The sequence below is a fragment of the Lontra canadensis genome, unplaced genomic scaffold (genome assembly GCF_010015895.1).
Source record: "Lontra canadensis isolate GAN:19392208 unplaced genomic scaffold, GSC_riverotter_1.0 scaffold5, whole genome shotgun sequence".
Classification (NCBI taxonomy): Eukaryota; Metazoa; Chordata; class Mammalia; order Carnivora; family Mustelidae; genus Lontra; species Lontra canadensis.
In genome coordinates, this window is record NW_022630999.1 from 17,124,317 (window position 1) to 17,186,418 (window position 62,102).

Consider the following 62,102-nt stretch of genomic DNA (forward strand, 5'->3'; position numbering starts at 1 on the left):
CATGCCAGCTCTTTCTGGCCTGCCAGGTCTCTGTGGATAAGTCTGCTGCCAATCTAATATTTTTACCATTTTATGTTACAGACTTCTTCTCCCGGGCTGCTTTCAGGATTTTCTCTTTGTCACTAAGACTTGTAAATTTTACTATTAGGTGACGGGGTGTGGACCTATTCTTATTGATTTTGAGTGGGGTTCTCTGAACCTCCTGGATTTTGATGCTTGTTCCCTTTGCCATATTGGGGAAATTCTCTCCAATAATTCTCTCCAATATACCTTCTGCTCCCCTCTCTCTTTCTTCTTCTTCTGGAATCCCAATTATTCTAATGTTGTTTCGTCTTATGGTGTCACTTATCTCTCGAATTCTGCCCTCGTGGTCCAGTAGTTGTTTGTCCCTCTTTTGCTCAGCTTCTTTATTCTCTGTCATTTGGTCTTCTATATCGCTAATTCTTTCTTCTGCCTCATTTATCCTAGCAGTGAGAGCCTCCATTTTTGATTGCACCTCATTAATAGCTTTTTTTGATTTCAACTTGATTAGATTTTAGTTCTTTTATTTCTCCAGAAAGGGCTTTTATATCTCCCGAGAGGGTTTCTCTAATATCTTCCATGCCTTTTTCGAGCCCAGCTAGAACCTTGAGAATCGTCATTCTGAACTCTAGATCTGACATATTACCAATGTCTGTATTGATTAGGTCCCTAGCCTTTGGTACTGCCTCTTGTTCTTTTTTTTGTGGTGAATTTTTCTGCCTTGTCATTTTGTCCAGATAAGAGTATATGAAGGAGTAAGTAAAATACTAAAAGGGTGGCAACAACCCCAGGAAAATATGCTTTAGCCAAATCAGAAGAGATCCCAAATCGTGAGGGGGGGGAGGGGATAAAAAGAGGTTCAGAAAGAAAAAAAAAAAGAAAAAAAGAAAAAGAAAAAAGAAACAAATAAAAAAAGAAAACCAATAATGAAAAAAATATAAAAAGGAAAAAAAATATATATATATTAGATAAACTAGTTAAAAAACATTAAAAAAGAAAGGGTAAAAGTTAAAAAAATTTAGCAGAAGAAGAGAAAAAAAATTGAAAAAGAAAAAAATAATTAAATTAACTGCAAGGCTAAAGAATCATGGGGAGAAAGCCATGAGTTCTGTGCTTTGCTTTCTCCTCCTCTGGAATTCCGCTGCTCTCCTTGGTATTGAAACTGCACTCCTCGTAAGTGAACTTGGTCCTGGCTGCGTTTCTTGTTGATCTTCTGGGGGAGGGGCCTGTTGTAGTGATTCTCAAGTGTCTTTGCCCCAGGCGGAGTTGCACCGCCCTTACCAGGGGCCGGGCTGAGTAATCCGCTCGGGTTTGCTTTCGGGAGCTTTTGTTTCCTGAGCGCTTTCCGTAGAGTTCCGGAGTATGGGAATGAAGATGGCGGCCTCCCAGTCTCCGGCTGGGAGGAGCCGAGAGCTCGGGGCCCCACTCCTCAGTGCGCCCTCAGAGAACAGCGCCCAATTACTCCCGTCTGCCTGGCCTCCAGCCGCGGTCCGAGCTCACCGAGCCTGCTACCGGTTCAAGGTAAGCCTGAGCTGTGAGCTCACTCCTCGGCTCCGTCTCTGTAGCCAGCTTCCCCATTCTAATACCTGCAAGCTCTGCGACACTCAGACACCCCCGATCCTTCTGTGACCCTGTGGGACCTGAGGCCACACTGGCCCCACGTGGGCTTCACCGCAGTTAAGCCTCTGCAGTGATGTCCCTCAGCAGAACAGACTTTTAAAAGTCCTGATTTTGTGCTCCGTTGCTCCGCCGCTTGCCGGGAGCCGGCCCCTCCCCCGGGGGTCTATCTTCCCGTCCCTTTGGATTCACTTCTCCGCCAGTCCTACCTTTCAGAAAGTGGTTGATTTTCTGTTTCTAGAATTGCTGTTCTTCTTCTCTTCGATCTCCCGTTGGATTTGTAGGTGTTTGCAATCTTTAGATAAGCTATCTAGCTGATCTCCCGCAACCTGAAGTAGTCTCAGCTGCTACTTCTCCGCCATCTTGACTCCCCCGGTATCATGCCATCTTCATTTTTAGTATATGTGCTGCTGAAGTGAGTACAGCATGCCATCTTCATAAAGATGGTTCCTTCTTCCTTTCTGATCTGGATGCCATTTATTTCTTTTTCTTGCCTAGTTTTATTGTCTAGATATCTGACACAATATCAAATAGAAGATGTGAGAGTAGACATCTCTGATTTGCTTCTGATCTTTCTTTTTTTAAGTTTTATTTTACTTTTTTTCAGTGTTCAAAGATTCACTCTTTATGCATCACACCCAATGCTCCATGAAATACGTGCCCTCCTTAATACCCACCACCAGGCTCACCCAACTCCCCAATATGCCTCCCCTCAAAAACCCTCAGTTTTTTTCTCAGTGTCCACAGTCTCTCACGATTTGTCTTCCCCTCCGATTTCCCCCAACTCACATCTCCCCTCCAACTCCCAAAGTCCTCCGTGTTATTCCTTATGCTCCACAAGTAAGTGAAACCATATGATGATTGACTCTCTCTGTTTGACTTATTTCACTCAGCATAATCTCCTCCAGTCCTGCCCATATTGATACAAAAGTTGAGTATTCATCCTTTCTGATGGAGGCATCATACTCCATTGTATATATGGACCACATCTTCTTTATCCACTAGTGTGTTGAAGGGCTTCTGATCTTTCTTACAGGGAAAGCATTCATTTTTTTTCCATCAAGTATGACATTAGCTGTAGGTTTTCATAGATGCTTTTTACTGGTTGTGAAAGTTCCCTTCTATTCCTAGTTGTTGGGAGTTTTATATTAGGAATGGATGTTAGATTTGCCAAATGCTTTTCTGTGTCTATTGAGATGATTATTTCCTTTTTTTAGATTGTTAGTAATGGTGAATTACACTGATTTCAAATATTAAACCAATCCTGTATTCCTAGGATAAATCCCATTTTGCCATGACACATTACCCTTTTAATATATTGTTGGATTTGGTTTACTAAAATTTTGCTTACAATTTTTACATGTATGTCCATGAAATATTTTGATCCGTAGCTTTATTTTCTCATAATGTCTTTTCTAGTTTTGGTTTACATAATGTTTTTAATAAACAAGCCTTTTCCCACTGATCAATCACAAACATATTTGCCTATCAATAGATGCATTTTTTCAATGTGTGGCAACATCACACCATTTTATTTTGGATGAGTCATAACTTAACCTAATGTTGGATGTTTGCTTCCAACTTTTTAACATTATAAAAAACACAAGCTCTCCTTTTGCATAAATTTTTGCAAACCCAAAATATTCTTAGGATAAATTCTCAGGACTAGTGGGTCAGAGGGCCACATATTTAAAAACTTATGTATTATAAAATTGTCCCTCAGAAAAGCCATAACAATGTATACTCCCATCTGCAGAGTATAAGACTGTCTGTTTTTCAAAACCCTTCCCAATACTAGGTATAATTTTTGTTAAGTAGGACAGTAGTCCTTGCACATGATGAAATCCTTCTCTCACACAAATTGCACAGCCTCTTCAGCCTAAATAGTTCTAAGTGGCCTTGAGATATGAGAGAAAAAAGAGAGAGAGAGAGAGAGAAAGAGGTAATTTCTTCTAGGTAGGGAAGTCACCACTACAACAGATTGCTAAGAATTATGTTTGTATTCCTTACCTACCTTCTGGTAGGCCCATATCTCCAGGGCAATAATGTGGCTTGCTAAATGGCAAACACTTTGACTTTCACACAGGTGGTTGAAGGATAAATTCTTCTTTTCACTTTCAGAATGTTGTATCTAGATGAACCCTTAACAACCAATTCGTCCAGTCTCTCATTTCATAAATGGGAAAACTGAGACAGAGAGAGGGAGGAACTTGCCCAAGATCCCTTGGGAAATTAGTGGCAGAGCCAAATGGTTGGATAAAATTACTGATAAGTTCTGTTTTTGTTCTGTCTGTGACTCTTCCACTTAGAAGAATATTCAAATAGAAAACCCCACTTCCCCAGCATATACTTCTTTAAATCTTATGCTTTAAGGGAAGCAAATGTAGGAAAAAAATGTTTTTTTCTCTAGAAAAAAAAAATTGCTTTTGCATTTACATTCATGCTTGGTTTCCAGGGATATCATGGGCCAATGTCATCCCTCTTCCCAGTACATGAGGCTGATGGTACAAATGGTTGAATGTGGTTTTGGTTCATAGGTACAAAAGACCTCCAAAGAAATCCAAAACCAAAAAAGTCATAGTCTGAGAGGTATGAGCACTGACTTGTGTCATGTACATTTCTCTTGGAAAGATAAAGAAGCCGCTAATTAATATAGAGATGTTGGGGTTTGATGAATGTATATAACATCCACAACGAAAGTCAAGTTGGGGATGGGAGGAAAGGAGAGCTATTAGAATAAAAAGAGATAATTATGCATAGACACCTGTGGAATTGGTTATGGAATGGTTGATGGGTTGGATCAACTCATAGAGGGCTTGGTATGTTCCAAATACACACCCTAAAAGGCCTAGGATGCTGATCATGACATCCTTTGCAATGGTGGCACAGCTCATGTCTTCAGCATAAAAGGTGATGAGCTCCAGGAGAGGTGGGATGATGAGGGCCAGGGCACTGCTGCTCACAGAGCCCACAAAAGAGATGACCAGGTCCAGGCGGGGGATGAGGATGGCTGAGACACCTGCAGAGAGAGAAGAAACTTAGAATCCCTGATTGTTCCTGCAAGAGGGAAGTTCAGAAACCAAACATTTCTTTGGAGCCTTATAATCCCATGGATGCCAGACCATTTTGGAAATGTGGGCAAGGGATCCTTTGCAGATGAGAGCAGTAGGTCAGGCACCATGGTTTTGGATTCCCCCCGCTGTTTTAAAGACCAATATAGATGCTCTTCTTTTATGTTTTATCTAAAACATAAAAGAGGAAGGGATCCTCTACCACGCATATATTATCTCCTTCTCATTCAAGAGATGGGGGTATCTAGAGCTCCAAGGAAATGGAATGTAGTCAAGGTCACAAATTCTCTGAGATGCGAATACGTTGAAATGTGTCTAAGGCCCTTCCACTTGTCTATGCTGCATCCCTTGCATATGAAAGAACTTGTACATCATAGATGCTCTTACTCAGACACTGAATCTACTGTAAATTTGTACTACTGTACAAAACACAGCCACTATCTAGAAGCAAGAATGACTTAAAAATGGGAGATGGCTTTGTTGTCAGAATCTGAATGACTTGTTTTCCTACTCCTAGGATGATTCTGGTAACTAAAAAGAACATAATACATGAAGACAGCAATAGGCTGCTCCCTCCCCATCTCATCTAAAACACCATGGTCTTAAATCTCCATCTTTCCTACAGATGATGAACAGACATCATGGATTTTCTAGGGGATTCCAATTTCAATAATGTATGAGTGAATAACTATACCACATATATGACTTCACTTTGCACAACTGTATGATTTTCCTATGAACAAATTAGGGAAAAACTGTCCACAAAAGCACTCAAACTAGCCTGCTGGATTTGAAGAAAACCTCACCTCTTTCTGAAATTGCTGCAACACATCTACTCAGAGAATGAGAGACTCCTCAACTCTTGCAGTTGAGAATTCGTCACCCCTCTGATGGGATGGTCAGGTCCACAGCTTTCCCTTCTCAGATATTTAATGAATTGCTTACTGGAGGAGGCACAGAGAAAATCTATCTCTTCTCCAGGAGACCTCACACTGACAGGGCAGAGAAAATATTTTAATGGAAAGCTATAATACAAGGCAGTCTGGACGAGTTCTCTAGAAAGATCCTATCTGGTGATACCAACCCACTGCTCACAGACCTTCTATGGCTCCCCACTTCCATCTCCTTAGCACAAGGTCTCTGACAACTTGGGCCTTGCCAGGTGCTCTCGCTTCATGTCTTATCACTCCCCACTACTTTTAGTTCTTCTAAGAGGCCGTATGTAAGTACTTGCCTCAGTTCTGTGCACAGCCTCCTTCCTAATGTGGTTCATTCTTCACTTCTCCATCTATCTTCTACTTATCTCTTAGGTCTTTTTAAAAAAAAAACTTTATTTATTTGAGAGAGAGAAAGAAAGCGAGAGGGAACACAAGCAGACAGAGGGGCAGAAGGAGAGAGAGAAACAGACTCACTGCTGAGCAGGGAGTCCAATGTGGGGCTCCATCCCAGAACCCTGGGGTCATGACCTGAACTAAAGGCAGATGCTCAACCAACTGAGCAACCCAGGTTAACCCAGTTAAGATCTTTTAGGTCTAAACTGAAACTCCACTGGAGAGGAATCCCTGATCTGGCCTTGGCTAAAGTACAGGACCTTCTAATGTGCTCTCAGAGTATCCTTTTATCTTAACCATTATATGGTACCTCATTACGTGCCATCTTAACATTCATCACAATGTGTTGTAATTATTTCCTTGCATATATTTCTTACGCAACATGTCTTCTTTATTATTCATTATTGTATCCCCAGTGCCTAGCACAATGCCAGGCATATAGTAGGTGCTCAACATATGACTGCTGAATGAATGAAAGATAATGGAATTGACTGCTGAATAGAGGAGGAGGAAGTGGTCATCTGGCATGTAACAGAAACAGGGCCTGTCATTAGACGGTCAGCTCTGTGTAGCACTGTCTTCCCTGATCTCAAGCGGCCTGAACCTGTGTACAGGTTTTCTCTTCAACTTAGACCCTTCCTATTAGGAATGATGTCAAAACAATAGAGCTGTAGGTCCCTAGTGTCCTGTTACAGACCAGAAACTCTGTAATACCTTAAACCAGCAGGTGTGTTGTTTTTGCTTCCAGAAATCCATTTATGTGGTGCATAGCATCTGATAGCATATTCTTCTGCGGGAAGGCTCCAACAATTACACAGTTTCTCCTGACCTTGAATTAAAACTTCATTTCCTCAACTTTAATCTCCGACTCCTGGAATCTTTAAGGCTAAATTTTCTCTCTCTTGCATATATACCATAGGTGTTTGAGGACAGATAGAGAAGTTTCTCAAGCCTTCACTTCTCCAGGCAAAATGTCCCTAGTTCTTTCCCTCTTTCCTCATGGGGCACCTTTTCTGATGTTCTTTCCCTGGACAAACTTCCGAGAAAGAAGTCTCCAGCCCTGTTCACATCTACAACAGTGCCTAATGTAGAATGAATCAATGAATCAATGAATGAAGGAAGCATTAAGGAAGGAATATGGGAGGAGGAGAGGAGAAAAGGTTGCTCCCCAAAAAATGAACACCAAGACTTTGACAAATCATCCGTTGTTTTCTCCTACAGTTGAAGGCTACTTTATGATAGGGACTTGATCTTAATTTATAATAGAGTTGCCCTCTATTATTGTGCCTCTATGGCACACGATGGAAAACAGACTTAAGTGCTATATAACCGATGCTCAGTTCCCAGCTCTGTCATTTAGCAGCTCTATGATTTGAGTGTGTTACCTAAACTCTCTGGGCCACTGTTCCTCCAGTTGGTAATATTATGATGCCAGGCTGTCATGAGTATAAGGCAATGTCAGTATGGCACCGGCATCTGGAGACACATAAGAGTATGATTGAATGAATGGTAATTCTTTCTCCCATAAACCTGCCAAAGGATACATTCCATGTGTAAGCCCATTTTTCAGATGGAAAGTTGAGGTTCAGGAAGGTGAAGTTATCTTGGCCAAGGTCCAAAGAAGGTAAGTGGCAGAGCCAGTGATAGTGGGGTAGATGCCAGTGTGACTAGCAGCCATAGCTTTGGAGAAAGAGTGCCCTTTTATCCTACTCACAGGTCAGACAGACCAAGGCTGTGCGGACAGACAGGTCTATTAACAGTGTCCAGCTCTCTGACACCTGGGAGATGACGAAGGGGATGATGATTTCGGCTGGGACATGGAACTGGAGGGCGTAGGTGAAGAAGATGCCGATGGAGTACATCAGCTTGACCGACTGGTACAGCCTGCAGACAGACGGGTAGGACATGAAATTTGATGTGGCTCCTGGGCAGGGTCACTCAGGACTCACTCATTGCTCTGGTGTACTGGTATACCTATCACTGAGTACCTATCACTGAGTTACAGAACCGGCTCAGGCTTGACCTGCCATCAGAGCCACCCAGGAAGCTCATTAAAAGTGACATTCCTAGATATTCTGACTCATTAGACCTGTACAGTCTCAGGCACTGTGCCTTTTATTCTTTTACTTTCTTGAAAAGCTCTATTTATATAGAGTAAAATTCCTAGTTCAAAAGTCATAGAGTGAAAAGCTTCCCTCCCACCCTTGATTCCCATTCTTTCCATAGGCAACTCCTCTAAGAATTTTCCTGTAGCCGTTTCAAAAATAATCAGTGTATAAAAAACCTTATACTGAATATAGGTACACCTACACACATACCACAGAATCCTCTACACACAGCTGAGCTCCATTTCTGTTCATTAAATATTTCTTGGAGATTGCTTATCAGTACACATAGATTTGGCTCTTCTTTGTAATAGATGCTTAATATTCCAATTGCATAGATACACTATAATTTTTTTGAGCAGTCCCAGTTAAAGGATATTTAGATTATTCCCAGTCTTTTGCTAGTAAACAATGCTGCAAAACATATACTGCTACATAGTTATCTACGCACATTTAGCATACACCCTGAGAGGTAAAAATGCTGGCTGAAAGTACATGTGATTTGAACTTAGGATAGCTACTGACATATTTCCCCTTCGTTATCCTAGCTTTTTGGAAAGCTTGCTTCCCGGCATCTTTGTCAAAACACAATGTGTGAATATGTGTTGGTCTTTGTCATTCTGTTTTTTTCAGGCATTTTTGTTATTATGAGGGAAACAAAGTACTTTTTCAAATATATAAAATGCCATTTAAAAGATTTGACTATGAACTGTGGGTTCATGCCCATTTTTTCCTTGGGTTGTTGGCCTTTTTCTTATTTGGAAGGGGTATTTGTCTAAAGCTCCTCTGCGGAATCTGGTCGCCAGCCAGGTTCAGAGCCGATGTGAAGTTCTCACGGTACCTGAGGCCCATGTTTTCCAGCTGAGACCCTCCCACAAGGAATGTGCCCTGCCCAAGGTAGCCAAAGGCAGCCTGAATGGCCCAGAATGGGAGGAGCATATTAGAATGATATCTTACTTGCATAAAGTAAGCTAAGACTTCAAGGAAATTCCACATTATTACCCCACCTAGTCATTACCACAACACAATGAGGTGCGTGGGGTTGGTGGTATTTTTCACATTTTATAGCTGTGGCATTGTGGGAGTTGAAGACCCTACCACTCTACTCGTCTCTGAACATAACAAGGACAGGAGCTAATACTTGACGAATACTTACTGTGTTCTGGGCATTTTTCTTTTCCTTTGGCAGCTTCATGTTGAAGGGCATGATTCACTGCCCTCTCCGTAATGTTTTGATCTGACATTTGTGGGAGTGGCTCTCTCCTCATTCTGTGCCCCAGCCTCTCCATAATGGACATGTAGCATGAGCATAGAATTAAGCGTTTGTGTGTATTCAGCCAATGAAATTTTGGAGTTGTTTGTTACTGGAGAATAACCAAGCCAATACACATAGGCATTAGGGTTATCCCCATTTTACTGATGATGGAAATGAGGTCTGCAAAATTAGGTCGCTTGTACAAGGTCACATAAGAACCAGGATGCGAATCCCTTTACTTAGTTTTAGAACCTGTGCCCTTCAACACTTGGTTCTACTGACTGCTGAGTTGCAAAGCACTCACTATATACGGTCAGAATAATGATAATAGCTAACACTTGATGAATGCTGTGTGCCAGCCCCCAAAATGTTACCTGGATGAACAAGTGGGTGAGTAAACGAACGAATAATCAAATGTAAGAACTCCAAACTAAATTCCAGCTGGGGCATAACAATGGCAGTCTAGGTCCATTTCTGGAACTGGGGGCCTCAGTAGTGCTCCATCTGCGAGACCCTCGATCATTATTCTGGAGTTACACTTTTTGTTGTTGCTGTTTGTATTTCCCAAACACTCCCAGATCATTCTGTTTTAGGGTCTTTGAACCATAGAATCAGACAGGTTCAGTGTCAAGTTTCAGCTTCTCACAAACAAGGTGAGCTGGGAGAGTTCTCTACAGCCTTTCCAAATAGCAACTTCCTCATCTAGTGACTGGACTTGATGAAAATCATGCTAACTCATAGGGCTGTTATGAGAGCTTAACCAGATAATGCACAATGCCTATATTATCAAACCCACAGGTTATCATCTCACCAATATTGGCAGTTAATGTTGGTGCTAGTGACAACCCAAAGGAATGCCACATTCTGTTGCTAAGACTCAGATCCCATGACTCTACTACCCTCTTCACCACAGGCAGGCAGGGACATACCAGCAATTGGGCAAGTTGAGGGTGATGCTGGCTTGGGTGTTGGACCCAAACTTCAAGTAGCCCAGTGTCCCCAGGCAGATGTAGAGGATGATGATAAGGGACATCCCCAAGTACAGAACAAAAGAAAACTGTTGTGGATGCTTCATCTGATTTTTGAGAGGCAGAACCTAAAGGTTAAAGGAGATTGAGAAAGAAGAGGTAGTCAGAAGCGTGGCCCCTCATGAAGGAGCAGGCTTCATCTGCAGGTATAGACATCCTTCTCTGGGTGGCCCAGGGTCAGGAATGGCCACACTCTTTTTTATTTTCTTCCATTCTCTATTGCCAGGATTGCCCTACTCTGGCTGGACTAATGAGTACATTTGCACTCAGTCTTCAAGGCTTAGTGTGGTGCATGGAGGAGTTGGTGACCAGGATGGGTCCTGATTTTCCCTTCCACCAGGAAAAGATCATATCCTGCACTTCTCATTAATATTTTAAGACATCTGGAACAACTGGCTTCCCTGGAGGGCACCATGGACCCTTTATGCAAACCCCACATTCATCTTACCATACCGACGCCTTCAAATGTGAAGATGGCTGTACCAAAGAACAGTAAGAAGGTCTTCCAGCTTGCCATCAAGGGGAGGCTGCTGGGATCTGGAATCTCCTGAGAGGAAGGAGAAGAAGGGCATTTGTTTTGCCATGGTATTAGAGTCATCCTCAAACTTTTCCTGGTAGAAAATTGGGCCACACCTGCCATCACGAGTGTCATGAGCACCCATGAGGTAGCTAGAGCTGAATCAGACCTCTTATCTTTAAAAAGTTCTTGGGGGGACCTGAGTGGCTCAGTCAGTTAAGCATTCAAACTTTTTAAAAAATACTTTATTTATTTGACAGAGAAAGAGAGAGAAAGCAAGAGCATGGGAAGTAGCAGAAGGAAAGGGAGAAGCAGGCTTCCCACCAAGCAGGGAGCCATCATGGCGCAGGGCTCCATTCCAGGACCCTGGGACCATGACCTGAACTGAAGGCAGGTACTCAGCTAGCTTAGTGAGTACCCAGGTGCCTAAGCATCCAACTCTTGATTTCAGCTCAGGTCATGATCTCAGGGTTCTAAAATTGAGCCCCATGTTGGGGGTCCACACTCAGTGGGGAGTCTGTTTGAGACTCTCTCCCTCACCCTCTGTCCCTCCCCGCACTCATGGTTTCTTTCTCTCTCTGTGTGTCTCAAATAAATAAATAAATAAATAAATCTTTTTTAAAAAGTTCTTTCTTTTTATTGTGGTAAATTATACATAGCATAAAATTTATTATTTTAAAAACTTAACTGTATAATTCAGTGGCACTGAGTCCATTCTCACTGATGTACGACACCACCCATCTCCAGAACTTTTTCATCCTCCCAAATTGAAACTTTGTATGCATGAAATAATAACTCTTTATTACCCAGCTCCTGGTCATCTCTATTCTACATTGTTTCTATGAATTTGAGAATGCTAGGTACTTCATAAAGTGGAATCATATAATCCCTGTCCTTTTGTGGCTGGCTTATCTCACTGAGCATAATGTCTTTAAGGTTCATCCATGTTGCAGCATAGATCAGAATTTCATTCCTTCTTCAGGAGTGCTTTTCATGTATTTACCACATCTTTACATGTGGGCAAAGTGGGACCCAGGGAGAAGGGAGTTGCCTAACTTGGATGAGAATTCAGTTCTCCTGTCTTCCCACTCTCCAGTGCCTCTTTCTCATCACTTCTACTATAGCGGCAACATGCATGCAGAGAGAATGGTTATTTTAATAGACTCCTGTGGCAGAATAATGGCTCTTTCCCAAAGATGTCCTTGTCCTAGTCCCTGGAACCTTTGAATATGTTATATTACTTGGCAAGGGAGAATTAAATTTTCAGACTGAATTCAGGTTTCTAATCAGCCAACCTTAAAAGAAGGAGATTATCTTGGGTCATCTGGGTGGATCCAGTGTAATAACAATGGCCTTTAAAAGTGGAAAAGGGGATCAGAAAAGAGAACTAGAGAGATGGTGGTGTGGGACACACTTAGCTTTGCATTGCTGACTTTGGAGATGGAAGGCAGCCATAAGCCAAGGCATGTGGGCAGCCTCTAGAAGTTGGAGCAAGCAAGAAAACAGATTCTCCCCATAAGCTTCCAAAAAGAAACCCAGCCCTGCTGACACCTTGATTTTATCCCAGTGAGACCTCCAGAACTGTAAGATAAATTTGTGTTGTTTTAAAAGGCTAGATTTGTGATAATTTGTTACAGGAGCAGTAGGAAACTAATATAGCCCCAAAGATTTTCAGAGTCAAAGAAATGAAGCTATAATGGTAGAATTTCAGGGCCTATGATAATAGCAAAGCATGGGCTTGGGAAGCAAACTGATAAAAATTAGTGAAAAAATTACTTTCTGTTTATCAGTTTCCTTGTCTCTAAGCTGAGTACTCACAAAATATAAAACATATAAAATAGTACTACTGAAAAGATTCAATGAGTTAATATATGTTGAGAACTTGACATCAAGTAAATAAAATTTCTTTATCATGCTCGTATCCCTTGTCAACCTACCACTGTTACAACTTTTGTTGGTTCTTAGTTGAGGTTTATCTCCCCAAATGAATGTGACCGCCATGAGAGCGGATATGCCATCAGTTTCACCCACTGCCTTGCACCATGCCTGGATCACAGAAGGTATTCAATAACTAATTGTCAAATGACTCACTGTTATCCAGTGTGATGACGACAATGATGATGTCAACTAGCTCTTACAGCTTGTGGGGCCAAAGCGTTCACAGATGTCACTTTAGCTCAGAGCAGGTCACCTTCCTCACCTTCACCTGCCCATAATGATACTAACTTTCCCCAGGTGTCTCAGAACCCCTTCTGCCGTCGATTTTAGGCACAGACCTGTATGATATACTCAAAGATCAGAGCCATGCTCCCCAGGGTGGTGACGTTGGCCAGCATCGAGAAGATGGACAGCAGCCTGAGGTTCTGGATGAACACCAGCAGGACCAGGAAGGGCAGGATTGTCAGCATGTAGAAGCGAATGTCCAGGATGGGAGTCAGCACCAGGATCTTCCTGGGTTGGCAGTTGCTGGAGGTCATGTGGACTTCTTCTACCATCTGATGTATTCATAAGGAGGGGCCGTGTAGTTAGAAGTGTCAGATTAAATACAAAAGGCCCATTTAAGTTTCTATTTCAGATAATTAACAAGTAACTTTTTAGTCAGTATGTTCTAAATATTCCATAGGACATATTCACAGTAAAAAAACAAAACCAAACTTGCTGTGTTTATTGAAATACCAATTTAACTGGGTGTTGCGTGTATATATATATATACACACACACACACACGCACAACACACACACACATGTATATACATATGTATATATGTATATGTGTGTGTGTGCTGTGTGTATATACATACACACATATATTTTTTTCCCCAAAATCTGGTAACCCCAACTGTGGTGCCCATGACTGTGACAATAAGAAACCCTTAGAATCTTTAAATCTCCTTTTGTCATCTAACCCAACCTCTTCTTTCCTGTCAAGTGGTTTCCTTTCATATACTCAGAGAATGGAAGTTGATTACAGAAGGGTATCTTCTCTAACTTTAGCTAGTCCTAAAAACTAGAAAGCTCTGAGCAAAATCCATCTGCTTGAATATTTCATCTACTATACTTGCCATAGTTCTGGCTGTTTGAATGCACAAAACCAATTATGCTTCCTCTGTCCACGAAGCCAAGAAAGAACGCTATGACTGATTCATAATGCCTCTTGGTAAAGCAATGAGGGCCAGGACTGCAGCTTATTTGTCTCATATTTAGTCACACAATCCTGAGATACCTACAGTGAATTCCAGCAACACTTTTCAGGCTAAAAATTCTCAATGATTTCTGATTGGACTTGATAGCAAGGCTCTTTTCCATCCTGGCTACTCCTCCGATGTTGCTTTGACTTCTCAATAATCCTCTTAACAAGTGACAGGACTGAGAGAATCCCCATGTAGACTGATGAGGAATGACAAATAAAACCATATCCCCCCTCTATCTGAACACTATACTTTTGCTAATGCAGCCCTAGCAGTGGGATGTCTGCTTTTCTCCCACTCTGCCCAGAAGATCCTTTTCACCTGTTTCAAGTTGTCTGCCATAAACATAAAATAAACGCTGCAGAATCCCAGTTGGGTGGTGATTAATAAGAAGCTGACAGCGTACCTGAAGAGGAAAAGAAGAGACAGAGAGAGGGAGAAAACAAATTACTTTTTAAAATGTATTTGTTTTTATTTTTTGAAGTGATTATTTCGGTTATTATTTTTAATACGCTGCTACATTTTTTTTACATTAAAAAATTTCAAGCCGGGTGCCTGGGTGGCTCAGTGGGTTAAAGCATCTGCCTTCAGCTCAGGTAATGATCCCAGGGTCCTGGGATGGAGCCCTGCATCGGGCTCTCCGCTCAGCAGTGAGCCTGCTTCTTCCTCTCTCTCTGCCTACTTGTGATCTCTGTCTGTCAAATAAATAAATAAAATATTTTAAAAAAATTTCAAGCCCATAGAAACAATTGAAAGGCTGATATAATTAACATCAATATGTCATTGAACTTAATATGCCAATTGTTAACTTTTGGCCCTAACTGCATTATATAAGTATGGATTTGTATATGAATGTACGTATTCATCCCCCCACACAGGCATTCTTTTTCAGAACTACTGCAGATATCATAATACTTCAACTGTAACTCCCTCAGCATATCCCTCTGGAGACTATGATCCAGAAAATCAACCTCAACGTCCTCTAACATATAGTCCATGTTTTAAATAACCCAATTGTCTCCAAAATATCTCTTAAGCTATTATTTATTTTTTGGATTCAGGATCTAATTGAGGTTTCTATACTGCATGTGGCTGTATCTCTAGTCTTTATCCACGTAGACCAGTCCTGTGAACATCCACATTCTTTGATTTTCCATGACATTGGCTTTTGGGGGAAGAATTCAGGACAATTGTCTTGTAGAATGTCCCACACTGTAGACTTGGAAGATTGCTTCCTCATGATTAAACTCGGGTAAGTATATTTGGCAAGCATACCGTATAGGTGATATTTGGTACTTTTTCCATCATATTGGGAGGCCCATGCTGTCCTGTGGCTCCTCTGTGATGATGACTGTCAGATGAGTCCATTGTAAATACACATTTAACCTCATTATAATCTGGAAGTAAAGCTTTGAGATGGCATGAATATCTTGTTCCTCTTCAACCAAGGGTTTTGACATTCATTGGTGATCCTTGTTTAAATCAATTATTTCATCGGTGACAGAGTGATGGTTTTCTCATTCTATCTGGCATTTTTTCTAAATTTATCAGTTGGTATTTAAGAAGGATATATTCTTCCTCTTTTGGGGTATCACACAAAAAAACTCACTCTAATTTTTAAAATTTAGTATATTATACTCCATTATTGTCATTATTCTTTTGTATTCTTCAATTGTCCCAAAATTGGAGATGCATTTATTGTTTAAGGGAACAAAAATATGATCAGTTTAGATGAAATTGGATGTGTTCAGGGTAGTATAGCCTTAGAGCAGTGGTTTTCAAAGTTGGGGTGCAGTACCACTTGCATCAGAATTACCTGAGGTTTATGCAAAAAAAAATACAGATTCCTGACTCTTGTATCAGCCTCTGAAATCAGAAGCTCAGTATCATGTGAGACCAGAATAGAGATGTCTTCTCTCTTTATGATGGAAATTTTTAAACATATACAAAAGGAATGACAATAATCCATTACTCCTCACCTGCCAATCCCAGCTTCAACAGTTATTAACTTTTTGCCAGTCCTCTTCTATCTCTCCCTTTACCCCTACGACACACATGCTTGTTTGTTGGAGTATTTGTAGCAGATTAGAGAATTTAAGGCAATTCATCTGTAAATAATTCCATACATAACTTTAATGGATAAGGACTTACTATATATAGATCTCCAAAATGCCATTATCATCCCTCCAAAATTAGTAATAATTTCTTCATATCATTTAATAACAGTCCATATTCAGATTTTTCTAATTGTCTTAAAAATATCTATTTTACTGCTGGTTTCTAAACAAGTCTATACATTGCATTTTGTTATTACTACTACATCTCTTAAGTTTTTAGAACTGTTGCATTCCCCTCTCTCTGCTTTCTTTTTTTTTTTTTTTCCCTTTGCAATTTTTAACTGTTTAGGGGGTGTTGAAGATATCAGATAATTTATCTTGTAGTATGTCCCACTTCCTAGATTTGGTTGATGACTTCTTCATAATGTCAGTTAATGCATTTCTCCATACCCCATGTTTCCTGTAAACTGGTATTAGATCTAGCAGCTTGACTAGATTGAGGTTCTTTATTCATCTCTCTGGCAAGAATATTTCCAGGGCGATACTCTGTACTCCCTACTGTATTCCATTATAAGACACATTGTGTCTGATTATCCCATGTCTAGACATGAGATGCTATGATTAATACCTGAGGTTGGGTGGTGTCAGAGTTTTCTTCCTATATAAAGTTTCCCAATGACTTTTCACCTTGTGGCTTGAGCACCCATTGATGATTATTGCCTACCTCATGCTCCCACATATCCCTTAGCACACTAAAAATTACAAATCATTGTTTAAAATATGTTCCTAACTCTTTTTCAGTTACTGGGCCTCTCGAGAAATGGTACAATGTAATGGGTGGGAGCTAGAAGTTCAGGATTCTAGTTCTTGCTCTGCCACTAAATTCCTGTGTGATGTTGGGTAGCTTTATTGCCCTATCTGGGCTCTATATTTTGCCATTGAATAGGCATGGATATGGTGGTATCTAAGGACCCTTCCTACCCAAAAGTTTTGATTAGGGGTTATCTGAAACATAAAACTTGGGGAGAGAGGATGAGTGTTTGTGAGTCATTCATTCATTATTGCCCCATGACCTCACCTGTCTGATAATCAGAGTGTCTCCTGATCAAGAGAGCAATGACCTACTGAGAGTCGCAAGAGAGGAGCTGCAGAAGGGATCTTGGCAGCCACAATACTGACTCACTACCTCCTGAAGGACTCTGCTGGGAAAGCTGGAATGTTAGGTTTGGGTCAAATTTCGGTGCAACCACTATCTGTATCTGTTCATGGACCTGTTATTTTTTTCCTTATGAGCCTTGGTCGTCACATATTTCCAGGACAAGAAAAACCCTCCCTGCCTACCAATAAAGTCAAGGAGATAATAAGAGATGTTAAGACACAGAAAGTCATCTTGTATAACAGGTACTTTTTATCAACAAGGGAGCAGCCTGAATGTTCACTATTAGGGGAAGACTTAAATGCAACTATGGCACACGTCTCCACTGAGGAACATTCTGAGCCTTAAAAAATAATCACGTAAGCCCAGGACCATCCTAAGCTGCTACAGGACACCATGAAGTTGCTGCCAGTCTTGGAGCCTGGAGACATGCCCGGGAAAGCAACATGGTAGACCTTGACTGTACTGCGCACCAGGCCCTTGCCCCAAGACAGCTCCTGTGCTCGAGTTGGCCACAGCTGCTCATATTTACCCACAGTTGGTGATGCCAAGAGAGGGAAGGTCTTCATTGTTGGGAGAGCAGATCCAAGCAAGAGCTTCTCTGCTGTGCGCAGCACAGGTCCGGGAACACACCAATGGGATTTAGCCACCCTGGAGGGCCTCTTGCCCCATTACAAGCATTCCAGCTCCATTTCCTCTTGTGCACCTTATAGCATCTGGGTGTTTGGAGGTCAGGAAACTGAAATTGCTTACAAGTTCCAAATCGTGGAACCAGGACTTTGAGACCATGCCAGAGGTAAGCAGTCCCCCACCGACCCCAAGAACATTCCACACATCATGCAGCCATTGAAAACCAGTTGTATGTTTTTGCAGGTGGAAAGAGAGGTGCCCAGCCCATTTGGGGTGTGAAGCTGCATGTGTTTGACACAGACACTCTAACCTGGTCACAGACAGACACTTGGAAAACCTCCACCCCTCATGTGACAGTGGCAGCAAGAGACAAAGCTCTTCATCCACGAGGCTTGGCAGGGGACAAATTCTATGATAATGTCCATTGCATGATTAAAGTGACATGAAGTGGCAGAGGCTAAGTCCCACTGGGGCACCTCCCATAGGCTGTGCTGCGCACTCAACTGAGATTGTGGGGAAACACCTGTATATCTTTGTAGGGGTGACTCTCCCACGCAGCAACACTGGACACAACGTACCAGTATTACATAGAAAAGCAGCATTGGATGGACTTTGCTTAAATCTGAAAATTTTGGGGGCACCTGGGTGGCTCAATGGGTTAAGCCTCTGCCTTCGGCTCAGGTCATGATCTCGGGATCCTGGGATCTGGTCCCACATCGGGCTCTCTGTTGGTCAGGGAGCCTGCTTCCCCCTCTCTCTCTGCCTGCCTCTCTGCCTACTTGTGATCTCTCTCTCTGTCAAATAAATAAATAAAATCTTTTATAAAAATCTGAAAATTTTCTACCACCTGGACGTTCAGATCATTCTATGTGTGTCATTCCATGGCCAGTGATGTGTACTTCTGAGAAAGAAGATTCAAATTTGTCACTCTGAACTGTGATACTGAGAAAGGGACTTCCACTGACAAAGGAGTGACCCAAGATGCTGACTCACATGAAGAAAGTCAGACTGACACACTCCTGTTTTGAGTTTGGTGGGATGAATACAGAAGGGGAAATCTATAGTGATTATATTGTGATTATAGTTGACTAATAAATCCCATATTTCTATTAAATGAAATTTAATATTAAAAAATAACCAGGTAGATCTTTATGTCCCAGCATGGAAAGAAATTAGAGATATATTATTAGATGAAAAAGCAAATTTCAAAAACGAAATTCTACTTAGTGTACAAGAAAATGCTAAATGAAACTTGTATTTCCACTCACACACATATATTCATGTACCTGTAGAGATAAAGTCTAGAAGAATATTTACCAACTAGGTGTCAGTTATTACTTATAGGATGAAGAGGGGTTGGGAATGGAGCAATGTCTTGTTGGATGGCTTGTAATAAAAATGTATTCATTTAACCCTCTAACTAGGAATAAGGGAAGACCAGGTGAGGATTATTATTGTTCTTACTACTTCCACCACTACTGCTACAACATTTATGAGTACTACCTTCCCCACACGGAGTGGGTCCTCAGCCAGGCGTTTGGGCAGGTTTCCAGGCTGTACATCATGGCCTCTCCATAGTTCACAAAAGTCTTTTGCAGTCTAGGGAAAGGGCAAGTAATGTAGAACTTAAAGCATTTTTGTTAAGGGTACACTTTACTCCCAAAGTGAGTAATTATTATACATTTGTGTGTTAGCATGGAACATTCTGGAAATTTTCTAGCAATGGTATTAACAAGATATTTTATAATATACATTTACAACTTTCAGGAGACTGCCTTTTTTTTTCTTTGTTGTAGTTGTCTTCTTAAACAATAATATTTAAGTGAAAAAAGATTTTTAAGGAAACAGTAGCTTTGTCTTGACTTAAGTCTACAAACCAGGGAAGAGGGGTCATGAAAGGTGTGCAAACCTAGTCAGGAGGAGTAGGAAGTAGAAAAGGGGGTTTGGGTATGACCGAGCCAGTGATAGTCTTTTCTGGACTTTATTCCCTCCCTCCCACTGCTGAGGGTGTTGGAACATTTGAGATACCTGCCCCGGACTAGGTCCCATGCAAACATGGTACTCAGGCTTCTGCCAAGCACCCCTGTAGGATGTGACACCTAAGTTGCTGTCTGTCTTGTCCCTCTGCCCTAGATGGCCCTTCCTAAGGGCAGGGAAAACCCTACTGAAGAACCATCTGTGAGCAGGGGGAGCTGCAGCAGGGGACCAAGGGCTGGACCCCAACTGCTAACTGAGGGACGTAGCTGGGAATGGGAAGGAGACCCAGACTTGGGTCTTGGGTTAAAATCCCAACACACCCCCCTTCAGATGGCTGAGAGGCCTTGAACAAGTCTCTTTAGACTTCTGAGCCACGCCATCTGGGTTTGGGGGAAGAGATGGTGACTGATGAATGTGGAGATGCTGCTGGAAATATGGCATAATCCTTCCATTTTTATTATTGTTCATTACGCTGGGCACTCCCATATAAATGAGGTCATCACATTGCATAGGAGTGGTATATTTATTAGTCTGAGGGTTACAAATTCAAAAACTGCGGGGCATGAGGTATCAGTGATATGGGGAGAAGGACTGGTGTACCACAGAAGAGGGAAGAGTAGAGACTGTAGCAAGCCTCTGCTACACACCCTATTCTAAGAGGGATTGACTGGGACTTGGTTCCCCCTGAGCAATAAGGAATGAGACCCCAGAGCTGCCAGATTATCTAACTGGCAAGGAGAAGGTGAGGTTTGTTTTTTTCCTAATGTGAAATCTCCAGGTTTTTAAACATAGGCTAAAACAAAACAAAACAAAAATTGTGAAGCTCTTAGACCATCAGTCTGTAAACTCTATATTAGAAGAAAAGAAAAAAGAAAAAACAACTCATTAAAAAAAAAAATCAGGGGGCACCTGGATGGCTCAGGCAGTTAAGCATCTGCCTTCAGCTCAGGTCATGATCTCGGGTTCCTGGGATGGAGCCCCACATCAGGCTCCCTGCTCAGCGGGGAGTCTATTTCTCCCTCTGCAGTCTCCCCACCCAAGTTTATGGTCTCACTCTCTCTCTCAAATAAATAAAATCTTTTTAAAAACCAGGAAAAGGCTTGTCATGGCTTAGGCATCAGAAACCTACAAGGTGATATTATTGTCCCAGCAAGAGATGTGCAGAATTGTTGGAGTGGGTCCCACAGGTCTTTGAATACCAGCTCTGCCACTTCCTAGCTGTGTGACCCTGAGCAAGATGTTCAGTTCACCTAGGTCTCAGTTTCCTCTTGTGTAAGATGGGGACAATAATAGTGCCTGCTGTAAAAGTTTACTGTAAGGAGTAAATAAAAGAAGGCTTCTAAAGCTCTGGCCATGTCCCTCGCACATGTAATTGCGCAGTAAATTTAATTGTTGAATGAATAAATGCTCTTACAAGTGTTTTGGTGAGCTGGAAAGTGCCCTACAAGTTAGGTGTGACTGATGAGTAGTCTGGACACACATGTTTGGGTTTGATAATTTGGCTTTAGGAGGAGTTTCTGTTACTCTTTCTACTTTGACCTATGGGGAGTTTCTGCATATCAGCAAGGACCCCTCTGGATTTGTGTGGCTCGGGAGCAGATAAGGGTTGTACACAAAAAGCCACCAGGCAGTTGGCTGTAAGGAATTACTAATCACCCATGAATTGTTGGTTTGTAAATATGCAACTCTCAGCATTGTTCGCCTTCATTGCATTTGTCTTCTCTTTCAGGAATTTCTTTTGCGTTGGGAGTTTCAAATATGGAAACACTGAGTATTTGTATGTATGCTTTATCAATGACCAGAGCCATTGTGTATTATTCATTTCAACTATGGTTTTTGCTTTTACTGAATTGTCCCAGAAAGCGTTTCCCTGGCCCAAACTGCCCTTCCAAGGTATGTGTCTTGGAATTAGGGGGAGGGTGGGTGTGGGGAGTAAGGGGGAAAGAAGGACACCCTAAGTATCATGCATACTCATGGTAGTTTCTAGGGCATGCTTGCATCTTTTATCACCTTTGATCTTTCCAGGTACAGATATTTAGAGTCAGATGGTGCGGGAACTTGACAAAGTCATCTAGCAGGTTAGCAGAGTGGGGCCAGGACAGAGGAGTTTCCCGTTGCGATTGTATCCTCATCTCCAGCGCTTCTATAGAATCTAGAGCAGTAGGTGCATGGCTGCAGAAGTGGCTCATTAAGTGGGTCAGTGGCCAAAGGAAACTCAACGGGGCCTGGCACTGGGGGGAGAGAGAAGCAGGATTCTCACCTCTGACCAAGGTGATGGGCACAGTTCAACAGGATGACCATGCAGTGCACGGTGAGGATCCCGATGGCCAGCAGGCTGATAGGACCCACCTAGGGGGGGAAAGAGGGGTGGGGACAGTGAGCCATACATTGATCATTCCCATAACTGGTCCTCTCCTAGTCTGGGTGCTAGGGTGTCCCTCTCATGATAAAGCTGCCTCTGGGATGGAGGTCCTTGCCTGAATGTCCTTGTGCCCCTAGGCAGTCTAGTCCGAATGCCCTTTTTAACATCACTGCAAAGTAGCTGCCCAGTCTCTGCTAGGGTACTTCTCATGACTAGCCTACCACCTCCACAGACAACCCACGCCTTTCCTCATCTGCCTTGGGTTCTGCCTTCTAGATCCCTTGTTCCTTCTTCACACCCTAGCCCTCACCTCCTTCAAGATACTGGAAGACCAAGGTTGCTCTTAGGACTTGGCTCTCTTCTTCTTGTGTAGAGTTACCAATGGGGACATTAGCGATATTTTGGACCAGATGATTCTATGCTGTGGAGGCCCTATTGTGCATTGCAGAATTTTCAGTTTATTCGTTGGTCTCTATTCAAGCGTTAGCGGCACCCCCTCTCCCCATGAGTTGTGACCGCTGAGAATGTCTCTAGACACTGTAAATGTCTTGGGAGGTGTGTGTGCAAAATTGTCCCCAGTTGAGTATCATTGCTCTAGTATGTCTAATTTGTCATTAACCCTATTATTTTTTAAAGACTATATAGTTAAGGTGTACAACACGACAATTTGACATACATATACATAGTGAAATGTTTACTGTAGTCAAGCTAATAAAACTATCTTATTCTCACATAGTTCCCATTTTTGTGTGATGAGATTAAAAAACCAGAACTCATTATTAATCCTAATCTCTCGGATATGATCAGAGGGGCATAGAGGAAAGAGAAGAGACTCCCTCACCTCCTCTGTGCTGGTCACTCGTCATGCCTTTATAGATGTGACCTGATGGAACATTATCACAAAGTAACAAATGAGAGATCAAGACCACCGCTAGATTTCACTAGAACACAGCCTCCATATAAGAGGTACTTCCTTTGATCCTGTTTACTTCTTTTTTTTTCTTTTAAAAAAAATTTTTTTTTTTGATCCTGTTTACTTCTACATTTGCAGGGCCTAAGGTCGCACATAGTAGGTGCTCAGTATGTACTTCTCAAAGGAACCATGATCAGAAGTTCTGGTGGGAAATGGAGGGCAGAGAAAATATCGAATGGTTCTTAGGAAGCAAAAGTCATAGGGTAAGAGAACTATCTTCAAATACCACACAGGCAAAGAGAGTTTGGCTGGAGGCCATGTGGTAATAATACTCTTCAGAGGTTCTAGAACTCAGAGGATTCCAAAGGGGGAGAGTCTCATCTGTGGGTTGGAACCGCCTCAGACTGCAAGTCACATCAGAAGCAGCCAGTTTTGATATGCCTTCTTTTTGACATATGGGTCCCTTACCAGGCCTGAAGAGGAGGAGAAATAAGCATCATCTAAATGGAAATCACATATTTTGCAACAATTCAGTTCAACAGACATGAATTGGAACTTCCTGTGTGTCCTGTCTCTACAGCAGGTATTGTGAGGAGGTGTAAGAATGCATTAGAGAGTTCCTGCCCTCAGGGCTTTCAGGTAAGCAAGGAAGGTAGGTATTCTAAAATATTATCTCATCTTTGTAAGAATTCTGGGTGTGGTAGATGTAAGTTCTAGAAAAACACAAGGGGAAGATGGCATTAATTTTAGTAGGAAACAGTAAAGTTTCACAGAGGAGGCAGATTTCAAAAGACAGAAATGAGGGAGAAGGAACAGTAGAAGGCAAGAGATAGAGGTGGGATGACATGGGGTGTCAGGGGACAGGTGAGGCCTTCGCTATCCTCCTCTTCTAGGTCACTTTCTCACAGTCAGCCTCAGGGTTCGAACCAAGAGGCAGTGCTCACATGCCTGCAGGGACCAGGCTGCTAAGGTAAATGAATGAAATGGGCTGGTTACAGTTCTAGGGAGTGGGAGAGCTGTGATGAAGCAGATTGAGTGCCAGTATGTGAGTGGGGGGGTCTTTAAGAATAGTAGTGGGTGGGGGAGTTGGAGGAAGGGGGCCAAGAGGTACAAACTTCCAGTTATGAGATAAATAGGTACAACATGATGACCATAGTATGGTATGCCTGAAAGTTGCAAAGTATATGATAAATTATATATATGATAAATTATATATATATACATATATATGTGTTTATATATATATGGCACATATATACACACATACATATATATGTTAACCAAACTTACTGTGGTAATCATTTTGCAATACATGTAAGTCATTATGTGGTACACCTTAAGCATATATGGTATTATATGCCATTTATATCTCAATAAAACTGGGGGAGGGAGAGTAATAGCCTCTAGGAGCTCCCCTCTAGGAGCACTCCATTTGGTTCCAGGCTGATTCTGGTGGATTGATGCCAAGAGGCACATTTCCTGTTGCAGAGGGTACCCCCAAATTGGCCATTGGTAACACAGAGGCCTTGGGGGTCCACTGCCCCTTCTCCCCAAATGGGTTTCCATTGCACAGGTCCCTCTTACCAATAAGCCGGCATTTTTCATGGCCAAGGGAAGCCCCAGGAGCCCTGTGCCAATGTTGCATTTCAATAAATGGATCAATGTTTGTATGATCCTGTAGGGGGAGAGTAGGGAGACAAGAGGTTATGTTAGTATATGGGAAAAGTGACCCAAAGCTCAGGTTCCTTTCGGCATCTCCAGAACCCTCTGTTGGGAAGAGGGACAAAAACCAGATGAAGTGGCCCCTGTAACATCTGATCCAGGGCTGGTGCTAGTTTAGGTGACTCAACAAATATTTAACACACAATAGGCTCTAATGAAATAATTCACAATTGCATTCATCCAATGATTTCTTTCATAACTTATTCACTCACATAATATTTATTGAGACCTATTAGCTGCTTTACATTTAGATGATCAATGAAAAAACCTAATAGTAATTTTCTCAATTTCTAGAGTAATTATTGATGCCAGGTCATGTATTAATTTCAGTCACTAGAAAGAACATAACTTCTCACGACATATGGAGTATTTACTGGTTCTAGTTCATCCAGTTACTCAACCAACATTCCCCGAACTATTCCATGCTCTGCGTTGGATACAATTTAATAATAATTGTTATCACGCATACAGAATGCTTACTACGTGCCTGGCAGGGGGCTGGGTACCAGGTTTCTAAACACCCTCCATGCCTGTGCTAGCAGTTCCTGCCCAGGCATCACATGTCCATTGGGAAGGGGGGAAGGGGGGACAAGATTCCGAGAAGAGAATCAAGAAGGAACTGAAATGAAAAGCTGAGTTCAAGAGCAATGAATTCAGAGGTAAGGAGCACTGAGTTCTGAGTTCTAGTTCTGCCATTAACCTCTGAAATTTGGTCATTACTTTGGAAAGACCCTTAGCTGCTTACATTTTCTGCTTCTTCATCTTCCAAAAAAGAGAAAGAAATGATTAAAACAAACAAACAAACAAACAAACAAACGATTCCATGACAAAGGAAAAAAGAGAGAGAGAGAGAGAGAGAGAAAGAGAGCAAGGGGATAATTCTTGCCCTTACTTCCAGGGAAGTGGTAAAAATCCAAAGAGGTAATGATAATAGGAATCCTGGAACCATGAAGCACATCTAAGAAGTGAGGCATCGTCACTACCGCCATCACCATCATCACCATCCTCTCTTCATCTTCAGCAGCATCATAAGGTCTGACCTTATGGTGCTCACCTGCTAAAAGCACTCCCTTGAAGGAGAAGCAGAGCTGGAATGAAGGCAAGTAAGGGCTGGTTTAAGCAGGTAGAGGTGTCCCCTCCTCCTGGAATAAAAGGGATCTTGAGGAGGCCATTAGAGGGAACTCCTTGTGCAGTCTTAGAACTTTCTAGAGGCAGACTGCCTCGGTCACAGAGTGAGTCCCTTAGAGACGGTGTTCAGATCTCCAGGTCTTTGTCCCATTGGTTAGGGAGTTAGGGCTGTATCCAATTTTATAATTCAATAATGACCTGGGGAGAAGGGTTGGGGCTGAGAGAACAGGGTAGGCCCTTGGGGCCCTCCTGACTTTCTGCATCTTCATTAAATTGGTCTATTCACCTGAGGATGGGGGTGGGCACCTGTTGTCGCTTCACTGCCAAGAGGACATTTATGACTTTTATTTCTTGATAACTGCAATTATTGGAAAATATGTCAAAACAAAACCAAAACACTACTTTTTATGTTTTGTCAGTTTCTTAGTAGTAGTTTCTCCAAGACATGTGCTCTTCTCCCCCCTTCCTGCCTTCTGTCCTTCCGTTTCTTACTTCTTGCCTACAAGCAGCATCTTGTCCAGGTTGAATCAGATCTCTTGAAAAAGGTGAAATCAGCTTTGGAGAAACTGGATGCTCTAGCTAAGAGCATTATAGATCAGGGCCTTGTAGAGTAAAATCCATGTTGGGGTTTAAAAAATATATTTTTCTTTGAGAAATGATACATTACTATTGTAAAACGAAATACCAAAATTCCACTAATTGGAAATAAGCACTGTTAGCATTTTGACTAGCACTTCTCTGGGTGTGTGTTTGTTTTTAAAGGTACACACTTTTACACATGCAGAACCATTATAATACTGCATCCTAAATTAATTTTCTTTATGAATGGTATGTCCTACACATTTTCCACAGATTTCCTTCATCACCCCTAAAGGCCATATTGCATTCTACTGTATGTATGTACCATACTTTAAATAGTGTGTTACTGTTTCTAAATCTTCAATATTATAGACAGTACTTCAATAAAATTATGCATACCTGTTGTTATCTCATTAGGAAAAATTCCTAGAAGTGGTGTCTATTGATCAAAGGGTGTATTTATTTATATTTGTACTTAAAAAATACCTAAGTAACATGGATATGAAATTCAAAAGGCAGAACAAAAATAAGAACCAGAAAACCTTATTAGTAAGTATACATCATTCTGCCTCTCGGTCTCCGCATTCTCTCACTCCAAAGCAGCCACTGCTTCCTACTCTGTGCGTGTATGTAGGTGTGTACTTTCAAAGGAAGCATATGTCAAGTCGGTATTTGTATGTTTTATATAAGCAGGTGTTAAGGGACGCCTGGGTGGCTCAGTCAAGCCGCTGCCTTTGGCTCAGGTCATGATCCCAGGGTCATGGGATCGAGTCCCCCATCGGGCTCCTTGCTCGGCAGGGAGCCTACTTCTCTAACCACCTCTGCCTACCACTCTGCCTGCTTGTGCGCTCTCGCGCTCTTTCTCTCTCTCTGACAAATAAATAAAATCTTAAAAAAAAATAAATAGGGGTTAAGATTTGACGTAAATTACAACATTGCCATTTGGAAATACACCCGTTTAAGTCTTCCTAGAAGAACACGAGTGAGGGCATTTCCTGACATCCTTATCCACCTTGGATATTGTCATATTCAATCTCGTTATGCCCAGGGCTATTATCGGATCTGATTACTGGGTAATAGTCTGGCAGTAAAGTTCTAAGAAAAAGTTCCATGTGTCTGAGTTTGTAGCAGTAGAAGTAGGGACATGGGGTTAGGAGGTTACCTTTTGTTTCCTGGGTGGGTTTGCAGGAAGGAGGGAGGGAAGGAGAATAGGAATGAATAAAGCAGATGCAGAAAGAGAGGAAAGCAGTCTGAAACTGCAGAAGAGCACGCAGGCAGCCTGTGATGAAAACTGTTCCTAGAATCAAGCTCATGTTGGGATGCCTACTCTATTTGGGTTCTCTGCAAAAGCTAGGAGACAGGTGTAATAGTACAAAGAGCCACCCAGATGAACCTTCTTGGATTTGGCTTTCTTATTTCCTCTATGCATCTCCTGTTCAGTGAGGCTAAGGGTGTTAGGAAGAGAGAAGTAGGCAGAGGTGGCCCAGCGCTGTGAAGGCAGCAGTGCTTGGCCTCAGGTCTGGAAGGGCAGTGCGGCCACTTACGATAATCCATTGGCTTCCTCAGCAGGATAGACGTTCTGCGAAGCAACACCACTCCTACTCTCTAAGAGTGACTTGGACCCGTCGTCCAAATTGCTGGGCGCACTGTTGAAGTCCTTTCCAAGCAGTGACGTCTTCAACATGGCGGATGGGTGGTGGCAGAACAGGTTGAAGGCCTGTAATAGCCTTGAACCAGCTTCCCATGGGTTTTTCTCCAGAGAAACCAAGGCTGCAGCCCCAAGATGCTGGTTCCTGTTTCCCGAGGGTATCTGACCCAGACTGAAGCCCAAACGTGCGAATCAGTTAAGCGCTGGTGGCAGGGGAAGTTGATGTTGACTATGCCTCACTTGGTTTTTGGGGGACTTCGGAGAGTCTCACCTCAGTGTGACCCTCAGGACCCCTCACCATTGGTTGGCCACACGCCAGGACTCACCTCGGCTTCCAGTCCCTCCCAGGTCAGCCCTAAGTGCTATAGGGCAAAGTGAACAGTGTGACCGGGAGGAGGAAGTCACCATTGGACTGCAGGTCCTGGTGCCTGGATGTGGGGCCAGGTTCAGCGCTTGTCTACCTCTGCGAGGAGGAAGCCAGAGCTACCTCACAATGAGGCCTGCCCGGCCAATAAAGTGCTACAGAATCCCAGGATGCAGGTGTGGCCCAACCGAGACTGATCTAGCCACCACCTTCCCTGGGGGGGAATGAAGAGTGTCTTATAAGGCCCAGTTCAAGTGCTACCTGCTCAGAATTCCTGTCCAGGAAGGGCGTATGTTCCGCACCTACTTGGAAGGGAGTACTTTTTTTTTTTTTTTCCAAAGATTTTATTTATTTATTTGACAGAGAGAGATCACAAGTAGGCAGAGAGGCAGTCAGAGAGAGAGGGGGAAGCAGGCTCCCCGCCCAGCGGAGAGCCCGATGCGGGGCTCGATCCCAAGAGCCTGGGATCATGACCTGAGCCGAAGGCAGAGGCTTTAACCCACTGAGCCACCCAGGCGCCCCAGAAGGGAGTACTTTTAAAAAATAATTTAAACTTTTAAAACTTGAAAAACTTTTAAAAAATAATTTATTCAACAACTATCTATTGAGCACCTAAGATATACTAGACACTGTTCTCCCTCCTGGGAATACATTAGGGTAGAAATTTATTACAATCTCTAGGCTCATGGAACTGCAGTCTACTGAGGAGACAGACAGCAAACAAATAAGTTATGTTAGTTGGTAATCAGTACTATAGAGAAAAATAAAGGGATAAAGGGGAATGTGAAGTGCTGACTGGGATAGAGAGGGTTGCAATCCTAGATGGGGTGGTCAGAGAGATCCTCACTGAGAAAGTGACATCTGAGTAAGGGGCTGAATGGGATGAGGGAACATGTCTCATTTAGGTCTTGGGTAAGAAACTTAAAGCAGAGGGAAGAGTAAGTGCAAAAGTCCTGAGGCAGAAGAGGGTCTGGGCATTTTGGGAATGGTAATAAGGCCCACATGACTGGCTCAGCACACACAAAGGAGAGGGGAGATGAGTAGAGTGGATATATGTCTGATTTGCCCAGGACTGTTCTGGTATGTGTTTATTGCCCTGGCATAATTACCAATATGCCTCTTTTCATTATCAAAAGTATCCTGGTTTGGATGATAAATTACATGATCACACTAGAGATGCAGTTAATGTAAGTAGAAGTAATAGAAGAGGGATGGAATGGGATAAGTAGGATCTTGTACACCATTATAATGCCTTTAATTTTTACCATGAGATGAGGTGTCTTGGAGAGGTTGAGAAGAGAAGTGACATGACTTGCATTTTAACAGGATCTCTTAGGGCCATTAGGTTGGGAGCAGATTGAAGGAGGGCAAGGGCCAATGTTGGGAGATAAATAGGAAAGGACTGCAATGAGCCAGATGCTTATCAACAGCGGTTTAGATCAGGGTGGCAGCTAAAGAGATATCTGGGTACCTTTAAAAGATAGAGCCAAGAGGAAGTGCTGATGGACAGATGTGAGGTGGGGTATAGAAGAGAGGGAAGGATCAAGATGACACTAAGAATTTTCACATGAAAGGAAGGATTGCGTTGGCGCATACAAGCCTTGTCTTCAAGATGCCTTTGCAGAGCAAGCCCGGGTACACCGTACTTGGCCTACACGTTCATTTGGGATGGTCCAGATGGGCTCCTTGGGAAGATTATGGGAGCCACACGCTGCCCATGTCAAAATTCTGTACGGCCGCAAAATCTGCTCCAAGAGCCTCTTTCTTCCTCTGAATGTCCATTGAGATCTCTCCTTCCTCTGATACCCCAGAGGTTTTTTTTCTCCATTTGGAAAGAGTTTCCTCTCCCCCACTGCATTTAGCCACTGCTTTAATACTTTCTAGTGAATGTCTACTCCACATTAGGTCCTGCAGGCTTAGCAACGAACAATTTCAAGGAGTCTGCCCCTGAGTGGAAAGTAGGAAGATGACACTACACACGTCTGCTAGACGGTAGAGATGACAATGAACCTCCCCACCATCCAGGGAGGACAGCTGTGAATAGGATGTGCTTCATTATTTGCACACATCCCACCACCAACTTACTGTGTGATAAAAATAATTGTGTTACACATAACAGAAAATTGATCATCTTAACTATTTGTAAGTGCACAGTTCAGTAATGTTAAATAATCCCCCATGTCGTGCAACCAATCCCCAGCACCCTTTTCTTCTTGCAAAACTGTCCCCATTAAGCTGCTGCCTGCTCCCCTCTCCAGCCCACCCTCACCAGTCTATGTTTCTAGGAGTCAGATTACCCTAGGTACCTCATAAAACCGGAATAATGCATTATTCGTCTTTTTGTGACTGGCTTATTTCACTGGACACATTTTCCTTCTTTTTCACTTTGGCCATCATCATTCAAGGTCCCTCTTGGGCCTCGTTGGTGCACAACTATGTGAGTCCTGAGCCCAACTATGTTTGATACCAGCAACTTTCTTCCCATCTCTCAGCCTGTCTCCTTATCTGAAAATAAGGACAATGACAGTGACAATCTCCTAGGGTTGTTATAAGGATTAAGTAAATTAATCCCCTGCAAAACACAGTAAACTCAGTGAGGGAAGGAAGAAAGGATTTTATATGATTCTTGATTCAAGAACAAGCTCCGAAAGTTAATCAGTTGCGATGGGGACTGGGTAGAGGGTGTGTGTGTGTGTGTGTGTGTGTGTGTGTGTGTGTGTGTGTGTAAACCAGTGCCAGACAAAAAGTTAATATCCTCACCACTCAAACACAATTCTAGCAATTGGCATTCTTTAGTGTTGCTGATAATTACTAATAAGTCTCCCCAGCTTACATTTATTTTTTATTTCCAATTTTATTTTTATTTTTTTAAATTTATTTTTTCTTTCCTAAATTGAACGCAAACCATATTAGTCTAAATGATAAGATTGACCTGAGCATCTTACACAATAGGGGCTTGTCCCTGGACAGTGACTGTGACCAATTTTTAATAACAGAGGACACTCTTAAACTGAGCAAGACTGGTTGGGGCGATGATGGAATATGGTGGGAGAGGCAAGCACAGAGAGAGGAAGAATGCTTTGCCATGGCTCTGAGCCCATCGGTGGAAGTGGTTTGGGTGTGCCGATGAAACACAGAAGTGCAGGGAGGGAAGGATCAGCCAGCTCTTTGGCCACGTGGGCTGTGGGCCACAGCATAGGCTATGAATGCCTTGCCTCCCAGCAGGTACCCTGCAGTCTATGGGACATTGGTGCAGTCTGCTGGCCCTTCTCTTACCTGAGCAGGGCTGGTGTGCATGAAGCACCTTCTTGAAGTCTAGCAGGTAGAAAACTCCTACAAAAGGAGTAGACCAGGATTTAGGAACTGGGGCAGACACTCTCCCTCAACATCTTCCTTAGCCTGTACAGGAAGGATCATGGTTGAAAATAAGCAGGAAAGGGCTTTTTCAAATATTCTCTTAAAATGGAGGCAGAAACAAACATGGGGCAAAATTATAGGAAGTCTGATGAGAAACTCTTTCTCTTAGGAGAGAAACTGCCTGTCATATCTACGCAGTTATTTGGGGGCGCTTTCCTAATTTGAGTGATTTTAGGAAGGAAGGAGCAAACACTACCTGGAAGGTTGAGATGGTGTTTCAGGTTGACTGGATCCTGCTGCCAGCCAAGCTCAGAGATGAGAAAAGGCCCAGGACTGTCAAGGAAGCAGGTCGGAGTGGAAGGAGGGCAAGAGTCAGTGTCAGGAAACTCAAGTTCTACTGGAAATCCAGGTCAGTGACGCCACCTGTGGAAAGTCATACTTAGTACTCTGGAGCAGTCAGCGTCCCTCTGCCCTCATGAGGATCAATGATGTTACCGACTTAGTTGATTACCTGTAGTTCTTCTCCAGTGGATAGTGAACTAGCTTTTTGAGGGCAGGGATGCTTTTCTCATTGGTACAACGTCTTTCGAGTGAGTATCAGCTTTTGCTGCATAAAAACTCCCACACTTTATGGCTTAAAACCACATTTATTATTTCTCACAATTCTGTGGATCATCTGGACAATCCTTATCATCTGGATCAGCTTGGCTGGGGCTGGGTGTAGTCTAGGAGGCTTCCCTCGTGTGTCTTGAAGTTGGCAGGCAGGTTGATCTGAAGGATGGGTTCAACTGGGATGATTCGCTTCTGTTCCATATGGCCTCTCATCCCTCAGTAGGCTAGCTCAGTCTTCTTCACCTGACGGTCGTGGCTCCATAGCTCAGTGAGAAATGTGAGCCTGGATGCACAAGCAACCAACGTCCCATTGGCCCCAATAAGTCATGAGGGCAAGACCAGATTTGAGGAGTAGAGACATAGATTTCACCTCTTGATAAGAGGAGCTGCAAAGTCACATTGTCAGGAGGAATTTATGGCCATTTTTGCAATCTACTCTAAGATCCTTGAACTGTGCTTGGCACACAGTAGGTAAAATGCTTGTTGCAAGAATTAAGAGGTAAATAATGTCAGATACTGTAATGGTATTGTCTGCCCCTCCCCCCCCCCCCGCCCCACTGGCACATTTACTCCTCCTCCTATCTACTGTTGATATCTTCAAACTGGGCCAAAACTTTACCCAGTGGTTTAGAAAGTTTATTGCCCTTGACTTAAATATGATGGCTCCTTTCTGAGAGTTACAGTTCACATTGGACCTTTTTTCCCTATCTATTTTGTCATAGGAGTTGTGTATACCTTGTTGGATTATAGGTTACTTCCCCTAGTCTATGTTCTTTGAATAGATCTGGAAAAGGAGAAACCATTTGTCTACCAGATCAGGGTCAGCCTCAGCCAGGGCATCTCTTTCTGCCAGTTGCTGTCACTTGGTTTCCCCCTGGTGGCCTCTTCTTGTATAGCGCCACTCAAGGTACAAAATCCACCTTGTGAATTGCCAAGTTGGATGAATCAGGAGCCTTCCATGGGAGACTCTTAACTTAAAGGGAAAGCTAGAGATGGAAAGAAAAGTAATAAAAACAAATTTGTAAATTACCATCTAGACCCTGTAACTGATGAGTCCTTGCTTGCTTCACTATGACTTGGCCCAGAAAAAAGATAATGAGGCAAAACAAAGATAAAGCGTACAAAAGATATCCATGTCAGTAAAAGTCAGGTGCTGGTGGGTAAGGAGCAGTGCCATTCTCACTGAATAAAAATGGTGGAGTTGGAAAAGGGGAGGGGTTGTCCTGAGAGGATCAGCTCGTCCAGGGCCTGGTAGGTCCCCACCACAAAGCCCACGAATCCCAGGATGCTGATCAGGGCGTCCTTGGCGATGGTGAGGGGGCTCATGCCCTCCGAGTAGTAGGTGGTGATCTCCAGGAGGGGCGGAATGATGAGGGCCAGTGCACTGCTGCTCATGGAGCCCACCAGGGAGAGGACCAGGTCCAGGCGGGGGATGAGGATGGCCAAGGTGCCTGTGGGAGATGATATGGGATACATGGATCTTTGGGACTTAGTCAAGCTTTTTTATTTATTTATTTATTTTTTTTAAAGAATCCTTTTCTTAGAACATAAACCAGTTGTTTCTCATATTTAGTTACATAAGGAAAACACTGGAAGTCCTATAATACTGCAACTACATTCACTAGAGGCTATGCATTAAAACTTTGGTGTATCTCCTAATAATTTTTCCAAAATATGCGTTCATATTGTTGAGAAGAGAAATCTTCCCTCTGCCTACTTAGGTTTAAGGATGGGGCGGGGGACAGCAGGGCCTGGGGATTTACTGACAGCAGACAAAATGAACAGGACAAAAGACAGAATTTGATTGGGGCTAGGGAGCCTTCAGAGGAGTTAGCTCCCAGAACAGCCCAAGACAGGGGATCACACGCCCATTTCATAAGTGGAAAGGAAGGGGCAAAAAGAGCATACGTAAGGACAAGTGGAAGTTAATGATGGTTCAGAGAGTTTATTTAGGGAATTACTCAGTCTGTGATGATGGTTAGTCTCCTTTCTGACCAAATTATTCAGGCTGTACCTTGTCAGAAGGTCCTGCTTAATTCAGCAAAGGAAGTTCAGATAAAGATTTACTTTTCCCCTCCCTGTAGATGCTGTTGGTTCAAATGTTTTTAGCTTAAAATAATTTTAATGCCACTGAGGTGCCCTTCAAATATCCACATTATTCAATAATGAGTAAAGGTCAGTTGGTATGCAACTCTTGGGTTTTGGCTCATGCTGTGGTCTTGGGATTGTGGGATCCAGCCCCGCATTGGCCTCCCTGTTCAACAGGAATCTGCTTGTGCCTCTCCCTCTGATACCCACCCCCCACACTCTCTCTCTCTCTCTCTCTCTCTCAAGTAAATAAATAAAATCTTATTTATTTATTTATTTAAAGATTTTATTTATTTGAAAACAGAGATCACAAGTAGGCAGAGAGGCAGGCAGAGAGAGCGGGGGAAGCAGGCTCCCCACTGAGCAGAGAGCCCAATGCGGGGCTTGATCCCAGGACCCTGGGATCATGACCTGAGCTGAAGGCAGAGGCTTTAACCCACTGAGCCACCCAGGCGCCCCATAAATAAAATCTTTTTTAAAAAGACAACTATTAAGCTCTTACTTAATAAATATCATTAAATAACAGTGCTGGGAAGTGTCTCCTCTGCTTGGGACACATCAACGTACAGAAGATATAAAAATTAAAAAGCTTTGGTAGAGTTAACATTTTAATAATTAACGACTATATGCACTTCTTGCAAATGACTAGAACATGAAATTATAGGAGAAATGGGTCTTCAGCTGGAACAAGATTTCAGGGTCTCATTAAAAAAATGTCTTCTCCAGGTTTTACATATATGTCAAGAAAACAACAAACATCAAAAGCTAACGATTTTGAAATTATCTATTTTTTTAGTGAGATGTTTTATAGGCCTGGGCTTCCACATCTTTTTACTTGACTTGTTGGAAGACTTTCACCAAGAAAGCTCCAGAGCCTCTCCCAGGCTTCCCGGGGAGGAGGAGTGTAGTGTATCAGAATCAAAACAGGTCTGAAAGGCAGGATTCTGGCATCCTCTTGTGTAGCCTTGGGTTAGGTCCCTACCTCCTCTTCAACTTGTTCCCTCCTCTGCAAAATGGGGATAAATGCTACCTATCCTTTCAGATGTTATGGTTCATACTGCAATTGGTGTTCAAATTTTAAACTCATTTATATGCTCCAACATAACTGAGTTGATATAAAGCACTGAGTTAATATTAAGCAATATAATATCATATAATAAAAAAGTTACAGAAAAGTTATCTGTATTATTACTTCAATTTATTTCCTCAATTGTCCAGATTGGGGCAATGCATGCAGAAGTTGTAAACTTCAGGAACTATTATCTTCATATTTAGGACAAATGCCTTAATCTCTCCAGAGTTGCTAAGGTTCTGAATGGCAGTATCCCTGTTTACTGGGGTAAACTGGGAACAAATCATTTCAAAGAAAGAAAACTGGTGTCCATTGAACGGTATTGGTTGGTCTAGCGCAGCAAGAAGCAAGAATCTCCCTGAGGAGGATTCTTAGGATTGCAATTAAAAGGAACTTTAGGGACAGCTGGGGAATGCCACGCTCTGTACGGGAATCTCTATCATCTCCATCACCCCTGCTGAAATACTTGTCGACATGGGGCGGGCGCCCTGGATCATGGGGCCTGGGGCATAAGGAGGACTGTGAGGGGGTGAGCGGGGCCAGCTGAAGCCCAGGGGGCAAGTCCCGCTCGCTGCTGCCAGTGGGGACTGTGATCCTCGGCTTGCTGAACCATTTTAATTTTTCCCCCCACAAAACGTTAGAATCTGGATTTGTATGTGAGATCTCGGACATTTTAAATGTCGGCACAAGTTTATACAACACTTGGAGGCTCGAAAACCCACTTCTGCTGTTAGATTAGACTCACTGGCCACTGACCTGTCAGGGGAAGGGTGCTGACTCCAGACTTAGCTGATGTGGGTTCAAATCCAATTCTGGCACTTCTTGGCCAATTACTTATGGCTCTCTGCTTCAGTTTTCTCATTTGTAAAGGAAAGTTTATCATAGTCCTACCTCCTAAGAGTTCCTGCAGGGCCAAACAAAATACTATGAAATTTGGCCTAAAAAAATGTGTACCTACCGTGGCTGGCACACGGTAGGTATTTAATACATAATCCGGTCTTATCATTATGATTATTGTTCAGACTCCTGTGTCACTCCCTCAGGCTGGACACCTGTGAATCCGACTAATTAGGTACAGAGAAGAATCAGGTTGTCCCCGAGGCTTACATGAGTTACTACTTGTGAAGCTTTAGTGCGGTCCTCGAGATACAATTAGTGCTCAATCATCACTGGTTATCAGGACTACGCTTCGCCACCTGGCAGATTCCTGACAGCCTCAGGAAAAAGAGCAACATTTTGCCTGGCCTTGTACTCACCTGTCAGGCAGACCATGGCGAGGCGGATAGAAAAGTCCAAAGGCAGTGCCCAGCGCTTTGACACCTGGGAGGTGGCAAAGGGGATGATGATTTCTGCAGGGACGTAGAACTGCAGGGCATAGGTACACAGGATCCCAATGATATACAGCAGCTTCACCGACTGGTACAGCCTGCAGGACAAACCAGAGCAATGCCCCCTGAGGCCACCACATTCAGGTACCCAGCCTCCTTGGAACATTAACCTCTGACTGCAGGATCGTCCCTTGGGATCCAGGTTCCTTGTCTGAAAATGATGGGCAGGGGACTTCCCAGAGCCAAGAAGAAGTCATGGCAGAGCATGCGGGGAAAACAGAGTGAAGCGTGACAGATTTGAATGGCGACAGAGGGTCATCTCTAAAGAGAGAGAATCTTGAGCATGGCTACGTGTAACACCTTCATAAACCACTTATCACTTGATGGTCAGTTTTAGATTTGAGAAACTAGAGGCTCAGGCCTGCTGCCTTGCCCAGGGAGACACAAGTGGTAAATAGTGAAGACCAAAAAACTGGGTCTAAAGCACGTCCATGCCTTGTGATCTAATGTCAGTCCTTAGCAATTCTCTGGATTCCCCCAAAGCCCTTGGCACAGAACAGGCCCTCAGCTCATGCTTCTAGTAGGTGGAGAGAACTCAGTCCTTAGGGGAAGAAGCAGGTCTACAATCGGATGCGTGGGGGATGGGAGGTAAAAGGAGAGGCACGGTTCCTTGCGGGCCTTGGACTAGGAGCAGAGACAGGGTGTGATAGGGGGAGGGGGTTGAGTTTTATAGAAGCCTTTTTTGACCTCTGGAAAAAGGACTTTTTCCTTTATTCCACTAAGGTGGTAGCTGTGTCTCACATGTTCAGTGAATCTCAATGTGTGTATGTGGGGGGGGGGGTGCTGGGGAACATTTCCTTAGGAAGATTAACTTCCACATTCCTGAGTTTCTTGCTCCCTGATTTTCTTGCTTCCTGAGTCCTGCTCCCTGAAACACCACTTTACTCCATTTCCATCTGTCCCATCTTTTGAGGTATACTGCACGCCCAACTTAATTCCCATGGCACCTCTGCTTTATAGATGAAGACACAGAGGGTCAGAGAGGTTCACTAAATCATCCATGACCACAACCGAGGAGGTGGTGCAGCGAGGACGTGGGCCCATGAGTGACAGGGTTGTCCTTGTCTGGCTGGAGTTGTCTTGTTGCACAAAAACATTCTCATTCTGATGGATTTCTTTCCTCAAAAGTCCCCAAAGCCCCTTTGTTGCTCTGGAGGCCTCCTGGATCTGTTCTATTTGTATATATACACCATCGCTCCCCCACTGTCCCTGGATCATGAGCTGGGAAAGGTAGTGAAAATCAAGATCCTAGTCTACTCAGACAGCACCCACCATGCCCGTGTGTGCCTAGATTGGTATCTGCACCTAACTGGCAGGCAGTAAATGCTTCATGAATGATAATTTATCACCTTGGGGAAGGAGCCCCATTTAGGCAAATTAAACCTCCAAGTAACCCCTAAAAAGACATCCTGTAATTAATGACACACCTCAGTGTGGGAGACAGTGTTGCATGATGCAATACGGGCCATGTGTCTATTTAGATATGGTACTGCTGAAGTCTGGGTCCGCTAACCGTTGCATGAATTGGGTGCATTTGAACATAGAGTTTTTCCGGTGGTCTTCCCAAGCTAGTTCTCATCTCACTACTTGTTTTACTACTTTTTCATCTTATCTACTCTAACTTGGAGGATGTGCACCCTTGGCTTTGGCAAAGCAAGGCTTATTGCCCAGACCTTAGGAAATGTAATCGGAGATGAGTGTTGCTACCCACCAACTCCTCTCTCTGCCTCTTGTTCTCCCTGAGGGCAGAACTCTCTGCCCTTAGGCGGAGGCCTTCTCTCCTTAGGCGACCAAAAACTGTCACTTCTCTCTCCTCCTAAATTAAGTCCTTCTTCATACTAAGCCATCAAGGCCTCACTCAACATGGCAGGCTATTGAAGGAAGAGCTCCTCGGACAAAGAGACCAGAGCCAGGGTTCTAATGACAGTTCTGTTTCTCACTGTGGAGGCCCTCTAAACCTTAGTTTGCCATCTGTGAAGGGGAGAAGGGGGCAGTCACCCACACATTCCCAGCCAGCCCTGAATCCCCACCACTTGGAGGCCTGTGAAGTTACCAGCAGTTGGGTAGGTTAAGGGTTATGCTGGCCTTGATGTCCTCTCCAAACCGCAGGTAGCCCAGAGAGCCGATGCCAATGTACAGGGCAGTGATGATGGACATTCCCAGAGACAGGATGGCTGGGAAGCGGCGGGCATCCTTCATCTTGTTTTCCAGGGGCAGAACCTACAGAAGGATCATAGGGTAAAAAGAGAGAAGGAGAAAGAGGAACACGAACAAAAGAAAGGCATGCCACTTCTGGGTATATCACAAAAGAACTGGAAGCAGGGACTTGATTAGATATCTGTACAACTATCATAGCAGCATCGTTTACAATAGCCAAAAGGCAGAAGCAACCCAAGTGTCCACTGATAGATAAATGGATAAGCAAAGATGGTATGTACATATAGTAGATACGATGCAGCCTTAAAAGAGAAGGCACTTCTGACCCATGCCATAACATGGATAAACCTTGAGGCCATGACGCTGAGTGAAATAAGCCAGTCACAAAATGACACATACTGCCTGATCCCATTTACGGAGGTATCTGAAGTTGTCATATTCAGAGAGCCAAGAAGTAGTATGGTGGTTTCCAGGGCCTCACGGAAGGGCAAATGAACAGTCACTGTTCAGTGGGTACAGAGTTCCAGTTGTGCAAGGCCAAAAGATGGATGGTGTTGATGGCTGCACAATGTTGTGAATGTACTTAACGTGACAGAACTGCATGCTTAAAAATGGTAAAGATGGGGGCGCCTGAGTGGCTCAGTGGGTTAAGCCTCTGCCTTCGGCTCAGGTCGTGATCTCAGGGTCCTGGGATCGAGCCCCGCATCGGGCTCTCTGCTCAACGGGGAGCCTGCTTCCTCCTCTCTCTCTGCCTGCCTCTCTGCCTACTTGTGATCTGTCAAATAAATAAATAAAAAAAAAAATGGTAAAGATGGTAAATTTTATGTTCGGTATATTTTACCACAATAAATGAGAAAAAAGGGAAGGAAAGAAGGAAGGGTGGGTGTCCCAAGATGAGCCCAGCACCTTCAGAGCTGGGAGGGCCCTCCTTCAGGTTGTGCAGACCAAGGAGCTCAGCCCCTGAGGCAGCCTGATCTGGCCAGCAGATGCATTTTGTTTGGCCAGCATAGCCTTTTAGACAATTGAAGGTGACTGTCTTTGGGCACACCATTCTTGCCCCATTTACCAGGCCCACCTCTCCTCTTCACATGGACATAGTATCTGGTTTCTTCACTCACATTGCCTTCTAAAGGCATCTGAGTTTGAGACTTCCAATTCTAGTGCATTCGCTGCTTTCTGTTCAGATGGGAAGGCTGTGACTCAGGTTACACAGCGAACTGTGGCAGAGCTGGGACTGGAGGTTCCTGGTTCCCTAGCAGGACACTTCCCTACACACCCTGTTCTCGGGATCCTCCTTCTCCAGATGCATTCCTGGCCCTCAGAGATCCAAGCTGAGACGGACTGCCTGGAGCCTGCTGGACATCCCAAGGTCACTTCTGTTTTTGGAGCCAACCTTCTGGCCTCTCATCCCATAAATTCCTCCTTTGGTGTCTATCGGCTGATGGCCCTCCTCCACCCCGTCCTTCTCCTTGATCAGGCCATGGACTCAAGCACACCTTGCATGCAGCATTAGGCTGATCTGTGCCTCGGTTTCTTTATCTGAAAACTCACCTACTGGAATTTTTTTGAGATTTATATGAGCACCATAATGGCATACAGTAACGGCTTAGTAAATGTCAACTGTTCTTATTTTTTAATACTGGGAAGACTACATCTCTATGAAGATGGTACTTGTATAATTCTTATTTTACAGGTGAGGGAAACAAGACTGCCCCAAGATGAAGTAACTTGCTCCAAGTTACTCAGCTCTAAAGTTGCAGAGTGAGGGTGCAGACTGGGGGTGCCTTCGGAAGTTCAAGTACTTGCTTCTCCCCAATCTCCAGCATTGTATTTATTACTCAGTAGGACCTGGGCATCTACTCCCCTGTACTGTTAACTCCTTTTTTGTCCTAGAGGCATCTCAACCCCATACAAATGGAAAACGCTTGAGGGGAATGCCAGGTCAAAGTCATCACTGTGCCTTTCCACTTCCTCCCAGATTGAGGGAAGCCTCCTAGTAGCAGCCAGTGCTCGGGAAAACGTCTGGGGAAATCACATGGAAAGTGAATGATCCAACCAGAGCTTTCCCACCCTGCCATACATTTTCACTGCATAAATTCTCCAGGCTTAAAATTACCTTTTTTACTCAGTAGCTGGCTTTCTCCTTCTCTCCTCCTGCAATCAATCAAATTGATAAATGGCCATTTACATAAAGTGCTAAGGTCCCTGGACTGGGAGTAAGGAACCCCTGGATTTAGCCACAGATGCAGCTGTTCCCAGCTGGTGCCCTGGCTCAAGTCCTTTTCCCCTTTAGGGCTCAGCCTCTTCTGAAAAGTTTGGAGACTAGGCTAGAAGATTTTTAGAGCTAATGTGAACTCTGATGCTAATCATCATTAGCACATAGTAGGTGTTAAATGCTTACTGAACAGTTACTACCATCATTTCGTGGGGAATTAGAGTTCAGAGAATAACCCATGGCCAAAGTAAGATTCCAGCATATTCTGCTTCCAAAGGCATTTGCTCAACTACTGCTCTCTGCTTTTTTGCGACTAGTATCCAGTTCTAAATATAAAGTGCCTCCACTTCCATTAAGATGGTGTAGGCACGTTCCACCATAGCTCTCTTACTGATTAGAAGTTCTGGGCAGAATACATAAAACAACTATCCACAGACTCTAAAAGTATATGACAGCACATGCTTTGATCAAAACCAGTAAAAATGACCATTATGGTACTGGGCTTCTTGGTATTTTTTCTTTCTGTATCTCCCAATTTAGACTCAAAAGGACCTCAAATCCTAGAATCCTATGTAGTGGATGGAAACAGAAAAAAGTTCAAGAGAAACCCTCTTTCTGGCCAGAAGACATAGAACAGAGGTCCCTGGGGGACAGACACTATGAGGGGGGCCCCTACTTTTTTGTTTCCTTTTTTGCTCTCAAGATCACATTCCCAAGGCAAGTCCCAGTCACAAAGCAGCATCCTGGTGTATCAGTGATTCTGGTGGTCACACAGGCACCTAAAAATCTGACACAAATTTTTCTCTTTGAGCAAAAGAACTAGTAGGAAAGGGGGCTTTGGGAGTCCAGAGAATATGGGGAATAAATCAGCTCTGCTACATGATTTATAAGGTCCAATGCAAAAAGACTTTTCATTTTCATTTGTCAAAAATCAAGAATTTCAAGATGATGAAGGCAGAGCATTAAAAACCATGTGTAGGATCCTTCCAAAGACAGGTCCCTAAGTGACTGCATAGGTTGCATGTCTATGAAACAGTCCCTGGGAGGAATTGCTGTTCAATCATTCATTCATTCATTTACTCATTTTTATTTAAGTTTTTCCCTCTGTCTTTCAGTGCTTAACCCCAGTCAGACTCCATCACAGGATGTGCATAGCACTACAGGGAGGCTATAATTCTGGCTTTCTAGCCAGAGAACCAGAAAAAGAAGCCCCTGGAAGCTGGTGACTATGTAAGAAAACATGGGTAGGATGTTGCTGGAGAAAGTGATCCCCTAAATCTGTAAGTGAAGTCCTGGGCTCTGCCTGAAGTTGTGAATGTGTGGGAGTGATGTGAAGCATCAAAACATTGTTCAAAGAAATGAAAGAAGACCAAATAAATGGAAGACATTCCATGTTCATGGATTGAAAGACAATACTGTTAAGGTTTTTACAAAGATACAAAGGCAATACAATGGAAAACGGACAGTCTTTCTACAGAGGATGCTGGAACAATTGGGTATTCTGTTAAAAAAAAAGAACTTCAACATACAAGCAACTTTATCAAAAATTAACTCAGAATGGATCATAGATCTAAATGGACAATGAAAAACATAAAATACTTAGAAGAAAATACAGGAGAAAATCTTTGTGAACTTGGTTTAGGTAAAATGTTTTGAGATAAAACCCTGAAAGTAGGATCCATAAAATGAAAATTTTGACGTACTGGACTTCATCAGATTTAAAATTTTGCTCTATGAAAGGCACTGAGAATGAAAAGAGAAGTTACAGACTGCAGAAAATATTTGCAATTATATATCCAATAAAGGACTTGGATTTGTAATATATAAAGAATTCTTAAAACTCAAAAGCTCCATTTTTTTAAAAGTTTGCATAAGATTGAAACAGATACTTGCCTGAAGAAGATATATAGAGGACAAGCCCACAAAGTGAAACTCAAGATTATTGGTCATCAATAAAATGCAAATTAAATCGCAAGCAAACACAACTTTGAACCTATTAGAATGGCAGAAGAAAAAAGTGCTGACAGGACTATAAGAACTAGCAAGGACGCAGAGCAGCTGGAATGCTCACCCATGCCGGTGGGAAAGCCAAATGGTACAGCCGTTATGAAAACCTGTGTGGCATTTGTTATAAAGTTAAACCATATTCATTAATATGTGACTAGCAAACCTACTGCTAGAGAAATGAAAAGTTATCTTCACATGATATCCTGTGCATAAACGCTTGCTTATAGCAGCATTACGCATGGTTGTCAAAAACTAGAAACAACCTCACTGTTCTTCAGCAGGTGAACTCGTAAACAAATCATGGTGTTGTCTATACAGCGGCAGCTCAGTAATAGAAAGCAGGGAGTTACTGATGCATGCAACAACCCAGGTGATCTTACGTGCAGTCTCAAAAGGTTAAGTACTGCGTGATGCCTGGTATAGGACATTCTGGAAAAGACAGAACAACAGAGACAGAAAACAAAGTGGTTGCCAGGGGTTAGTGGGAGGTGAGGAGCTGACTACAATGGGACGGCATGAGGAAGTTTCCAGTGGTGAGGGAGCTGTTCTGTGTCCTGAATGTGGCACATCTGTGACTCTATGCATTTCCCAAACTTACAGAAATGTACACACTCCCCCCACCAAACTGAATTGTAGCACATGCAAATTAAAAGTAAAAAAATTACATACACAGCACTACCCTTCAAGTATGGAAACATAAACTATATAATAATCCATTGTAAATATACAGTACTTCCCAGCTTAAAACTGTTTTTGTTTGTTTCATTGGATCCTGTAAATTATCTACCTCTATTTGTCTTGAGTTTAAAAGATTAGGAAACACATGTTGGTTGGAAGATAAATGTTTAATAGATGTATTGGGACAAGAGGTTACTTTCTCCTGTGTGCACACAGAAACCCAGAAACTGAGAGTTCCCAGCTCCTATTCAGAGGGCCACCCAAAGGATTATCCCAATTCAAAGCTTACCACACCAATGCTTTCAAATGAAAAAATAGCTGTTCCAAAAAAGAGAGGGTAGGTCTTCCAACTTGCTACCAGTGGCAACTGGCTGGGGTCTGGAATTTCCTACAGGAGAGAGAAATGTAGTAAGACCTTACCTCTCAAAGCATATTTTGGTTCATTTAAGAGGGGGAATATTCTGAGAGTAGACCCAAATTAAAAAAAAAAAAAAAAGTAATGTCAAGAAATTTGACATCAAACACGTACACCACCAAAGAGTCAGAGGACAGAAACATTGAGGTATTGTCGAAGTACTGAAGGGTCAGTACCTCATGGGGGGAGTATGGTTACCAGAATCCTCCAAGAGAAAATTTAATGCACCACAGGCTGGTACCAGCCTGCAGTGCCCATGGACACTAGAAATGTACCAGTGGTTACAGGTGACAGAAACTGCTATGAGTATAGTTAGTGATATTCTCAGGAGCCCACAGTAATTAGTCAGATGTGAAAGTCCCCTTTTCTTCAATGAGTTATAAATTAAAGGGAAAGAAACTGTGTGGAATAAATATGTCATGCACCCTGTGACCTGAATGGGACAATAATTACAGAGCCATTTCTCTAACTAGGCAACTTCAAGAATGGTCCAAAAATGAATTGAAGGTAGCTATCTTGTTAGGAAATTCAATTTTGTAGAATTTATTGATTTACCTTAAGGAAGATAGGACCTATTTGTAGTTATCCTAAAATATGACTAATTTGTTTTTTGTGTTTTTTTTTTTTTTACTAAATTCCATGGACAAGATAACTTTTTCTTGAGACTTCTGAAAGATAAATCTTTCAGATTTATCCAGATATCTGGATGATATGAGAGATATGCTAAGGGCCTTCTGGGTTTAAATTTCTATGTAGTCTTGTCCAGTAAATAAACAATAGAAAGGATAGAAAAGTGGGAAATGGAGGGAAAATCAATATCCACAACTCAAACTTGAAGGCTTTGTAATTTGCATTGTGATAGATTTGCTTGTGGTCTTCTGAGACCATGCCTCTGTGACTAAGTATTTTTCTTTTTCTCTTGAGTTCCTGTGGGTAATTTTGGTACCTGGAATGGTAGCCTAGAGGATGTAAGACCATAGGTAATTCGCTAAGTTTCAGCTTTAGTAGGAGATCATGCTTTTCATTTGCCTTTTGCTGCTATCCAACCATTACAGGAATGGTCTGTGGTTCACCAATCAAGATGTTTCCCTTGCAAAGCAAAATTTTTTTCAAAGGCCAGAATTCAACAAGGATTGGAACAGCAACATAAAAGAGGACCTATCCAGAAGAATGAGATTGCACAGAGACATCTTTGTGGAAAGAATGGTACAATGGTACGAGACTCAAGAGTGAGGTTCACGCCTATCCTCAGGGTTGGCCCTAGGTAGGTATCAGTCTATTATTGATAAAAGGTTCTGCCCGCTGGAGGAGTCAGGTCCACTAACCTGGACAATATACTGGGTAATGATGATCAAGCTGACCAGCATGCTGATGTTGGCCAACATGGAGAAGACGGTCAAGACCCTGAGGTTCCGGATGAGGACCAGCAGCACCAGAAAGGGCAGGAAGGAGAGCATGTAGAGTCGAGAGTCCATGGTGGGCGTCAGAATCACTGTCTCATTGTAATGGCAGCTGTTGGTGGTCCCATTAACTGCTTCCACTATCTGAGGAAGGAACAGGAAGAGGGAAGAGGGAAGAGTCAATACATCTACTGGCCACGTGATTAGCTTAGTGCCTGGCCCATAACCAAACTCCCTCACACAAAGCAAGTCTCACATGCCAGGGCCTCACAATGAGTTAGAGTTTCTTTTGCTTATAACCAAAAACCCATCACTTACTGTTTCTTAATCAGAGTAATACTGGCATTTGAGCGAGAGAATTACTCCTTATGAGGACTGGACCATTATCTGCAGGACATTTAGCATCCACCCAGTAAAAGCTATTTGCATCCCCCAATCATTGTGACAAACAAGAAACAGCCCCCTGCACACAGTACAAACAACCCCCTGAAGTCAGGGGGTATGGGGGAGGAGAGGGATGGTCCTACCCTAGTTTAGAATCAACCTGGCTTAATGGGTACCGTCTTACCATGCAAGCAATATTGCAGAGCATTGCAGAACAATTAGAGACTAGAATTAGGCAAGAAGAAGATGTAAAAACAATGATGATCTCAGTACGCATTGGTAGCCAAAGTGATGTCTTGGAATATATTCATCTATGCATTTTCTATACCATATCACAAATTACATGTTTTACTCATCTTTTTTTTTTTTTTTTACAAGACCACAATCACAGCTTATGCTCTTATTTTGAAATCTCCTTTTCACTTAAGAACACACAAACATGGTTACTTAGATGAACCATTAAGTCTTATTTTTTTCTAATTCCTCACCTTCTGGTTCCTTTCAATAGGAAAAGTACTTGAAACATTAGCAGGCATTCATGGCCCTCCATCATGGGCCCCATTCAAGTCTCCCAAAGTCCACACCTTCCTACAACCAATTTTATGGCCTCTCCTGAGCAGGGCTGTACATTCCTGCCTCCAGGTGTTCACTCCTCCCTCCCTCACTGCCACCCCTACTCCTCAAACCTGTCCTTCAACACCCTGCTTGGTGGTACCTCTGTGAAGGAGCCTTCCCTTGTTGCAATGGTCTTTCCTGCCCCCGCATATTTTTCCCCTTAAGTTCACCGTGAAGCGGCCCTGTCTTCAGAGCATTGTTGGTGGTGTCCTGACCCAGCACCAAAATATATTGAGAGCTAGCTTGTTTGTTTTAGAACACATCCTACTTAGTCTGCAAACTCTTGGAGAGAATGCTTGCCCTGTATCTAGACAGATGATAATGTTTGGCTGATAGCAGAGTGATTTCCAAGTGGCAGTGTGGCGACATGTTTTAAGAGCCTTCAAGCAATCAAACTATTTGATCCAGTAATTTTACTTTAAGGAGTATATTGCAAATAAATAAAGGGGTGTACAAAACCTTCCACAGATTATAGCAGAAAAACAAAGGGAAACAAATAAAATATCCAATGAGAGAAGACTACGTTCTGGCCAATCTGTGTGATGAAATATTATGAAACTGGTAAAAATTACATTAAAAAAACATAAGGACAAAAATAGGTAAGCACATTAAAAAATGCTAACTAGTTAATACTACCTTAAAACAATAACCACGAGTGGTTGAATTAATAATTTTCTTTCTTTTTCTTCCTTCCTCCCTTTCTTCTTACTTTTTTTTTTTTAAAGTAGACTTGATGCCCATTGTGGAGCCCAACAGAGAGCTTGAACTCACGACCCTGAGATGAAGGCATGAGCTGAGGTCAAGAGTCAGATGTTTACCCAACTGAGCCACCCAGGTGCCCCAATTTTGTTTCATTTTGAAAAGTAATATAGCATAGTGTTCAAGAACTTGAGCTCTGATGTTGAAAGGCCTGGATTTTTAACCTTGGCCTGTGGTCTTCTACACCTTATAGAGTTTATAGTTTCAGTTTTCTCATCAACAAAATAGGAATAACCACAGTACCTACCATGAAAAGGCCCCAGAGAGAACTAAATGGGGGAAAGCCGACATAATACTTCCCGTTTCTGACATAGAATAGCAGTTAACCTTGAATGCATGCGATTTTGTTCCTTCTGCCTAATTTCTTTACATTTCTAAATTTCTGGTATTATAATAAACAAACAAACAAAAAGAGCCCTAAAGAATAATTTCTTTTTTAAACTCACTAATTGACTAAAGATGGCCTTTGTTATTACCCACCATATTTTGCTTAAATCCCTACAAGATAACTTCTGGGCTAGATCAAAACAACTTCCTGGAGACAACAACTGTTAAACCAGAGGTTAAGCAGCTAAAGGTAGATAAAGATGGTCCAAAGATGAGGGATCATCCCAAAAGAGCCAGATCAGTCTCAGGAGAGTTAGGGATGATTAAGCTCCAAGGCAGGACAACTGACAAAATTCTAGGTTTCTACCAGCTAGTGTTAGACACCGGCTTTGAGAACAGGCCCAAGATACTGGAAAGAGTAAACACTTGAAAAACAGATCAGTGAACTGGGGAAGTCTGGATTCCTTCATAACATCTAGTTTAACTTCCTTTGTTGTACTCATGAGGACATCAGGAGCCCAAAAGAAGAAGCCATATTTGCTGAACAACTCACAGAGGACCCTCTTTTTCCACGTCCTTTCCCCTTCTGCCTTCTCTGGAACACTCTACCTGTTTTAAATTATCAGCCAGAAACACAATGTACACACAGCAGAAGCCCAGCTGGGTGACTATAAGGAAGAAGCTCACGATATTCCTGGAAGAGAGGAGAAAGAAAACATGTTATAAAAGGAGAGTTGGTCTGTCGTTTCTAGTTCTGTCCCCAGGGGTTGGTGACCTTGTACCAGCACCCTCGCTTCTGCTAACGCAGTCAACAATGGGCTGTAAGAAGGGAGGTAACAATCATTCCTTTTAAAAAAAGTGTTTCTCAACCACCCTCACACTCCCAGCTCAGCAAGTGGGGAAATTCTTCATAGTTGGGAGCCTCCCCCAACACCTGGCTCTGTGGCATTCCTCATAATTGATACTAATTGATGTATAGAAACAAGCAAATCATTTTTTTAAAATTTAATTTTATTTTTTATAAACGTATATTTTTATCCCCAGGGGTACAGGTCTGTGAATCGCCAGGTTTACACACTTCACAGCACTCACCATAGCATATACGCTCCCCAATGTCCATAACCCCACCCCCCTTTCCAACCCCCCTCCCCCCATCAACCCTCAGTTTGTTTTGTGAGATTAAGAGTCACTTATGGTTTGTCTCCCTCCCAATCCCATCTTGTTTCATTTACTCTTCTCCTACCAAGCACACCATTTTTATTAGCTATCATTAACATGCAATTTTTTCTACCATGCGCCAGACGCCATATTAGGCTCTGAGGGAAACACAAATAACACATGGTCCCCTCACTGAGTGGTTCATAGATCAGTGACCAAAAAAGAATTGGTACTCAGGGCCACGGTGAAAAGGACAGTTTATCCTAATTACAGAGCAGATAGCCTTCATAGAAAAACCAATACCTGAGCAGGAGTCCCTTGGGAAGGGGAAGAAAGAGAGAAATTTTAAAAAAAGACTGAGGAGGAGGGGTGGAGAGGAAGGATTGAGGAAAGCACTTCAGCAGAGGGAGAAGGTAGATTTCTCTGGTTGTGGGGAATCCACTGGAGGGGCTAGACTCAAGATAGGTAGACCGCGTAGCAGATTCTTATAATAACAGAGGTGTCCAGCAGCCTGGACAAAGACATGGTTATTAGGAGGAGAGAATTAAAGCAATTTAAGAGGTACTAGGGAGCTAAAACTTACAGAACTTGGTGACCACTAACCTCTGGCGGAAAGGGAAGGGAAATGTTCAGAGTTTCCTGATAGGCTTTGGCTAGGACAACGAAATGAACGGGAAAGAAGGAACAGGTTTGGGGGGAAGAGGAAGAAGTGACACATTCAGTATCTGAATTGTTGAGCCTAAGGCTCCTACGGTTCAGGAGATGACTACATATGAGGGTCTGGAACTATTGATTTGTCAGTAATGGATAAAGCCCTAAGAAGGCAGGTCAGTGTTGGGGAGTGCACAGAGGGAGGAGGTGAGAAGCTGGTGTCCCAAACCCTAGAGAACACCAGTATTTAAAGGTAAGACAGGAACAAAGGAGCCTGTAATGAAAGCCAAGGGCTGGCCAGAGAGGTAAGTGGGAAACTAGGGGTGAGGGAAGGGTTTAATAGAAGCCAAGGGAGGAGAAAACATCTGATGAAGAGAATGTTTAATTGTACCCACACTGTTGAGAGGTTCTCTAAGTTGAAGAAGGGGCAACAAGGAGGTCTTTTAGGACGTAGGCAGAAAGAACTTCAACAGAAGTCTAAGGACAGAAAAGCCAGGTGACCCACGGAAGGGGTGTGAACCAGACGGATGGAAGTAAGGTCAGAATGTGTGCTGTTCTTTCACGGAGCTAAGTGTGAGCTTCAGTCTTAATGGTGCCCATTCTGCTCATCATTGTAGACCCATCGTCACAACCCATCTGGACACACTGCGGGGACTCAATAGCTCTCTGTTGAATAAGCAGCTGCTGAATAGGAGATTGGGTGGTGGCTACAGGATGGTATGAAGTCCAGGAAACTTTATGAGTTTGTTTCACTATTTTTTAAGATGGAGACACGTGAATGCATTTAAATGTTGATTGGAAGAGCCCATAGATCCAAAGAAAAGTTCAAGTTATAGGAGAGGAGATGATTAGGGGAGCCAGGTCCCTAAGAAGAGCAGGAAGAGCTGCTTTATATGTCCAACGATGGGTAGAAGGATTTGAGGGGTAAGTGACAGACAGAGCCTCTTCTTGGGTCACACACTGGAAAAATTCTGGTCATCGTCCCAAAGCCTTCTGAGTCTGCTCAGAGGCTGAATTTATTGATTCAGGATGTGAACGGGCTTTGGGCCAAGAGCGGTGCCAGGGCCACCATGCTCTGCAGACTACATTTCGTGAGAGGGTGCAGAGCAGGGCTGGAATGTTTTAGAGTATCACAATTCAAGAGAGACTTTGACCTAGATTGTACTCAGAAAAGAGCATGTGGACAGAGTGGGCACAGGCCTGAAAACAAAGACAAAAGTGCAGATTTAGTCGCAAGTACCGAACATGGAGGGGGTTGATTATTCTGTGTCAGTCCCGAAAGCAAAGGGTGGGAGTTGCTGGAGGAGGACGTCCGCTCAGCAAAGGATCCTTAACATGTTTGTTTGTCTGTTTGTTTTTAACACTTTTCTTCTTACTACAAATTCTCTCCCTAAGGGATGTCTTCTGCGCCCTGGCTTTGTGCTGATGACTTCAGTTCTGTATGTCCTACGTGAAGACAGGTTCAAACTGTACATATCCCTACCCGTTTGACATCTCCACTGGAACCTAAAACTCAACTTGCCTAAACTTAAAGTCATCAGAAATCTGAGTCAACCCTGACTTTCCTTTTTCCCACAGTCCTGGGATCCAAAGCATAACCCAAATTCACTTTTCTCCACCCCCACTGCTACCAGCTTGGTCCCAGCTGTCATTGTTATCTCCCTGGACGTTGCCAATAGCCCCCTCATGGATCTGACCTGTTGCTCACTTATAATGTATTCTCCTAACAGAAGACAGATAGATGTTTAAACAATGCAAATGTGATCATTTGACTGATTAAAACCTTCCAGTGGCTTCTTCATGGTATTAAAGAAAAGAACAAAAGCCTTTAAGAAGGTCTACAATGTAGAGTTTGCTTGGAACCCTGGATCCTTCTTTAGCCTCATCTCATTGACTCTGCCCTCAAGCTCCCTTTGTTCTATACCTTGAAACTGTCACACATTCCATCTAGCTTCAGACCTTCACGCTCTGCTCTTTCATCTTCTGGGAAGGCAATCCAGGCTCCTGCCCACTTTAACGTAGGTAATTGTTTATCCTTAAGAATTCCTTCCTTCAGGGCTCATCTCAACTGTTCCCTCCTAGGAAGCCCACATGAGCCCACACACATTGCCTTATCTGCTCAGTAACAACTAGTATTTCCTTCCTTCATCACACTCATCCTAGTGGTTATGAAGTGACTGTCTCCTAACCTGTGTGATGCTTGTCTTTCCCACTGGATAATGGGTTCTGGGGTAGCAAAGCCTGTTTGCCTTGCTCCCCACAGTATTCCCAGGGCCTGTACACAGCCTAACAGGATAAGCATAGTTTAATAAAGAAGTGAATAATACTAAAGCTGAAAAAAAAAAAAAAAGGAAAGTATACAAGGTGGAGTCCTGGATTAGGAAGATTTCCAGTGAACCCCTTCCATGTGGAAAGCCCGACATTCTGTGCCACGTGAGCCAGCTTTCCAGGGAAGAAGGCATCCCTGACAGCCATATTTCCTCCTCCTCTAGCTCACTCCACTTCAGGCAGAGCAAGAACAAGGTACCTTCCCCAGTGGGCATGGGTCCGGAGCCAGGCGCTGGGGCTGGCTTCCAGTCCGTGCATCACCGTGTCACCATAGTCCATGAAGGGCTTGTTAAGCCTGTAGGAGAAAGTGCATATAGAGTTACCAAGAGGGTGTTTAACCCCAGATCCTGTATTAAAAGGTCTGGAGACACACAGGAAGGCAGGACCCAGCTGGAGGAGAAAGAACACTGAGGCAGAGACCCAAGTTCTAGTTCAGACTTAGACACCTGGCAGTATTTCCTGGGTGGCTAGTTTTCCTTACCTGTCAAGCGGGGTGGTTCCCCCAGAACCAGGGTAATAAAGCACACCTCGTGTGGGTACAGCAGTTTTTCTATCCAGGATCCCAATGGATTCTCATCACAATTCTGAGGCAGGGTTAGGCATGGATCGTTTATGCCCAATTTACAGACGAGCCAAGCAGATAATCCCAGTGGCCTGATTGAGATCACCTAATGAGTCATGTGGCAGAGCCTCACCTTAGGTCTCTGACCCAAATGCTTTTCTCTTTTTCTTAGCCTTGTTAGAAGAAAGAAGTAAACTCTTGTTTTATGTAGGATGTTTCTGGGACATCCCTGAGAACCCAGGACCAAAGCAATTGACATGAGGATGCTGTTTTCCTTACCTGTGGCAGAAGTGCTGGGCACACCTGACCAGGATGTGCATGCAGTGGCAGGCGGTGAAGCCCATGGCCAGCAAACTGAGCGGACCCATCTGAGGGAAGGGGGAGCCAAGGGAAAGGGGAGAAGAGAAGGGAATGGATTTAGGAAGAACTTTGCAAGGATAGATTTGGTAGGGCAGATACCATTTGGCACTCAAGGAACTTTCTAGCAAACTGGTTTGGAAGTCCTTTTTGGCAGCAATAACGGTGTTTTCAAATATAATCTCAAGTAGTACTCCAATAAAATACATAAAGCAATTACAATGGGTGTTGTAGTGTGCGTGGGGGACTCAGGATTCTGACCCTTAGTGACCTCAGAGGTGTCTACGCGTCCTAGTGCTACATAAGGCACAATCAGAAACTCGTCCTTGTCAAACTCCTGCATTCTCCAAGGGAGAAAACTGAGCCCCAAAGAAGGGACAAATGACTCACCAGGGCCACTCCAATTCTGTGACAGAGCCAGAACTCAAATCCTGGCTGATGTCTAGACTCCGGGTCTGGACCAAGCTGCCTCTGAGGAAGACTGCTTCTTGCAACCCATTATAAACTCTGAGAGCCTCTCCTCCCACTTATTTCCCCTTCCAACCCTGTCATGCTGGCCCTACCTGCAGTACCCCCTCTTACCAGGATGCCTGCATTCTTCACAGCCAGTGGTAGTCCCAGGATCCCTGTACCCATGTTGCCTTTCACCAGGTGAACCAAGGTCTGGAAGGCTCTAAAGGAGAGGAAAGAGACATGAGGGTGTAGGTGTGTGAAAGTGAGGAGGTCCAACAGGCATTCCCTCATGACATGCCAACACCTGAGTTCAGCTGGATAGGTGGGCTCCTGGCCATCTCTCTGTCCCCATGGCCTTGATTGGCACATCTGGGTCTCCTATAGGGTGACCAACCGTCTCAGTTTGCCTGTCATGGTTTTAGCGGCTAACACTCAACATATGCCATGATAATATTTACTATATAATAGGTACTATGCTAAGTACTTAACCCGTATTACCTCATTTAATTCTCTTGTCAAGCCTAGGAAGTACATTATTATCCTTATTTTGCTGATGAGGAAACTGAGGCATAGAGATTTTTTTTAATGACATGTCCAGAGACACACAGGGGAGTCAGGATTTGAACTCAGAAATGCCTCCGCATCCCTGTTCTTCACCCTGCTTCTACTGGACCACCTCCCGGAAATAGGCCCAGAGAGACACATAAACGGAAAAATCCCATTTTGTAATGAAGGAAATGGAAGCTCAGAAAGGGGATGGCCCAAGGTCATAAAACTAGTAGCTGAGACAGGATTGAACTCAGAGAAAAGGGAAAGGGGCCAGCAGCAAAGAGACTTCATGGTGACTTCTGAATTAAATAGGACCCCAGATGGGGTCTGTTGAGACAAGGTCACTTGAGGATTGGGCTCAGGCCAAGACCTCAAACTGGGGAAAGCCATGTCTCCTCCCACCCCAATCAAAAACAAAAATAAAAACTCCGATCCCCTCTTTAAGACAGATGGGAAAGTGGTCTGAAGGGCACCTTTAAGGATAAGTTCCAGGGAGGTACGCTCTGTGTTGATGAATTACGGAACAACCTGTTACTATACCTCTTTGTACCTGGACAAGGTTGGACCAAGTTGAGTGTTGGGTTTATATCCACAACTTCAGAAACATTGGAAATTCCCTGGAAGAGGCTTTCAGCGAGGACACTATAAAGGGCACCAGAGGTATTCTGGAAGGAGCCTGGTCTCTGAGGTTGGATGAACGAGGGATTAAATTCCAAGGCCACTACTTAACTGGCTGTGTCATCTTGGCCAACAGGTCTACTTTGCTGAGCCTCTGTAAATGTTGGGAGGAATGATATTTTGAAAGAATTGCCCCCAACCACCCTTATCTTTGTGTTAATCCCTAGATCCTCTGGCTTTCTGAGCATCTGCCCACGGATTTGTTACGGGTTAAAGAGAACAATTGAGGGAGAATGTGGGTGGAGAGTGCTGTGCCCTTCTCTCCCCCAGTGGGAGTCAGCATCGCTGACCCAGCGCTTGTGCCCTACGGGCCCTCCAATAATGGGCTTGTTTTGCAACAGGGAAAGGGTCAACAGGTCGCTTTAGAAATTTCTAAGCAAAGGACTTAAGAAATCAGAATTTAACTTTGGGCCACGCAGATGACTTAGGAACTTAGGGTGGTGAGCTGGGCAGAGCACTGGGCTGGGAGGCAGGGCACTGGTGTTCTAGCCCCAAGTCCTTTGGTGACCTTGGACTTTCAAGCAGCCAGCTTTTAAGGATCCTGTGTTTGGGGGCTTTATGTGCAAGTCACATTTGCAGCCATCCTGGGAGGAGTAACTGTCATTTCACAGAGGAGAAACTGGGGCAGAGAGTTCTGTCACTTGCTTGAGCTGGTTAGCAGCTAAGGGGGCATCTGAAACCGCGTGAGCTGACCTGAGTTCCACACTTGCCCGACATGTTTCTCTTCTGCTCCAAACCGTGAGGGCCCCTCTAGTTCTCTCATGCTTTACTGTCTTTGATCCTGAAGTAGCTGAAATTGCCACCAAACCACGTGGTCAGTTTAGGACACAAGAGCTGGTTGGTTCCCCCAAGGCCTCTGATTGAGAAATATCCCTGCTCTGCTGTGGATGGCCCAAGGCCTGGAGAGTTCATTCTCAGTGTCAGGAATTCACAGCCCCCAGGACTAGCCCCTGGGGGTAAATGAACCCTGTTGGTGCCGTCTAGAGGCTAACAATGGAAGGGGGTTTTGCCTGCCCTTTTGGTAACTTCTCCCTGCTTGCCGCACACCCCCTCCCAACAGGCGTAATTCCCACAGGCGGTCTCTTTAAATTCGCACTGCCACCCCTTTACCCCTGTTTTGCATATGGGGGGCTCGAGGCTGGGGGAAGGGAAGGTACAGAATCACTAGTTGAGCGCAGGTGTTCTTTCTACTATACCAGTGCTGTCAACATTTTCTTCTTAAAGCAGCAGCACTCTCCAGCAGGCCACCCACCCACATTTCCTAAGGGGACTGGCCACTCGGCTTGGGCGGTGGAGGCGCCCCTTCCTAAACTCCTTCTGCAGACCCTTCCTGGTCATGGTTTGCAAGCCTCTCCACCCCCCCACACACACCGCAGAGAGGTAGAAGAAAGTCTTCCATATCCTGTGCTTTCGATGTCCTCACAACTTAAACAGAGGCCAAAGTAGAAGTCGGAGTGACAGGAGGAAAGAGTTAGACAGGAGTCGTTGCCTGGTTGTCAGTGAGGCCGCGGTTTTAAACTCAGAACTAATCTCCTTGGAGAAAGTTAGGGATTCTGCCAATGGTCAGGACTGACTGGGAGCAAAGCTGACTTAGGGCCAGCACTGGATTCTAGCTCCCATCCTGCCAATGACCCAGCGCATGGCCTGCGGTAACTGGGACTTAGTGTCCCCACACTATGGAGTGTGGGACCATGAGAGCCTAGGGCTTTCTGAGTCCCTGCTCCTGCCCCTGTAACCTCTCACCTTGACTCAGTCTCTGCCTGTACTTTTTTTGACCTTGGTTTTCCCATCTGCATAATGGGCTGGGCGTCAGACACAGCTGCGCTAGGGTTTTTGTCAATGCAAGCTTGGAGGCTCAGAGGCAGAAATGGGAGGTGGCAGAAAAAAGCACTCACGTTATGCCCTTGGTCTTCTTTAAGCCTGGTGACTCGGAAGGACGTCCATCCCAGAAACTGGAGTCTTTGCTCTGTAGCTTCTTGGCACTTTTGCGAGGGGACCTGAGGTCCAGTTTGAGGTCAACAGTGCCCTGGGGACCCCCGGCACTCTTCGTCACAGGCATGATTGCTTCGGAGAGAGGGCTCTGGGTGTGGAGGAGGACTGCTCTGCAAGCAGGAAGGTGTCCGTCAGGTGCAAACCCCAGCTCAGCGGCTGTGCCTCAGGAGGCTCTGGCGGAGCTGAAATGAGGCTCCGCCCACCTCCCCCGGAGTTTGCTCCTCCTGCCCCAAGAAGCCCCAGCAGCTCCTGCAGGAGAAGCTAGAACAGAGAGGCAGGAACAGATTCGGGAGGGGAATCATCCACCTCACCTAATAGCAGTGACAATACCCCTCATTTTCCTAACTAACAGGTATGAAGCACTTCACTAAGAGACAGACATTCTCCTGAATGCTTTAGTTATATTTTCTCATTTATCCCTATAAATTAAATAATGAAGAAATCAGACTCTGAACTAAAGAGACCTGCCCAATGTCACACAGCCAGAAAGTGAGAGTGGGGACCAGGCTTTTTAATTAATACCCTCTTTCTGTCTCCAGGAGAATACCTCCACACCCCATCTCCTTATTCATCCCAGGTTAAGGGCTCCACTTCCCACTGGCTGACAACCGTTGTAAGGCATCCTTCCGGGAGATCCTCTTCCCTGGGAAAAGTTGGGAGGAAAAGAAGCAAGCAATCACTCACCTCTAGCTGCTTCTTAGCTTTTGTGAGGTTCCAGGGAGAAAGCAGTGGGGGTTCTTTGGGAAAAGGGCAGAGACTGTACAACCCCAAGCCACATTTCACTGGGTAGGACAGAGACACCAGGAGAGCATATGATTTGCCTAAGGTCGCGCATGACATTTGGGATAGAACTCTGCAGCTAAAGAAGGACTTGTGGGGGTTTCTCTAGTGTTTCATTTTCTGTCATTATCTCTGCTTCAGTCACAGATGCACAGGCCAAGATTTCCTCCTTCCTTAAAATTATAGCATTTTACTCAAGCCAGACCACTCTCCGTACCATCATCTCATGTGCCAAGAGCTTTACTCAAGTGATCTCTCAGCTAACCGTAGCATTCAAGACAGATTTGTCCAGCCCCTCCCTCACATGGCACCCCTTCCAAAGTCCTGTATGCAATTTTGAATTTGTAATTTTGTACTCCTTCCCTTAAAGAGGCCCACTCCACCCCTTACAAGCACCTCCCCATCCCCACCCAAGTGGTATAAGCGTCAGGTTCAAAAAAGCCTAACTACTTCTCTGGGTAGCATTGTCATTCTGTTTTTATGATGTGGAAACTGAGGTTTAGGGAGGTATAGACTAGCTTGCCTGAAGTCTCCGCTAATCCTTGGCAGAACCCCAAATCTACCCTAGCCAGATCTTTCTGTCTCAGAAGCCTGCAGCTGTAACCACCACACTGACCTCCTGGTTTGAATCCTGGCCCCACCCTTCAAGGCTCTTGCCTGAATTAACGGAGACACTTGCTGCGGTTTGGAACGTCTTCTCTTCACTCGTCTGGCAGCATTACGTGGCAGCATTCCTGGTCCGTGGGGCGGCAGGCTTCATCCTCGGGTCTGCTCATTCATTCGCAGCACTGAGGTTCTATAATTCGATTCTAATCTCAGCTTTCATCCCACCAACAGATCTTGGCTCCCGCTGAGGCAACAAGATGGATGAATGAGATTGTAAAGGAGCTTGAGATGTTTAGATACGGGCCAGATCCTGTTTTCCTCCCCAGGTTGTGAGAAGCCTGAGTTAATCTTCAGACCTTTGAGAAAGGAGCTGCTGGAATACGGGAATTTGCTGGGGGGCCCTTCCCAGAAGTCATCAGCTACAGGGAAACTTGCAGAGCACTGTCTACAGGCATCCGACTTGTAGTATCGCCTGTCAGCCCGCGAGAGGGCTCCTTCCAGGTGGGGGCCTCCAAAGCAAGCCCTTTAACACTGACCCAAGCGTCTGCAGCTCTTGGTTCCACTGCCACCCTTACATGAAGCTGCTGTGACCCCAGGAAAGGTATTGCTTCTCTCTCCTCCAACTTGCTAGGGGGGCCCCACTCTCCCTGGGTGCTAGGTTGTAGGGGACTTCTAAGGCACTGAGGACCCTGGGGGCCTGTGCTTTTCATCCCCCCTGGGCGCTGAGCTGCAGGCCCAGCCTCTTTTTGGTTGGAGCCCATGGCCCTTGTGTGAGCACAGCCTACTCATTTGGTATTGTCCCGGTGGGTGGAACAAATGAGATTTAAATAATGATAATAATCTTTTATGACCCTGTAGAGTAAACTAAACAGAGGGCCTTTTTTCCTTCACTCTTTGACGGTCCTTTTGAAAGCTAGTGTGTATCGGAATCATCTGGGGAGGTAATAAGGCACAGAGACTCTGACTCATTGAAGTAGAGGGAATCTGGGCCTTTGCATTTCGACCAAGTTCCCCAGGTGGTTCTGACACTGGCCAGAGTTCGAGCTCCACTGTGCTATGGGGTAAAAGTCATTGCCCGCCTTTAACAGGTTAGAGGCTGGGAAGTGCTTTACCTGAAGGTGTAGGACTTGGCTAGAATGAACACAACGCACTCCTTTAGGCAGGACCTTGGCGACTTCAGAAACGCTGAAACCACTACCGTGGTGGGAATTCATCACCCAGCCGTGTTCCTTGAGTAGTTCTTCCCAGCCTGTGGCTGATGACTATGACTCTCTCCCTGACTGCATATCGACTCCCTATGGGCCGATAATCACAACTCACCGTAGTGAGTCTCTTCCGTGTGCTGCCCCGAGACTACGTGCATTACACAAGGAAGGCCCTGTTATCACCCCCACTTTACAGAGGAGGAAATGAGGCTCAAGGGGGTTACTTGACTTGCCAGAGGCACTAGAGGCTGAGCTCTGATGTGAATCCAGGCCTCTTGGAACTTGGGCCCTGACGATGCTTAATGTATACTAGAAACTCTAAAATAATCATAATCATCATCATAATAAACCCTTCCATGTACATAACTTATGTGGTTGAAGACTTTGGGATTTCATGCAGCTATCAAATTTCCAAATGACTTTTAGGGACAGGCATAGATGGCCAAATTCTCATTCTTCTCTGTAAGTATCTTAAAAGGATCATTTCTTGGGGCATCTGGGTGGCTCAGTCGGTTAAGCACCTGCCTTTGACTCGGGTCATGATCCGGAGTCTCAGGATTGAGTCCCACATCGGGGCTCCATGCTCAGTGGGGAGCCTGCGTCTCCTTCTGCCCCTTACCCACTCTCTCTGTCTCTCTCCAAATAAATAAATAAAATCTTTAAAAAGGGGGGGAGGGGAATCATTTCTTAAATAATATTTCAATCCCCAGAAGCTGGAAGGACACAATCTCAGGATAAAGGACAATGTTTTTAATGCTAGAAGCGCTCCTCCCCTTTCTGGCTGGTCACTGCTCTGGGCCTTGGTGTTCCTCACCTGTGAAATGCTGACGAGGGCGTCTCAACCTCTCCAGGCAAGAGTGAGGCGCAATAGAGAAAAGGGACAAGTACAGTGCCTCGATCACCAGCAGTGCCCCAGAAAGGGGAGATAATTTTCTTTTTTTTTTTTTTTTTTTTTGCGAGAGAGCATACAACATGCACAGGTTCGGAAACCCAGGAATGTGTCAGCACCCATGCCTGCTGACACGAATACATTCTTAGGAGTTCCGAGGGATAGCTTTAATGTTCAAAATGGCATGGTAAGGCTGACGGACCTTTGGAGATTGGACCTGTCACAATATTATCATGAAAACTTACGGTGTCATTGAGTGGGTGCAATGAGTTGTGGGAGGGGCAGAGAGAGGGAAGAATCTTAAGCAGACTCCACACTGACCCTAAGCACAGATCCCAATGCAGGACTCGAGCCCTCGACCCTGAGATCATGACTGACTTGAAATCAAGATTCGCCGATGGAGCCACCCGGTTGCCCCAGGGGAACTATTTTTCTTACGATTTTATCCCTGGTGGGACCTCGAAAGGTCATCTTGCTGAGCTGTACTATCTTGCCAATCAGGAAACTGAGGCCCAGAGAGGGAAGGGACACAGTGGATTAATAGTGGTGCCAGGGCAGGGCCAAAACTATGACCCAGTTAGTGTCTCCTCATTTTCCAGCCCCGCTGCTTTCACCACTTCCCAGATACCTTGAAACGCCGCACAGAGGAGAAGTTTCATTCATTCATTTAACGAATATTTACCAAGTCCCTGCCATGTGCCAAGTGCTACGGCCCTAATGGGAAGAAGGTAACAGACAAACAAAACCAGCGCCCGTGTCTTCACTTGAACTGCACCACAAAACACCGCAGGCCAGATGGCTTCAACACAGATACTCACTTCCTCACAGTTCTAAACGCTGGAAGTCCCAGATCAAGGTCTGGCAGGTCAGTTTCTGGGGAAAGCTCTCCTTCTGCCTTTCAGACAGCCGCTTCCTCCCTACGTTCTCACATGGTCTTCCTGGGTGTGCGTGCATGAAGAGAGTTCCCTCTCCGATGTCTCTTCTTCCAAGAACACTAATCCTTTTGGATCAGAGACCTACCCTGGTGACCGCGTTTAACCTTAACTGCTGCTTTGGAGACCCCATCTCCAAATACAGCCGTGCTGAGAGGCACGGGGCTAGGACTTCAAAATCTGAATGTTGGGAGACCCAAACATTCAGTCCATGACAACCCACCGGATGACTTATGGTCTAGTGTGGGAGCCAGACGATCAACAAGCAGCAGATAATCATAAATTTGTGCTCAGTGCTTTGAAGGGAGTGAGCATGGTGCAGTCAAGGAAATTGAGGGGGGCGGGGACCGAAGAGGCAATCTAGGTAAATCTGTCAGGGAAGGACTTAGAGAAGGTGGCACTGGAGCCAAAAAGAAGGGGCTGGCTGTGGGAAAACGGGATACAGGTGAGGCAAGGAGGTAGTGGTGTGTTCTAGGTAGAGCTGGTAAGGGAGGGGGCCCTGAGGAGGGGGTGGCCGAGAGTCTGAGCAGCTGAAAGGAGGCCAGGGCTGGGAGTCGTCTGAGTGCAGGGGAACGGAGGGCAGAGGCAGGTGGAGCCATGTGGGTCATGGTAGGGTCTGGAGGGTTATCTGAAGCGTGCTGAGCAAGATCTGTGTGGAGAACGGGTCACCCAAGAGCCAGAGCGGAGGAGAGACCTCTGAGGAGGTGATTGTGCACTAACTGAGAGAGGTCCGGGCTTGGGCTGCTAGGGAGCTGGTGGAGATGGAGGGAGGGGTGTGTGTGTGTGTGTGTGTGTGTGTGTGTGTGTGTGTGTGTGTGT

At 44.1% G+C, this 62,102-nt stretch overlaps 2 protein-coding genes and 1 pseudogene across 5 annotated transcripts; 1 reads left to right on the forward strand and 2 right to left on the reverse strand.

Moving 5' to 3' along the window:
* Positions 1-4,135: 4,135 nt before the first annotated feature.
* Positions 4,136-28,802, reverse strand: SLC36A3 (solute carrier family 36 member 3). Of its 4 annotated transcripts, none has more exons than XM_032851601.1 (10): positions 28,202-28,802; positions 24,813-24,903; positions 22,214-22,302; positions 19,480-19,575; positions 14,455-14,539; positions 13,222-13,440; positions 10,877-10,972; positions 10,330-10,496; positions 7,755-7,924; positions 4,136-4,657 (listed from the first exon to the last, which is right to left on the reverse strand). In XM_032851601.1, exons 1-10 carry the CDS (start codon positions 28,339-28,341, stop codon positions 4,389-4,391), a joined length of 1,422 nt encoding a protein of 473 aa, XP_032707492.1. In that variant the 5' UTR covers positions 28,342-28,802; the 3' UTR covers positions 4,136-4,388. The 4 variants fall into 4 exon arrangements, with proteins under 4 accessions (XP_032707492.1, XP_032707490.1, XP_032707493.1 ...); XM_032851599.1 differs by having other exon boundaries at positions 10,877-10,975; XM_032851602.1 differs by having other exon boundaries at positions 4,137-4,657; positions 10,877-10,975; positions 28,632-28,801.
* On the forward strand, positions 17,743-19,068 carry LOC116864214 (annotated as a pseudogene).
* A 4,389-nt stretch (positions 28,803-33,191) lies between the features above and the next one.
* SLC36A2 (solute carrier family 36 member 2) lies at positions 33,192-57,031 on the reverse strand. The gene is made up of 10 exons (XM_032851598.1): positions 56,775-57,031; positions 53,782-53,872; positions 53,122-53,210; positions 52,480-52,575; positions 48,753-48,837; positions 45,984-46,202; positions 44,533-44,631; positions 39,240-39,406; positions 37,055-37,224; positions 33,192-34,089 (listed from the first exon to the last, which is right to left on the reverse strand). The coding sequence occupies exons 1-10, from the start codon at positions 56,936-56,938 to the stop codon at positions 33,818-33,820; spliced, it is 1,452 nt and encodes a 483-aa protein (XP_032707489.1). The 5' UTR covers positions 56,939-57,031; the 3' UTR covers positions 33,192-33,817.
* Positions 57,032-62,102: the final 5,071 nt, after the last annotated feature.

What these genes read in the sequence shown, in the direction of transcription:
- SLC36A3 (XM_032851599.1), bottom strand. Translation starts at nt 28,341, where the DNA reads ATGTTGAAGACGTCACTGCTTGGAAAGGACTTCAACAGTGCGCCCAGC. An exon ending in ACCCACTCCGTGTGGGGAAG is followed by an intron (nt 14,540 to 19,479) that starts GTAGTACTCATA and finishes TTTCCTCTTCAG; the next exon opens with GTACGCTGTCAGCTTCTTAT. An exon ending in CATTTGAAGGCGTCGGTATG is followed by an intron (nt 10,497 to 10,876) that starts GTAAGATGAATG and finishes TTTAACCTTTAG; the next exon opens with GTTCTGCCTCTCAAAAATCA.
- SLC36A2 (XM_032851598.1), bottom strand. Translation starts at nt 56,938, where the DNA reads ATGCCTGTGACGAAGAGTGCCGGGGGTCCCCAGGGCACTGTTGACCTC. An exon ending in CTTAACCTACCCAACTGCTG is followed by an intron (nt 37,225 to 39,239) that starts GTAACTTCACAG and finishes TTTGTCCTGCAG; the next exon opens with GCTGTACCAGTCGGTGAAGC. An exon ending in CGCCATGGTCTGCCTGACAG is followed by an intron (nt 34,090 to 37,054) that starts GTGAGTACAAGG and finishes CATCTCCCACAG; the next exon opens with GCACCTTGGCCATCCTCATC.